This window comes from Lagenorhynchus albirostris, chromosome 12 (assembly GCF_949774975.1).
Source record: "Lagenorhynchus albirostris chromosome 12, mLagAlb1.1, whole genome shotgun sequence".
Classification (NCBI taxonomy): domain Eukaryota; kingdom Metazoa; phylum Chordata; class Mammalia; order Artiodactyla; family Delphinidae; genus Lagenorhynchus; species Lagenorhynchus albirostris.
This window is the reverse complement of record NC_083106.1, coordinates 13,312,531-13,384,619: the sequence shown is the minus strand read 5'-3', so window position 1 is coordinate 13,384,619 and position 72,089 is coordinate 13,312,531. Positions and strand designations below refer to the sequence as shown.

Below are 72,089 nucleotides of genomic sequence, written 5' to 3'. Positions count from 1 at the left end.
TGATAATAGCCCCACATTCATTCCCATGTCCCATCTTTCCATGTGTGTAAATCCTTCCTCCAACAGCGAGAAACAAGATTCCCATCACCCTCATTAAATCCATTCATTAGCTTAAAAAAACCCCAAAATCCAAGGAGACTCAGTATTGCACAACCTGCCCCATGGTGGGCTGGGCAAGGTACAGCAACACGTCTCTTACTCTGGAAGAGATATTCTGATTGCCTCCTATCACTGGACCTCTAGAAACTTAACCTGTGCGGCAGGTTCTTAAACATCTAGAACATTTATCTGCCATCTTTGAGGAGTTAATACATATTACTAAAGAATTTAGGGCGCTTACTACTTCCTGCTCACCAAGTCCTATTAAAATAATGTCAACAATGTAATGGATTGATGTGATGTTCTGTGGAATATTGAAATGATTGATGCTCCTGGACTACATTATGATAGTGGGAGAATGGATATAATCTATTAAATGTTTACTTTGGCCTCTGCCACATAAATGCAAGTTGCTTCTAATTTTCCTTGAAAATAGGAAAAATTGCCAGGCCAGGAACTTCATACCAAGTACCAAGGGCTGTTTTTATTTGCTCCAGCACAGATACCATATCTGGAAATGCAGCCATAATTGCTTTCACTGCTTGATTAAAGGTGCTATAATCTACTGTTATTCTTTCTAACCCATCTGGCTTTTGCTCAGCTAAAACGGATACGTTAATAAGAATATGGTAAGAATCACACTAGGCTTGCACCTCTTAATCCTCCTATGGTGGTACTTACCTCGACAGTGACCCAGGTATGTGGCACTGCATATCGTTTCCTCTCTTGGAGGAAGGTGGAGGGTAAGGGGGAACAATTCAATTCCAGGGGTTTCCGGTCTGCCTTTTCTTCCAGAATGGACCTTACTCCGTATATCAGGGAGCTAATTTAGAGACCAATCTTGTACTAATTGTTTCTGTTTCCACACTGGACATTTACTAGGATAATAACTATGGGATAATGTTTGTGGGTTTAAATATGTTATTAGGAAAGGTCTTAAACGTATACAGGAGAGAGAACTACCTTATATCCATCCAATTCTAGAAGACAGACTTGGACAAGACTGTCACAGACTCCACAAGTCTCTACTGTGACAATGGACTAGGTGTTTCCGGGTCTCCCAGAAACAGGACAGAATCCCATCACTTCTTGAAGAACTGAGTATTTCCCTTTTTCCAGCAATCCTGCTACATAGCCTCAGATTCTCCGAAGAAGCCTCAGGGAAAGATTCACTGTTTTCATCTATGGTCAGTTTACAAGGCCCTTCCTTAAAGAAACCCATTTGCCCCCTCGGTCTAAAGACTCAGAGTTTGCAAAGTGGTTTGGGTGTGAAAATTAATTAAGAGGCTGTGAATCCCCATGTTGGCCATTTGAATTCTGTTTCTGCCAAATACACCTAAATTTTTCTTCCTATAGAAAATTGTTCTTCCTATATGTCATTTCCCAGAAGAATTTTGAAATTGATTAGCTTACAGGTATTGATGCCATGAAAGAGAAATCTGATAAAGTTGATTCTTAATTTGAGTCTCTTTTGTTTGCAGGTGTTATTTTCTCTTTCAAATAGCATTTAAAATCTTTCCTTTTACCTTAATATTATGAAATTTCATAGGGTGATGTATTTAGTTATGGCTAGATTTTTTTTTTAATTGTGTTTTTCTTACAGCTGAGACATTCTCTTCTACTTTTTACTTAAAAATTTCACTTCCACCTTATCTTCGTTCTTTTGCTGGGAGAATATGCATTGAATATTAGACCTTCTAAGTGGCCCTCTGCATCTCTTACCTCAGCTCTCATTTTTTTGAAATCTCTTTTAAATATACATTCTAGAAGATTATATGACAAGTTTTGGTCTTTAATTTTTATTTCAGCAATCATAATTTTAATCTTTAAGCATTCTTTCTTATATGATGCTTTTTATAGCATTCTGGTTTTATTTATGGATGTAATAATTTCTCAAATCTCTCGCAGAATATTAATCTGGCTTCCTGAATTATCTGTCTTCTCTAAGTACAATTTTGCTTGTTTACTTGTGTTGGCTCTTCTTTTTTAAAAATATTTATTTATTTTTTATTGGGGTATAGTTGCTTTAGAATGATGTGCTAGTTCCTGCTGCACAGCGATGTGAACCAGCCATATGTGTACACATATCCCCCCCCTTTTGGATTTCCCTCCCATCCAGGTCACCACAGAGCACCGAGTAGAGTTCCCCATGCCATACAGCAGGTCCTCATTAGTTATCTATTTCATACCCAGTATATGTCAATTCCAATCTCCAAATTCATCCCACCCTCCCCCTTTCCCCCGCTGGTATCCACATGTTTGTTCTCTACATCTGTGTCTCCACTTCTGCTTTACAAATAGGTTCATCTGTACCTTTTTTCCAGATTCTACATATATGCATTAATATATGATATTTGTGTTTCTCTTTCTGGCTTACTTCACTCAAACAACCCAATCAAAAAAAGGGCAGGAGATCTAAATAGACATTTCTCCAAAGAAGACATACAGATGGCCGAGAGGCATATGAAGAGATGCTCAACATCACTAATTATTAGAGAGATGCAGATCAAAACTACAATGAGGTATCCCCTCACACCGGTCAGAATGGCCATGATCAAAAAATCTACAAACAATAAATGCTGGAGAGGGTGTGGAGAAAATGGAACCCTCTAGCACTGTTGGTGGGAATGTAAACTGATACAGCCACTATGGAGAACAGAATGGAGGTTTCTTAAAAAACTAAAAATAGAACTACCATATGACCCAGCAATCCCACTACTGGGCATATACCCTGAGAAAACCATAATTCAGAAAGACACATGCACCCCAATGTTCATTGCACCACTATTTACAATAGCCAGGAAATGGAAGCAACCTAAATGTCCATTGACAGATGAATGGATAAGGAAGATGTGGTACATTTGTACAATGGAATATTACTCAGCCATAAAAAGAACAAAATTGGGCTTCCCTGGTGGCGCAGTGGTTGGGAATCCACCTGCCAATGCAGGGGACACAGGTTCGAGCCCTCGTCCGGGAAGATCCCACATGCCGTGGAGCAGCTAAGCCCCTGTGCCACAACTACTGGGCCTGTGCTCTAGAGCCCACGAGCCAGAACTACTGAGCCTGCATGCCACAACTACTGAAGCCTGCGCGTCTAGAACCTGTGCTCTGCAACAAGAGAAGCCACTGCAATGAGAAGCCCACACACCACAACGAAGAGTAGCCCCCACTCACTGCAACTAGAGAAAGCCCGCATGCAGCAACGAAGACCCAATGCAGCCAAAAATAAATAAATAAATAAATATTTTTTTTTTTTAAAAAAAGAACAAAATTGGTTCTTCTTTATACTGCCAATTCTTCTCATATAACTGGCAATCCTTGGGTATCAGTTTGCATTTAAGAAAAAGGACAAGGGACTTCCCTGGTGGTGCAGTGGTTAAGAATCTGCCTGCCAATGCAGGGGACACGGGTTCAATCCCTGGTCCCAGAGATCCCACATGCTGCAGAGCAACTAAGCCCGTGCACCACAACTACTGAGTCTATGCTCTAGAGCCTGTGAGCCACAACTACTGAGCCCATGAGCCAGAACTACTGAAGCCCGGGTGCCTAGAGCCCGTGCTCCGCAACAAGAGAAGCCACCACAATGAGAAGCCCGTGCACTGCATCAAAGAGTAGTCCCCACTCACCGCAACTAGAGAAAGCCCATGCGCAGCAACGAAGACACAATGCAGCCAAAAATATAAATAAATAAAAAAATAAATTTATTTTTTTAAAAAAAGAAAGAGGACAAGATACTTGGTGTGAGTTTTCTTTCTATTGTATGTAAATGTCCTTTACTCTTGCTACCATTTTTCCTGATTAATCATCTGACTGGGAGTTCTGTGTGGGCAAGGTGGGCTGTGTATCATCTAACAGGCACTCTTGCTGAATGATTGTCCACTTGCAAGTTGCTCAGTTACCAGACTGAGGAGAATTTTGCTTTCTTGGGCATAACCATTGACACTGAAAGCCTTAGTTTCTTTCGGAAAGTTCATTAAAATTCTTTAGGAAGAGTCATAAACTTTGCTTCTCCTCTTTTCTCCCCTCCCCACATCCCGCCACTTTAGTCCTAGGCAAATTGGGACCAACAGTCACCCTAGTTAGGCTACCTGTGTTGGCACGAGGTGGGATGGAGGTCTAGGACGGCCTCCTGGTATCTTTGTCCTACATACAGATCTTTTTTTTTTTTTTTTTGCGGTACGCGGGCCTCTCACTGTTGTGGCCTCTCCCGTTGCCGAGCACAGGCTCTGGACGCGCAGGCTCAGCGGCCATGGCTCACGGGCCCAGCCGCTCCGCGGCATGTGGGATCTTTCCGTACCGGGGCACGAACCCGCGTCCCCTGCATCGGCAGGCGGACTCTCAACCACTGCGCCACACCAGGGAAGCCCTATATACAGATCTTTAATGAACGTCCCCTTTTCAACACTACTTCCCATTCCTGCTCTGCTTACTTCTCTGACTTTGAGGCAGGAATCCCTATTGGGTACCTTGTTTACAGAAATCATCCACGTAGGGTATTCTCTCGGTTATGGCTTTCTTTGCTGACTTCATTCATTAACATACACCCTTCAGTCTTCCAGAAATGCCTTGGCACCGCTTTTATACTAAAGATACTCTCCTCTTATCTGTCTCATTTTGTGGTTATTCCTTTTTCATGCTTCTATTTTTTTTATTTCATTGGAATGTCAGATGGATGAGAGGCAAATAAGTGTGCTACTTGCTGTCTTGAGCCAGATGCTTCTTCTCATGTGATATTAACAAGATACTCTGTGTGGCTTGGTACATTTTGTCATGAAAAAAATTTTAAACAAATACAAAAGTAGAGAGAACGCCCAATGACCTAATTTTAACAATCTTCAAGATTTTGCTTTATCCAAATTTTAAACGTGTTTTCCTTTGATAAAGTATTTTAAGGCAAATCTTAGGTATCAAATTATTGCACCCTTACATACTTCAGTATACATCTCTTAAAAATATGGTATTTTTTAACACAACTGTAGTATTGTTATCAGTGACAAAATTAACAATTCTTTGATGCATCTAATATGCAATCTGTAATTAAATGTTCATAATTGGTTGTGAAATGCTTTTTTTACAGTGACTTTCTTTTCTTTTTTTTTAAACTCAGGATTCAAACAGGGTCCACGCAATGCATTTAATTGTTGAATTTCTTAAGTATATTTATAGCTGGAGCAATTGCCCTGCTCCTCCCTCTGGATTTCTCCTACCATTTACCTCTTACTGAAACTGGGTCAATTGTCTTGCATAATGCCTGACATTCTGAATTTATCTCTTTGCTTCTTCATAGTCATAGTTCACGCAAATGGAAATTGGGTCCAAAGTTCTGATTAAGTTCAGGAACACCTTCACGTTACAAATTTTTCATCTGTGCTGCTGCGTGCTTGACATCACCTCATATAATGAGACACATGGTGTCTGGCTATTCTTTTTGTGAAGTTTAAAACGACTGGTGGGCTCACGCATAGCACAGGGAGATCAGCTTGGTGCTTTGTGACCACCTAGAGGGGTGGGATAGGGAGGGTGAGAGGGAGGAAGACGCAAGAGGGAAGAGATATGGGAACATATGTATATGTATAACTGATTCACTTTGTTATAAAGCAGAAACTAACACACCATTGTAAAGCAATTATACCCCAATAAAGATGTTAAAAAAATAAATAAATAAAAATAAAATTAAAAAAATAATAAATTACCTGGAAACCATCAAAAAAAAAAAAAATGACTGGTGGGCTCAGAGGACCAAACCTGATACTTTTATTTTAATGTTCCCTTTAAACCTATCTTTTGATGGGTTTACTCAATGATGACCGTCGTTTGATTAATTATTTCACTAAGCATTGCAAAATGGTGATTAAAAAAAAACAAAGAAAAACACTTGATCATTTCTTCTACATTTAGCAGTTGGAAAGCCTCTGCTTCCTCAGTTGGAGTTACCCAGGCATACAGTTTGTTCAGGAAAGACAGAGCAAACACTTAGTTATTTTTTCTCTCAGTTTCCAGTTTTCAGAGTAAGAACTTCATGCTCTGGTTAAGTCCAGTGGTAGTTATTGTTTCTGTAGAAACTATTGTTCTCTCAATTTCTGCAATTGTCACATAGATTTTTTTCTCTGACAGAATCATTGTTTAAGAGAGCATTCAAATCATCACATGGAAGGGTACTTTGATTTCTGGTATGTTGTTTATTTCTAGTTTTATTACTTATTTTTTATTAAACTTCCTCAAAATATGATAAACATCACATTTAAAGTGTTCATTTTTATCAGTTTTGACATATGTCTATATATATTCTTCTTAACAATCAAGGTAAAAAAATATTTTCATTACCCTTCAGAAATTCCTTGTGCCCCTTGGTAATCCATCTTTCCCCCCCAGGCAACCGTTGTTCTACTTTCAGTCATGATGGATTAGTTTGCGTTTTATAGAATTTTGTCGAAATGGAATCATATAAGATGTATCCTTTTAATTGCTGGGCTTCTTTTACAAAGCACAGTGATTTTTGAGATTCATTCATATTGTCGCTTATATCAATAAGTTTTTCCTCTTTATTGTTGAGTAGCATGCTATTATATGATTATGAAACAATTTGGTTATCCATTCAGCCACTGATAGACCTCTGGGTTGTTTCCAGTTTGAGTAATTACAAATAAAGCTGCTGGGAATATTCTTGTATAAGTCTTTGAGTGGATGGCTATTTCCTTTACTCTTGGGTAAATACCTAAGAACAGAATTTTTTTTTGTCATTTTGTAGGTATATTTTTAACTTTTTAAGGAAACTGTCAGCCAGTAAGTTCTTTTTTAACCACTCTGTGGATCTCAGCCTTTCCATTGGCATGGTTAGAGCTTTTCTGTCCAACACAGTAGCTACTAGCTACATGTTGCTATTGAGCTTTTGAAATATGCCTAATCTGAACTGATTTGCCCTTTAAGTGTGAAATACAAACAGTATTTAAAGACAGTCCAAAAATGTAATATATTTAATTAATAATTTTTATATTGATTACATGTTGATTCAAATGTAAAATTAGAGGGACTTCCCTGGTGGTCCAGTAGTTAAGACTACACACTTCCACTGCAGGGGGCACAGGTTCAATCCCTGGTCTGGGAATTAAGATCCCACATGCCAGCGTGGGTTTTTTTTAATTTTAAAAAAAAAAAAATGCAAATGTAAAATACAGCTAATTTTGATAAGATGATTCGACTTTATATTCATAAATCTTGCTGTGTACATTGTTGAAAATAGAACAGGATGAGGAGGACCAGGACATGAAAGAGATGTCGTCCTATGGGCCTCCAGATCTGAGATTTTTATAGCACTGGACTTTTTAGCTACCTGGTCATCAATAAAACCTATAAATCTGACAAGGCCCATACGGCCTGGTGATCAAAATATACATAGGGGGGTGGCCCAGTGGATGGTGCCCTGGTGGCGCAGTGGATAAGACTCTGAGCTCCCAATGCAGGGGGCCTGGGTTCGATCCCTGGTCAGGGAACTAGATCCCACATTCTAGACGCAACTAAGAGTTCACATGCCACAACTGAGGAGCCCACCTGCCGCAACTAAGACCCGGTTCAACCAAATAAATAAATAAATAATTTTTTTAAAAAAGGATTCGTATCTCAAAACTCAATGAAACAAGCAAACAACCCAATTTTTTAAAAAAAGCAAAAAACAAAATATACATGGCATGCCTAATGCACATGACTAACATGAAAAGGATTATTCGCAATAGAGGTGTTTTAGGCTGGCTATAAGCAATCTCTAATCTTTTGGCTGCAGCAAATTTAATGGCAGAGAGATACGGAGTTATGTATTGCCATCTTCTGGTGAGTTTCATCTACTCCTGGCAGTACTTAATCAGATGGTGGATAAGGTTTCACAATAGACCCTTAACATAGCTGACTTTCCTAAATTAATGCCCTTATCAATATGAATATATGTATTTATTAAATTAACAGTGTAAATTACGCCTGAAAAAGAATTACCTATTTTTATTTTTGTTTTTTTTCTTTTATTCTGGCTGTGCCAGGCAGCATGTGGGATCTTAGTTCCCCCACCAGGGTTCCAACGTGGCCCCTGGCAGTGGAAGTCCTAACCACCGGACCGCCAGGGAAGTCCCATCGAACTACCTACTCCTAGACATAGACTGTTTTTAAGTTTAAAGGGCTGGGATTATGATTGTTTTGTTCATCATTGCATCCCCAGTACCTAACACTATTTAGGGTCAATCTAGGTATTCAGATACATATGTTGAATAATAATAATAGGTTTTGTTATTGTCTTTATATTGTCTGACTTTGCTTTTTGAATCAAATGGAAATTGATTCCTGAGTCTGAGGCCTCAGGGCTATCTCACAATTTTCTAAGCTCCTCGCCTTGCTTCTTGTTTTATCCAATATATTTATATTACTTCTGGGTGTTAAAAAGCCCCAGTTTTCTATGAAAGAGGTGATTTGCTTCCTCTTCCAAACATCCTGTCTCTCCCAATGTCCTGGTTAATTTCAAGCACTTGATATTTTCCCCATGGAATATACAAACAATGCCCGAGATCTTTCCCTAGGGCTGAAATTTTATCTTGTTGACTCCATTATTCTCTACTATGGAAGGTTTGGCCACATTGACTTGTAACAATTCTGTTCTCCATTTCTGTGTTATCCTTCACGCACGCTCCTCTGGCAGATGGACCTTGCGTCTTTACTGGGATGCCTCTTTCTGATGAACGACGATCTCAGAGAATGTACGTTTTGGTTGTCAGAGCCAAAGTCCTCACCATACGTATTACATACTGAATCTGGAGGGGATAAATATCAACTAGTCCACCGAATGGATTTTGTGTATCACAAAACAGTGGCATATCAGTTTAGAGTGACTTGTTTAAGGTTGTAAAGCACACCAGGAATAGATGTTCTTCAGCAGTTTTGCCTCCTTGTTTCTCTTGAATCTTTTAGACATATTTGCCTCTTTAGCACAAGAAAAATAATTTTATAGGAAAGCTGTTTCCTCATAGTCTTGTAGTGAGAAATGATTTTTCCTTCCTTATTTGATTATGTCATTATGCTTCACACTCCTCTCTGGTACATTTCCAGGAGGAACTTCATCTGAGATTAGTTTTTCCTTTTCTACCCTGTATATCTGTATCTTTCTTCTTTTATCATCTCTCCTTTTCCCCTTCATACCAGTTCATTTTCTCATTATCCTCTTCCTGACTCACTGATTCCTTTGTGCTTATATATTTTCCTGTCCTGGCGTGGTCATTTCCTCCCTGTCCTGTGATTACCACGATTCCAAACATTTTTGGTGCTAAGCTTCTGAAATAAACTAAGGCACTCATAAGACACTTTTTCTAGCAAATAAAACCTCACACCTTATTCAAAGGCATGGTTTTTGTGTATAACCATTAACAGCTTTACTCTCTTCCTGCTTGTTAATTGACAAAAATGATAACTACCATAATTGAATACCTACTATGTCTCAGGTACTGTAGGAATCACTTTCCATACATTATTTCTAATATTAATAAACTTCTTAGGAGGTAAGCGTTACATTATGCAAATAAATGAACAAGGTCTCAGAAACTAAAAATAATACATCCAAGGTCACTCAGCAGAGGTAGGATTAGAACCCAGAATTATCTGAGACCAAATTTTGTGTTCTTCTCATGAGGTTATATAACCTTTTAAAACTAGGTTTAGTAGAAACCTAAATAGTAGAAGCATATTTCTACTATCTCATCAGTACTTTATAAAATTTGAATAACCCCAAAGACATTTAAAAATAATCCAAATTTAGTGGATTTTGGAAGTTTTTTCCAAATCTGGTAATTGTAGGACAGCACAGTCCAATAAAGCTTTCGGTAATGATGGAAATCTGTATCCATGGTGCCTAATATGGCAGCTACTAGCCACATGTAGCTTGAGCACATGAAATGTGGCTAGTGTGACTGATAAACTGAATTTATAATTAAATTTCATCTTAGTTCATTTATTTTTGGTTTTAAATAGACAAATGTGGCTACCACATTGGATAGGGTGGCTATAGAATGTACAAGCATTCCTCCAATTTTTTCCTGTTGTAGTAGTTTTACAGCATTGCTTGCCTAATTTTAGGTCTTTCTGTTCCATTTAGCCACTCTGAAATCACTGTGAGAAGGGCAAAAGAAATTATTTGAGTCTTTGATTATGATCATGGTAATGGGTGTCAGTGGAAATTATTTTTAAATATTAATTTCTAAGAGCAATATTATGGCATCACCATATATCTTTGCCCTTGCTTAGCTTCTTTTCAATGAATGTTAAAAACTTAACACTCTTTTCTTTAATTGGGACTTAATTAGCTTCAATGTGTAACGTAAAGGTCTTCTTTTAACACCACTGATTCACAGAATATTTCTTTTCTTTACTCCATAGAATCATTTATTGCTCTCTATATGCTTTGTACGCATGCATTTAGTATTTAAGATACAAAGAGGGTGAGGTTACATAGTCTACATTGTGGGTACCATCCCTGTGTCATATAATTTATGTATCAAAACATTAAAAAAAACGCTCAAAATGAACTGGGGATGTTATTCACATAAATTTTTTTAAAGATATTCTTCACAAAGTATATCTTTTTAACAAACTAAAACATACAATGAAATCTGTTTGAAATAAATAAAAACAATTATGTAAAGATAAAATGTGGACCCACATAATACAGATCTACCTTGTTTTTAAAATATCATTTATTGTTTGATTCTTCTGTATTATAAAATGAATCACCATTTTACCAAAAATAATTCTCTAAAGGTTCCTTTAATAAATGAACTCTTTTATTCAAAAGAGATTATAATTATCTTTTGGGGAGTTTATCTATTGCCTACATATAATACATCTAACATTATTTTGATAAGGGCCAATTTATTCAGGTTATAGTAATGAATAAACCAGAGTTGTTTCAAGGAAAAGTTTGTACTTTGTAGTGTATAACACAATCTCAGTTACAAAATGAAAGTATTTGGGCATTGAGAACTGTGAATATATAGGCATTTGGTATCCACTAGTGTAAACTGTGTGTGATTAAGAAAAATAATCATTCACAGGGGAATACAATTCCACTGACTATACATAGATTTTCAAGGACATTTCTCTACTGTCTCTTCCCCTGGAATTCTTCTGTTAGGGTGTGAACTAAGTAAGAGGAAATGAGCATTTAATAAAACTTAAAAACAACTACTCCAGTGTTAGCCTGCTTTTTGTTTTCAAAATTTTAATGACCTGTAAGAGATAAGGAAAAAAGCTCGTGGAAGCAAAAGTTAGAGGAAAAAAAATTAGTTATTTAGAGTATTGTATTTCTCTTAATATAATAACACCATTTCAAAGCTTAGACACATTTTATTTATAACCAAAAAGTACTTTTGGTGGAGAACACTGTTGAGAATATTTTTATATCTGGACAATTCATTTGAGCTGGTTAGCCATAAGCTTCTGTGTCATGAATTCCCTTGAAACAAATAAACGTGACGGAGGTATTTTTTCCACCTATGGGATAACACAAACTATCTTTCTCATTTATTAAGTACACTTCTTCAAGGTTAAATTTATTTTAAGTTATTCAAAATCATAAAATCATGCTCTTACATGTAAGAAACAACAATAAATTATGTTCAAAATTTAATTTTCCCCCCAAAATATTACCATTGTATTACTGTTTTCCTTTTCCATTTCTACTAGTCATGTATTTTTTGTTATTTTATATAAATATAATTTCTACTAAAATATATATTTAGATATTGAATAGACCCATTTTAGTCCTGTTAAAATCCACTACTACTGCTTCAGTTTAACTTTATTTTATATCTTCTCGATTAATAGCATGACATTTAAAAAATGAGAACTTATAATAATGTCCCTATAATTAGGAAATAATCACCATAAAATTAGCTAAAATAAAACCTAGAATAGCTCTTAGAGATTTTCTAATCCAAGTCATTTTTTAAGACATTAGGAATAGGGTTTGTATAGGTCAGGCACTATAGTTACCATAGATTGACCTCAGGATCTAAATGCTTTATAAGAGTCCTTTCATTAACTCATTTGTTAGTTTTGGGATGAGTATTATAATCACCTCAATTAACACATGAAAATATTTAAGTTCAGAGACCTAGGAAAGAGTGGAAGAAATGAAAGAAAGAAATCAATCGTCAAACAACCGAAGAAGTAAAACACCTGCTATACATGATAGGAAAGAGGAAATTAAATTTCTAATCTATCAAGTTAGAAATGATTTGAAAGAAAAAATTGAAGCTCTCTTGTTTTCTGGGTATTCCATTGTACAACCCTTTTGGCCTCGGACAACTGACTGTCATGTAAAATAAACTTTTAGGGCAAACAGAGTTTAGGTATGTGGACTTCCGGGTTAAATTGTTGAATCTCATTTTACACGTTAGGGAAAAACCTCATTGTAGTTAAATGACTTGGCCAAGGTCATAAAGTGATTCCTTTAAGTACCTGAATGTTGACAAAAAGTCTAGAGCAGGGCCTGGGGGCTGGGAGGAGGAGATTATAGAAGGGGAAAAGAAAAGGGAATTCTTACCTCCTTCCCTCCGTAGAGCCATTTTCCATGTTCCAATTATTTGAGAGTAGGAATGAGCTTCCTGGATGTAACTTTAGCAACTGCCTTGATGTCATGGCAGACAGGAACAGAAGGAATTTGGGCAGCTGGTCTTCTGACTGTGGGTCCCAGTGGAATGTAAACCACCGACTGCTTTGTGACCAAGCTAAAACTTGAACCAGGGCAGAAGGGGCAGAGGGTGGGGCTTGGCTGCGAAGACGAACCTGCAGCAAGTAGTGTGTTAATTATCTCTACACCACACCCCACTCCCACCCACAGTCTTCAGCATTGCTCTCCATTGTGTTCTTTCCTCCTATTTGTTAAAAGAGAAACTGAGGCATATTAAACTTTTTAAGAGCTAGTTGAGGAAAAAATCTGTTGGAATTGGGCGGGGCCAAACCAGAGAGGTTGGGAGACCCTCGCTCAACCCATAAGGGCTAGGGGAAAGATTTTACCGAGAAGAGGTGGAAGCCAAGCAAGGAAATTATTCCATTGGCTAAACTTAAGCATTTACCTTATTTGGAAAAGCACTGTTGGCTGTTCGTGATTGGCTGTTCGTGATTGACTGTTCTTAGGTTCTGATTTCTTAACCTTGAGACATTTCAAGCTTAGGTTTTGGTTTGCTTGTATAGGTTACTATGGCATTAAAGCCCCCCGAGTCTAATGGCGTCCTTGTTAAGTTAATTTAACAGATTTAACACCAAACCTTGCCAAATTTTTATTTGCCAAAACTTGCATAGCCTATCACACTTTGTACAGTTATGCTTTTTCTTTATTAACCCAACTTTGTGTAGCCTATCACATTTTGTGAAGTTATGTTCATATCCATTCTCTTATTTAATTTTTACCATAACTGGATGTGCCTGATATTAGAATCTCCATTTTACAGATAAGGCCTTTGCTTGACTATGAGTAGATGGGGAGATTGTAAGCAGACAGGGCAGGGGGTCCCTGGAGAAAGAGAAACAGGTATGGTCTTCTTGACAGAAGAGAAGCCAGTTTTAGCCTAAGCCGTTTTGTGATCTCAGCCTGGCCACAATCCTTGCCCTTGAACAGATCTCAGTAATTAATGATCTTAAGGGATCAGAAGAATGCAGAATCAAATGACTAATATCAGGCAAGAGAAGTAACTAGAGCAAAGATAATATATCAGTTGTAAAGGCTCCCACTTCTGTTTCAGTGGTAATGATCAGCCTGAAAACGCTCAACCACCAGATCAACTGGAACCTAAGGGATGATGTTGTTGACCTTTTCTAACCCTCATGACTTCAACTAAAGCTTGGACTCTGTCCATGGCCCAAGCCCTTTCATGAATATGTATGTACTCAGCTTAAAACTTCCCCAATTTTGCTGTTTGGGGAGACACTGCTTTGGGAAAGATGCCCGGTGTTCTCCTTACTTGCTGCAAGTAATAAATCCCTCCTTCTCCTGCTCTTTGGCTTGATTGTGTCTTTTTGCCTGAAACCCACAAGAGGCGAACCCTGTTTTCGGGTAACAGGATGGCTGTAGTTCTGTGACATCCCGTAAATGCTAGAGTTCACGTGCTTTGCTCTGGAACATGAACTACTAGACTAAGTGCTCTAGTTTTCCCCAGAAACTTCATAGAATCTCTTTAGAAAGAAAACCACTTTTTGCAGAAGGGAGGAGGGGGGAGCGGTGATGGAGGAGTGGGGGTTGGGAGGTGCAATGGAGAATACCTGGTGATCTGGCTGTCAGGTGTTTTTCTTAGATTGGGGGTTTGGGGGAAATAGGCAGTGGACTGCACAATAAACATATTTACAGTCAATCAACATATTTTCATTCCCACATCTCTCATACTTTTACTCAAACCTGGCATTTTCATGTCCCAAGATTCTCTGAAGTTTGGCGGGATAGACTTGATCCCTAGAGACCTCGTCCTGTGCCTCCTGTCCTATTTCATTAGTCACCACTCCATAGCTCATTTCAATATTTCACAAAGTTTTTTCTAAATCCAACTGTGTATTCCTCTTTGTTGTATGTATGCTCCATTCCTTTTCCTACACTCCCTTCCTTTTCTTTCTTTCCTTTTTTTAAAAATTTTCATGTTGGTGTCATTGTAGACTCACATGCAGTTGTAAGAAATCATAAAGAGGGATCCCTTGTACCCTTCACCAAGTATCTGCCAATGGAAACATCTCGCAAAGCCATGGTACAACATCACAACCAGGATACTGACATTGGTAGAACCCATTGATCTTATTTAGATGTCCCCAGTTTTACATGCATTCGTGTGTGTGTGTGCGTGTGTGGGTGTGCTCATGTCCTTGCAATTCCCTCAAGATTCATCCAACTTGCAGGTAACAATGATTTGTTCCACCTTTTTGCTGGATTCGAGCATAGTGGGAATTTGAATATCAACTTATCACATGTAGCTTTAGAGAGCCATAGAGAATACAAAAGTTTTTATTTTTAAAAAGAAAGAAATTGGTTCCAAAAATTTTAAATATTTGCCATCACTCCTAATAGGTTTTAGAATGAGTTTTTGAATGAGTGACTTGGGGAGCGCTCAAGAATGAACACTGATCCTTGTAGGAGCCTGTATTATTGCGATAAAAGCAAGTCATGCCATGCGAAATTAGTTTTCTTATTAAAATATGTCTAGGCTGTAGGACCCTCACTATTAACAATGATCATATCAAACAAAGTGAACTATTCCTGTGGGTGAGATAAAGTCAGTGATGCAGCTCTACTGCATCCTTCAGACCTCATTGGGTTTCTTCTCAACGTGACAGGCATGCAGAGATTTGAATGTGCTGTTCATGTAAAAATGCAGGTAGGTGATGCAGGCTGTATGGTAGCTCCAGTTATGAGAGATGCAGGTCCTTTTCTTGGGTTCACATTCCTGACTGTGTTGTTCATCTCCTGGTCCTGGGTGTCTGCTCCAGCAACTTCCATATCCTCTGCATTTCAGCAAGAAGAAAGGAAAAATGGGGAAACAGAGGGCACTTACCCCTAACAACAGGGTTGAGATGTGACCCTTCTCACCTCCATTCACACCTAATTGGTCGGCATTTAATCACCTACACATACCCAGTTACATAGCATACTGGGACTTTATTTCACCCAATAAAATAATACACAGAAGAGTAAATGTATAAGAATGTACAAATGAATACCTATGTAGACACATGAACTTCTCTTTAAAATCCACTTCCTAGAAATATATCTACAGTTCACTGCAGCATAGATTGTGACCATAAAATGCAATATTTTTGTTGAAAAAATTTTTGAATTAGCAAAAAACTTGGGAACAGCCTAAATGTCCTTAATAAGATCAGTTAAATAATTCCATTTATTTTATTGGATCCATATCCAATAAAATAAAGGTAATAAAATAAATCTTGTTAATAAGATCTTTTAAAGTAGATATTGCAAATGAATATTTGGTATAGTATAGAATGTACTGGAAGATGCTGATATCTTTACGTTTCATGGTCTTCCTACTCCAAGAGTGTGGTGTTTCTTTCCAAATATTTTCTTTTATGAACAAATTTGATTTTATAGTTTTCTTGATATAGATATTGTACATTTCCTGTTAGTGTATCCTTAACTATTTTATAGTTTTTCTCATTAAGATGACTATATTCTACTACATTTTCTATTGTTTATTTAAGATATATAAGAAAATCGCTGATTGTTAGTGTGTTGGTGTTTTATTCAGTAAAATTACCAAACTCTTATTGCTTTTCATAGTTTAACAGTTAATTCTCTTGGCTGATAGCTGCTATTGAAAAATGACAATCAGATTCCAGACCTGAGCCAGTCTTAGACCCAGAGTCTATCAAATACAGTGGAGTCTATGACCTCTTGAGGATAGAAACTATAATGGCATGGGAAGAGTTATACAGCAGCAATTTCTTTCAATCTTCCCACAGAGTGACCTATGGCTGGGATATTCCTTTGAAGGGATAGGAAGAGTTATTGCATCTTGCACCTGACATGTAACATTCTATTATATACTACAATGTCTTTGGAAATAAAAAATAAAACTATAATTATTTGTAGATAGAGTGATTGTCTATTTGCAAAATTCTGAAATCTATTGACAAATTATTAGAAATAATAAGAACCTTACAAAAGTTTGCTGGATCAATATACAAAATATACAAATATACAAAATCGATTAAGTTTCTACACCAGTTTGTGGTTTGTATTTTCATTTTCTTTCTGACTTTTTTTAATGGACATAAATTCTTGATTCTAACATATTCCATTTAGTCAACCTTTTCTCTTAGGTTTGTGTTTTTGGTACATTTTGTTTAACAAGTCCTACTTTGTTTTCTAAAAGTACCTATCTAGAACTCTTATTTTTGTATGGTACAAATTTGGGATTCATTTTCTTCCTATGTGGTTATTCAGTTGTACGACAGCGCAGTTTTCTGAACAAACCATCTTTCTCCATTGTTGCTGTCATAACTCCAGGATCCATTTCTGGATTCTCTATTTACCTGGGATCCATTTATGGATCCTCTATTTATCCCGAATCCATTTCTGGATTCTCGATGCTGCGTAATTTGTCTGTTATTTTACCCCTGAGTCAAAACTATACTGTACTGGGTACAATACATTATAGTACGTCACAATGTGTTTATAAGTCTCCTACGCTAATTCTTCTTCTTAAGTGTCTTGGCTATTTTTGGCCCTTTGGTCTTTCATATATATTTTAGAATCAGCTTGCTAAATTTATTAAAGAATGCTCTTAGGATTTATTTAGGAATTAAAAAACTATATGTCTGAAAAATATATGTATATTGAAAATAATTGATATCTTTTCAGTATTGAGTGTTCCTATCCATGAATATATTATATCACATTTTAAAAGTCTTCCTTCACATCCTTCAATAAAATGTTATCATTTTCCATATGAATCTTGCACAATTTGTTATATTTTTCTTCTTTTCTGTATTTTGTTGCTATTAATAACTTCTTTCTTTTGTATGTTTTATAGTTTGTGGTAATATAGACAATCATACATAGATTGTAAGAAAAATGATAATTTCATTTCTATCTTCCCATTGTATATTTATTTCTTTTTCTTATTGTCCTGGCAAGGCTGTGCAGTCCCATGTGGAATGGAAATTATAAAAGTGGTCAGATTTGTCTTGTTTCTTAAGGGAACGTTTTAAAGGAATTATAAAGGGAATGGTTTAATATTTCTTCAAGTTTATAATGTTTACTGAATTTGTTTTTAATTCATACTACATCTCAGGTTAAGAAAGTTTCATTCTTCTCTTTAGACTATAATTAATCATCAGTATCTTTATCCCCTTTTTGGACAATTAAAGCACCTGAATATTTTAGCTCATTTTGTACCTTTTACTTATAGGTTGTACTTTCCTACAGGATTTTAGTTCTGTCTTGATCTGTTTAGTCCAACAATTAGAATTTATTGTTTTCGTTTTCATAATATAAACTTTTGGATTGATCCACACACTTGCCAGTTTTTTACATCCAATTTGCTCTCTAAAATAATTTTCCTTCTTTCTGACCTTAAGTCTTTGGTAATTCTTAGGATAATAAAAATCACTCAATTATTGTTTTCCTGAAAATGGGTGTATTTTACTTTTATCTTTGAAAAATGGCTTCATTGTATACTCAGTTGCCTAGGTAGACGGGTTAATTTTTTCTCTCAGAACTTTGAAGATATGATTGCATTGTCTCTGGTTTCCACTGTTACCACTGCAGTTCAGCTTTTAGAGGAATTGACTTACTTTGGAAATAATCTGTTTGCTTGGGTCGGAAATCTGGCCACAGTGTGCTTTAGCTGATTTCTCTGCTCCAGGCCTTATAAGACTAAAATCAAGATGTCAGAAGACCTGCATCCCTAACGGGAGGCTTTGGGGGAGAATCTCCTTTCAAGCTCATTCAGGTTGTTGGCTGAATTCAGTCCTTTGAGATTGTAGGACTGAGCTCCCCATTTCTTTGCTGGCTGTCAGCGAGCGCTGCCCTTGGCTTCTAGAAGCCTCTCTGGTTCCTGACGCTTACATTTTAGAATAAGCAGCAGCGTGATAAATCCATACTAGTCTGGTATCTCTCTGACTTCCTCTTGGCTGCATCTCTACTGCCTCTTTTCCATCACATCTCTCTGACTCTAAGCAGAGAAAGTTCTCTGCTTATAAGAGTTTATGTGATCACATGGGGCCCACTCACATGATCCAAGATAATCTCCCTTAATCGCATCTGCAAAGTCTCTTTTGCCTGTAATATGACATTCACAGGTTCCAGGGATTAGGGTGTGGACGGGGCATTCCGCTTACCAGGTGTGCTTATTGATTTTTTTTTATAAGCCCTTGTTTCTAGAAGAATTTCTGGGAATTCTTTGAGATCTTGGTTTAAAGTGTGTTCCTTTAGAAAGCTTGCTTTCTCTTGGTGTGCTGGTTAGTGCTAATACAGCTAAATACTTTACATTTTCAACTTGATGTTTGTTGGTACCGTAAATTCAGGTCCCTCACACACTCGGGCACAGGATTTTGATGAGGAATTCTCAGTGGAGTTTTATTTTCTTTCCCCACCTGCCTGAGTCAGAGGCAAGGTGAGCGAATTTCCTTTTGCAGGATAATTTCTTCTTCTTGTCCAGTTTGCAGGTGATTGAGCAGTAGGTGCTGACAGCCATCCTCAGGATGAACATGAGGTCCAGGGCTCTGACCCTGAGGCTCTACCTCTGCTTCTCAGTGTTTATCTCAGAGTGGACTTCTCTCTCTAATGTGATCATCTTTTACCATAGCCTCAAAAAGACATTCATAAAGACATATTACTTAGAAAGAAATACCACCACCACTACCCCAGTCCCAGGAAATTATCCCTATCTCCACCGCAGTTTGTAAAATCTTAAATCCCAGCAGTAAGATTTTCACACACATAACCTGACCTCTATTTTTGGTCTTTTCTAGTTTTGTCATCCCCCTACCAAAGGGAATGAGTTTAAAAAGAAAGGAAAAAGAAGACCAACTCTCATACCATGAAAACAAGGAGAAAAAAAAGCATCAATATGTTAAAATGAGATGTTTACATTTTAATTTATCCTCCAAGTTACTTTTTAAAAACTTGATTTTTTTTCGATAGATATAAAATTTCAGTTTTTGTGGGTAATTCATGTATGTTCTGAAAGTACTCTCAATTTAGCTAAATTGTTTGGATCAATTTAATATGGGGAAGGCAAAACCCATGATAGTTTTAAAAGATAAAGCTAAAAAAGGAAGTTTATTTAAAGTCAAACGTGTTTTATGTAATGTGACAGTTTTCTATGTATCACTTGACTCTGTATCAAGTTATAAGTCAAACTTTCAATATACTGAATGTCCATTAATAAAGATTTCTAATCTGGGTTTTTGGGCAGTGGCATTTTTATTAACCTGACTTGGGATGTCCAAAATACTTTTGAAACTGGGGTTTAGATCCATTAAACTATACCTTGCTTGTCTAATCAAGAGTAAATTGTAACTTACCTTCACTGATTGAGCTCACTTTAATTGTTCTTGCAAATTGCATACCCTCCAAGCTTAGACATATCATTAGACTCCTTTACTCATTTAGATAACTCCTCTGATAGTGGACCCACGCTGGGTTTCAACGGATGACGTTTCCACGGAAACTTTGACCAAAAGCTCCACCCTCAGATCGCGCTAATGCTTCCATTTTCTGAACAGGTGTCCCGTGAAGAAGCATGGAACTCAGATATGCTTGCACAAAGCAGCAATGACCTCACCTTTTTCCTGCCTCCAATCACCTTCCCCTGAACCGCTGACCAATACTCTTCACCCATAAATATCCGGAGCTCGTCACCTTCGGGGAGGTGGATTTGAGATTTGTTCTCCCATCTACTTGCTTGGCTGCTTCGGGAATAAGCCTTTTCTCTGCTGCCGATGTCAGCATTTGGCTTGCTGAACGTCAAACAAGGCTGCTTCAGTAACACTCTCACCTTCAGATCCCTTAGAATTATTTCATTCCCTTATTAAATAAATATTATGAGCCTGTTATTAAGAGCCTGTATTATTATAAGATCCTCTTATATGGATCTCTGCCAGGAAAAATACGAATCCTTTACCAAGCAAATTACATACACAGATAAGAGCAAATGCTACCAACAAGCTGTTCACAGAAAAGAAAAATATTCCTAGGTCACAAAGTGCTAGCACTCTATTGGCCACAGGATTTACAGATATGAGCAAGATCCATAAAGTTCCTGTCCTCATGGAACTTAACTTCTGGTGGAAGAGACCAAAAACAACCAAAAAAGCAAAAGCAAGCATAGCATAATGTCAGGGAGTGATAAGTGCTCTGAAGACAGCGATGATGCCGAGTCAAGGGAGAGAGTGGCTCAAGTGGAAACGCTTTAGACAAGGTGAGTAGGGAGTGCCTGGCGAAGATGCAGAGACCTGCACGGAGGGAGGGAGGGAGGCTTGTGATGGCCTCTACAGGGAAGAACAAACCTCCAGAAGTATTTTATGACTACTGGAGAATCCAGATCTAAAGACCTGACTTGTGAAATAACCAACAGTAGAAGAACAAACCTAACATTTTTGAAAGATAAAAATCAACTTCCTGTTTTGGCATTACAGATCATGGGATTTGAAAATCACATAGACATAAACACCCTCTTATATGGATCTCTGCCAGGAAAAATATGAATCCTTTACCAAGCAAGTTACATGCACAGATAAGAGCGAATGCTACCAACAGGCTGTTCACAGAAAAGAAAAATATTCCTAGGTCACAAAGTGCTAGAAAACAAATTTTCTTCAAGGTTTTGACAGGCTTCTGGACATCTGCAAAAGTGAAAACTGGGAGAAAATCTGCATGATTAAACACTAAACAATGAAAGGAAGTCTCAGCCTGTATCCCAGCCCTGAGATGGAGTGAGCCCTGCTTCTGCACAGAAGGCATTTCCACCAAACTAGACTCATCCACTCCACTCATCTGGTTTGTGGTTTTAGGCCAAATGCACTCTATATAACTCTCTATAAAAATACATCCATTTTTGAAATTAGTATTTATTGAATCAGGTAGCCTATAGTACAAAATGTGTACTTAAAAATACATGTAATAATTGACAAATCCCACAAGAATTTAGAAGTATGACAATATATTTTCATCCAGATTATATTTTTCCAGAAATAAGATAGTCTTTTAATTTTCTATTTTTATAAATTCTGTCGAAAATATTGAAAAGTAAAGATAAATATTAAAATATGAATCCCTTTTTTTTGTTTTTCTTAAGCAAAAAGATAAGTCTTTTATTTACTCAATTATATGGAAATAAACCTTAGCAAGAATATTATAGAGATAAGTTTTCATATGTGCTCAGTGAAATCTCTAAATTTTTCATAATATTCCACTATTCTCATTTAGGTGTCTCTATTTTAATTTCCAATGAATTTAAAGATAATGTAAATATATCAAAATTAAGAAAATGAGCAGAAACAACCTAATATTTAGAGAATTAGGAAGGCAAAAATTTATATGTGATCAACTTCATATTCTGTTTTTTTTTTCAGATTTTCCTAGATCTACTCAGGAATATATTACAGACTTCATGAAGATGATTTACTGCTTCACACCAAATCACGCTGTGATGACAATTAGGCTGAATGCAAGTTACACAAGAGTTAATGATCAAAGATGGAGGAAACCAGATTCTTGAACGCAGTTTAGTGCATTTATTAAGCACGGGTGGGCACTGTTACTCCTCCTTCCAATGGCTTCCCAATGCTCAGAGGATCCAGGCTAAGCTTGTTAAGCTTGCGGACAAAGACTCTTGAAATTTTGACTAATCTATGTCTCCTGAGAAGTCTCATGTAATTCTTTCCCATAGTGCACTTTCCACTATAGTCATCCAGAATACCCACAATATGAATTGTCATGATTCCTCTCTTTTTTTTTAAACATCTTTATTGGAGCATAATTGCTTTACAATGGTGTGTTAGTTTCTGCTGCATAACAAAGTGAATCAGCTGTACGTATATATATATATATCCCCATATGCCCTCCCTCTTGTGTCTCCCTCTCACCCTCCCTATCCCACCCCTCTAGGGGGACACAAAGCACCAAGGTGATCTCCCTCTGCTATGCAGCTGCTTCCCACTAGCTATCTATTTTACATTTGTTAGTGTATATATGTCCATGCCGCTCTCTCACTTCGTCCCAGCTTCCCCTTCCCCTTCCCCGTGTCCTCAAGTCCATTCTCTACATTTGTTGATGTTGTTCTTTCTATCTTATTACTCTTTCTCCACTTGGTAAAATTATTTTCGTACTGTCATACACAATACCAAAGTCATCACTCCTCCATGAAGAAAAACATACTGTTATCATTGTACTGCTTACTATAGGGCTTACCATTCTGTTGTAATTGAATGTTTGCATTTACGTTGCCCCTAATTGGCTTTAAGTAGGGCCCTTCAGTGTGGAAACTGTTTTTTCTCATATTTACCTACCAATTTTCATAAAAAATTAAATATAAATTACATTTGAGAGGTATTTATGAAATAAAGAAATGACTTTTCAAAATCAATATCCCAAATAGAGCAAGAGACATTAAGAATTTTAGTAAGTAACTGAGTTATAAAATAGGTATTAGATAAACTTAATTGTACTGGAACAGAATATGGATTTCTGAAGAGTTCCCCCCCCCACCGACTTACTATATAAGTATAGCTTTCAAACATTAGAAAGCAGTCTATTTCTTTATCCGATGTAAGTTTAACCCCAGTTAGATTTATATCTCAGCTGTAGCTGAGAGTTTGGAATCTTACTCTGTATCAGTAGGAGAAGAGGAAAGAACAAGAAAAGGAGCCTCTTATCCCCAAAGCAGTTTGGAGATGGTGGAAAGGAGGGTACTTAGCAATTCAGCTGAGGAAATGACGAGAAGGAAATTGTTTTGTGTCTCAGGAACTGTGTGGAATTCCAAGATAAGAAAAACAGTTGCTAATTTGAGTATAAAAGCAGGAAACATGATATACTTATTTCCTTTTATGCAAACACAAGTATATGAGGGGTTGTGTGAAAATTATTTTTCTCTTGCTGAACCACAAAGACATAAAATCAAAGTGCTTCTTTTGGACATACTGGCTTTTCTTCTCGCTCTTCTCTTCCTGTGGATATCATGGCTAATAACACAACAAGTTTAGGGAGTCCATGGCCAGAAAACTTTTGGGGTAAGATTTTCTTTAACTGTTTTTAATTTAAAGTTAGGATGCAGAGAAATGTACTGCCTAAAACTTATTGAAACATTGGAAATCTCTGAGCCATTTTGTTTATGGTAAATCGATTACCTAAAGTTTTCATAAATTTATTACAAAAAATTTGTTCATATAAAATGTCCATAAAGTGGGCGATGAAGTCGTTCAAGGAGAATCTGGGCAACACATATAGATTATGGCTGGTGTTACAAAATAATGAGAAAATAATAGGAAATGCTAATTAGAAAACAATAAGAATAAAACTGAGAAAAATTTTGTAAGTCATTGCTGTTTGGAAATTGATAATTGATTTGTTGGAAAATTAAGTTTTATTTGTCTTACGGTTATATAGATTATGTATCTTTTTTAATGAAGCTGAGAATTTCTATAGAGATTTTAACTTACATCGTCAATGTTATATTCTTTAATTTCCAAAGCGAATCTAAATAATAAATCTGTACTGAAGGAGTGTGATGACATGATTAAATAAGAAATCATATTATGAAATTAGACAAAAAAACTGTAATAGAACAAGTGGAACTAATACCACAAATAACATTATAAAGAAAGCCTAACAAGGGGAAAAAAGGAACAATACAACAGTAGCTTTTGGCTGGGTTCAGACCTGGCTTCTAGTCAGTTAGCAGCAGCAGGATGGAGCTGAGGTCAAAACCACGAGTCTTCCAAGGCTGGAGATACAGGGAGGAAGGGCTGAGACATGAAACTGACACGGATGCTTGGGTTCAGGGAAATTTTAAAAATAAATAAATTTAATAATCAGGCAAGTTGAGTTAAATCCAGAAAAAAACTTTAAAGGAGATAATGGAGTTTATGAAGAGATCGATAGCCCTATTTACTGGTCCCGAACAAATGAGAACTCTTTTAGACTTTTCGTTGTGATTCCAAGGTACGTTTGGGGAACTATCCGGTGAAAAATGAGCAGTGATGCTGCCTGCTCTGAACAACCTACCTGGTCGTCCGCCATCACAGAAATCTGCATGGAAAGAATTAATTAATTCTTTTTTACCATCAACATTTATGTTTGTTTCAAGTCTGAAAATGAGGGATATTAATAAACATCATAATGTAATTATTAAAAAATTAAGAAAAAGAAAGTAAATTATACTTGCATATTGTAAAGAATGGCTTTGGTAATAAGTTATTCTACGTGGAAACCAATAGACAATAAATCTTTGAATTGTGGGAGTCTTACTTATATAGGTTTCTTACAATACAGTTTGCTGTCCTCCTTTACAGAGAAAGTGAATGTGCTAAACACACGCTAAAAAATAGATAGCGTGTGTTTACCCTAAATTCATCATTGCAAAAATAAGTAACTATATAGATTATTCAAAAGTAAAGTAATTCTTACTGCAAAAAATAATCTGTAAAAGCCAAATCAATTTTTTTCAAGCCATTCAAAGTTAAATTTCAGGTTTACTTAAAGACTTAAGGAAAATAAATCATTATCTACTGATTAAAACACGGATAATAATCATAAAATAAACCTCAATTAAAAATAGAATGTTTAATTGGAGTCTATTTGCCAATCCTGAAAATTTTTTTTAATATAGAAATCTATGCTTAAGAAAGAATTCAAACTTATTGTTCCAAAGATAGTTCCTAGTGTTTCTTTATCTTACTTTGTGAATACAACAGAAAATAGATGGAAATAATGAAAACCAGGAAGGGGAGTGTTACCTTGATAAGCATTAACAAAGCCAAACAAATATGTTGAGTAGATATAATGTTATCACGTTTGATGATATGGGGAAAATATATAAAAGATCACATTAATTCTTCTGGGGTTCAAGAAAATATCAAGTGTAAAATGCAAAAATGTAAATGTGAATATATGAAATGTAAAAATTTCCTAAAATATAAATGTTGATCTTTTAAATTTTTATTTCCTTTTTGTATCTAAATTGATATCTACATCACTGTCTCTGCAAAAATATTATTTGAAAATCTTATAAGGTACAGTGCAATACATTGCCTATTGCTTCCAAAATCAATTGTCTGCTTGGCACTTTGAATTCAGAGAATAGAGAAAGAAGAGTTTAGAAAAGCAAAACTTGTACATTTAACCATATGAATTTCCCAAACTTAGGCTGTATAAAAGTTGTTTTCCAAATATAATTTTCCTGATTTACTTTAATGAATGTTGAAACATAAGATAATGATACCAGGTTATTACCAATAGTGATAGCTTGAATTTTTTTGGTGATCACCCATTAAACCTTATTAAATGTTGTGCAAACATTACAGTAATTTGTGCAAAGGTGGGCAATAAAGTTGGCCTGAGAGTGACAACACAGCTGAAGACCACCACCTTGCATTTCTCACTTTTGCTTTCTTTGATGCATTTCCCGTCCCTACAAACATCCCCCATGAAAGCAGCAGGAAACATAACCTGTGAAAGTTTGCTGCACTCTGCTTTAATGAAATAGACAAGTGTTGTTAAACTTGGTTAATTTTTTGGTATTCAGAATCTTAAAGAAAACCATTTGGTTATACTTCTTGCCTTACCACTTGTGTTTTTCCCTTTTGGCTAGCATTGTGAAAAATTGGGGAATTTATTGGCTTAGGAACTTGCATTTATTCACCTCATTTAATCCTCACCAAAACTATAATGTCTGTCCTCAAGAAGATTACACTCTTGAAAGAGATTATGTGTCCATAAATATGCAAATATATGTCTATACTGTCATGGAATAATACAAGATAATGTACATTAAAATGGCAATGATCGTTACGAGTTAGAAAGACAAATGTGGCAGAAATGGTCCCTAAATCCTCCTTAGAAAAAAAAATGAGGCTTTATCTGTTCCTATAAATCAGATGAGTTTCAAATAGGGAAACAATTGTAGGAAGAACATTGTAGTCATTCATTTTTCCTACATTAACTTATTAACTCATCCTTTCATCCGTTTATCTATCCAGTTCATTAGTTTACTCAGAAGCATTGACTGACCACTCCTTATATATTAGTCAATATGTCAGGTGTTAGTGAGATAAATAAGGTGTAGTTGGAAATTTCAGGGAGTTCAGGAGAAGTGTTATCAGCAAATATGCAGAAGTAAAAACACACAAGCTGTATTTGTGGAGAAGTGTGAATGACTTGAGAAAGATTTGTGTAGTTTTGAAAGTCACTGTAAAAGTTTGACCTGATTTAACATAATTATTTTCAATTTACTTACTTCAAGTCTCCCCACTTTCCTCTTCCTTAGGACTTTTCTCTAAAGTTGGAAAGGGACAGTGGTGGTAGCTATACACTATCAATGTTATTGGAAGGAGAGGGCCATTTATTCTTAATCAAGTTCTGGTCTCTGCTGACTACGGATGTGTATTTCTCATCTGCTTTAGGGGAATTGTCCTTTTTTCTTGTCTCTGCTGCTGAGGACTCTTACCATAAAATTTGCCTCGTATGGTCTGTGCAACATTTGCTAATGTCATGATTTTTCCTTTCTGGTCTACTGGCTCTTATTCACGTACTTTTCCTTCTGTCTCAGTGACACAGAACAATGTTGAATGCTCTCCCATCACCCTGGAGCTGTGGGAATTTGGACTGTATATCAGACCCCTAGACCTGGATATACTAATGTCCACACTTCCTCATTCCTCCTCTGCCTTTCAGGGACCCAGAGTTTCTCAGAGGGGATTGTCATCTTTCCTATCTGGATCCCTCTAAGAAGCTGGGAATGGATACCAATTTCTCTGGCATTCCCTAAATCAATCTGTAGCTCATCACAGGCAGAGATGGAGTGATGGCCCCTTCTCCAGGACTCTTACTGGTCACATAGTTTATAGCCCTTCTTCTCTCTCCCAAACATCTCCTCTTTACACTGCTTCTGAAAGTTTACTTGTTATGGATTGAATGTTTATGTCTCCTCCACCGTTCATATGTTGAAGCCTTAACCCCCAATGCGGTGTTATCTGGAGATAAGACCTTTGGGTGTAATTTGCGTTAAATTAGAGGGTGGGGACGCCATGATGGGGTTAATGGCCTTAAAAGAAGAGGAAGAGGTAGTACTCTTTGTCTCTCTGTCTGCGTGTATGCACTGAGGCAAGGATGTGGGTTGTCTCCAGAACCTGATCCCGCTGGCCCCTGGATCTTGGATTTCCTAGACCCCAGAACTGTGAGAAATAAACATCTGCTGTTTAAGCCACCCAGTCTATGGTATTTAAAGGGCAGCCCAAACTGACAAGGGCATGACTTGTAGACCATGGTTTATTTTTCCCAATACAGTTCATTATAGTAAAAAGGTATGTTCTTGAGTCCTTTAGGCTCTTAGCATTTTGAAACTGCAACAAACAAACAAACAAAAACCAAAACACTTTTCTCTGTCTCACGTTGTCTAGTGATTGCAGTAAAACAATTGGTTTTCAAGACTATCATCTATTCTATGTATTTAATAATCCTATTACAAATTCTAAACATTAACTTTTTCTTTATTCTGGGTATCTTTGATAACAGCCCTAATCTTCTACCAGATAATTGAAATGGAGGATCGTTAGTTGATTTTTTGGTCAATCAAGTGCAGTCAAGGGCAGAAAACCTTGGTTAATAGCTGAAAATTTTATTCTTTAACCTGTGGAAAAATATGTCACTTAGAGACCTACCTCAGCAGATGGGAGTAAGTTGTTTCCAGAGAGGTTGAGGAGGGAGAAAGCTTTGCTGACCATGCACCCCAAAGATGTTCTTTATATTTCCTCTTCCCAAATATCAACAAATACTGACTATATTTCAAATTCATATCTTTACTTTCCATTTTAAAAACTCTTGGACATTTCTTATTAACAGCCTTCTAATTACTTCCTTTATATCAGTTACTTAGGAAGTTTGAATAACAAATGCTTTTCTTTAAAACTGCTGTATCTCAGTTCCATAGAGAGAAGTTTGAAGATTCATCTCTCACTGAACTCCATGCTCAGAGATTATGATTCAGTAGGTATGGAGCAGAGCCTAGAAGAATATATTTTTTGATAGGTTCCTGACTTTAGAACTTCTGCATCTACATTAATGAGAGAAATTTGCCTATAGTCGTCTTTTCTTATAATAGCCTTGTCAGGTTTTGGTATCAATGTTATGCAGGTTTCCTAAAACAGAGTAGGAATTGTTTTTTATTATCTGGAAACATTTGTGTAAGAGTGGCATTGTTTATTGTTTAAATGTTTGAAAAAATTCACCAGTGTAATTATAGGTAGTACTTTTAATAGGAAGGTTTTAAATGAAAAGTCAATTTGTTTAACAATATTGGACTACTCAGATATTCTACTGCTTCTTTGATTGCTTTAGGGCAGGAATCGTATTTTCTAGGAATTTGCCCATTTGAAGTAAATTTCTAAATGTGTTAACTTAAAGTTGTTCATGGTCTTCTCTCATATGTTTTTCTAAAATTTATTATGAAAGTGTTCAAATATACAGAAAAATTTGAAGAATTTTACAGGGAACATCCATATACCTACCGCCTGGATTCTACTATTAACATTTTTATAATATTCATTCTATTTACCAATCTGTTAGTTTATATTTCCAAGTAAATTGCAGATATCAGTACACTTCCCCCTAATTAATTCAGCATTTTTTTATTAACAGGAATTCAATATTTTTTTTTCTTTTTAAGGTCAAACATACATACAATGAAATGTGTAAAATGATCAAAAATGAAGTGCACAGATCATAACTGAACATTTGCTGAATTTTGACAAATACATACACACCTGAGTAACCCAAACCCCGATCAAGATACAGAACATTATCTCCAACCCAAAAGTTCCCTAATGACACTCCTAGTCAATCCCTGTCTACATCATCCCCAGAGGAAACCACTAATATGTATTTATTGAAAAAAAATCTATGTATAAGTGGACCTGTGCAGTTCAAACCTGTGTTGTTCAAGGGTCAACTGTGTTTCTATCTTTGTGAGATCTACTTTTTTTCCTATTTGCTATTACTCTTAGGGAATAGCCCTTTGGAAGTCCAACTCAGAGTCTAGAATATTTCCCAGAGTCTATCCTCCTTGGTATTCCCTGAAATCCAGGCTTTGTTTTCTAAGCCTACTGAGATTGCAGAGTTCTACTCAGGTTTTTTGCCTCTTCTGCCTCTCTTTACAGATCACTGTATGAGAGATTTTCTTTTCTCTTAGAATTTGCTCCCTCAAAGTTTGGGTAGGCCTCTGATGGCTTCAACCAGATTTAAAAACATATTTTCGATCTGTATTTTATAATTGGTCCCAGTGGTTTGATACATGTTAGTTTATCACACACAGAAAGTGATGGTCTACTGTGTTCCTTCTGAACATAATTTAACTTACCTTCTACTCTAACAATACTGTTGACTAATTATATTCAGAGTATGACTTTGGTCAAAACTACTTCCAAATCTCCCAGATTTTTACTTGTCCTACAATTGAGTCTAGTTTCCAGTAATCCAGAAAGAAAAAAGAAAATCAAGGGTGGCAGTTAGGCATCAGAAGTGGGGCAGGATAAAATTTAGATAGGGCCGTCAGGGTAAGCCTCAATGAGAAGGTGACATGTGATCAAAGACCTGAAGTCACCCTTGTAGATGGCTGATAAAAGAGTTTCAGGAATAGATTGCCACAAGCACAAGGCCCTAAATTGGGAGCACAGCTGATGTGTTTAAGGAATGGCAAACAGGGCAGTGTGGATGGAGCTGAATGAGCCAGGGGAAGAGTAGTGATGAGCACAGATAATTGAGATCAAATTGGGAGCATCAGGGAGGTAGTAGAGTAGATAATGAGAAGTTGAATTGTGGATATATTCTGAAAACAGACCCAATAGGATTTTCCGGGAGATGAGATACACATAGGAAATATTTATTCTTTGTTTAAATTATTGTAATTAAAAGTTTTCTGAACCTTAAATATAATTCTTCCTAAAAACGATTTTTACTGAAGTCTTATTGTCTGAACCATCCTCCTATATACTCCAGGGTACCAAGAACAGCATAGCCTACTTCAGTGATAGCTAAGCTTAATGATTCTTACAACTGGAAAAGATTTTGTGAATTGATCAATGTTCTGTTGTCAAAGATAAAATCATTTTTCAGATATCAGAACGATTCAACTCAAGGCCACTAGATGGTGACCTCTACTAAATTTTGACACTAATGGACAGAATTCTAGGTGTGGGTAAGATTTATTGAAAACCAGATTCAATATTAGAATCTTAGAATTAGAAGGGACTATAGTGACCATTATCATTAGGCCAGGAAGGGTCAAATGACTTGGGAAAGTTATACAACCATTAGTAATCATAGCTGTCATTTATTGAGGACTTATGTGCCGGCCTTTTGGTAGTTGTATAGACACAGGTTACAAAATAGGATAACAACACTTAATTTATATGTTATACCCTGCTAATGTTAGAGTTTGTTCCTTTTTTCCTTTAAGGGAGATCTACCTTTTCTAAGGCAATCATTTGCTCTTTTTAGTTGCATTATATTGTAATTACGTGAAGTAAAATTATTTCCCCTTGATTCTACATTTTAAAAGTTTCTATTTTCTTTTTTTTCTTGAAATGAACCTTATGCTACTTTTCTCTACAGATTAACCTTTTGGAATATTTTATTTGTCAGAAGAGACTGTGGTAGAGAGGCTCAAACGGCATATACACTGAGACCATGTATAGGAATGCTTGTAAACTTTAAATTGAAATAGTCGAAATAAATATGTCTCTTTAATCTTATCTATTATATCTGCTTGTATCCTGAGATATTTAGAATCTTCCATCGGACCCTAGTGGTTACATTGGTTTATACACAAAAGCAAGGACATGTACTTTGCAAACCAGAGTATTTGTCTTTACACTTTATGTCATACCTGAGTGAAAGCCCCCCTGACCAGTGCTAGTTGTCAATATTCAATTATTAAAATAAATTGTGTTAGTTCTACAACATAAACCTTAGACTCTGTTTCAATATCAATAAAATTAGGAGACTGTGGGACTTCCCTGGCGGTCCAGTGGTTAAGACCCCACACTTCCACTGCAGGGGTCATGGGTTCGATCCCTGGTGGGGAAACTAATATCCTGCCCACCATTCAGTGCAGCCCCCCAAAAAGTAAGAAATAAAAAAAAAATTAGGAGTGTGAGCTGAAACATTTTTAAGAGTTTGTTTTCATTGAAACCTTGTATCTCTGATTCTATATCTGAAGTTGTTGATATTTAAAATTCTCCAGTGGAGGCTGTTGATTTAGGAAAGTATAACTGTAGAATACATAATACTGCCTTACCATATTTTCCCCAAGTATTTCTGTCCGTAACAGGCCACTAAATCTGGTATTAAATTGATACAGTTTTTATGCATTTTCACTTTCATTTTAGATTAATATTTTCTTAGAACACACCAAAGAAATAAAGCATTCCCCTAATTGGGTTGTTTGACAGTTAAGTGATATAGTACACTTAAAATAGTGCCCGAGATCTATAAATTAAATTAATCAAATTAGAAATGCATATTACTGTTTACCACAATAATAAAATAAAAATAGGTTTGCATTTTATAAACTATATTCCTCCAAACATCAAAATTTTCTTAATCACAGTTTTAGTGAAACCTTTCTACCTTGGAATAATAGAAGTTCAAATTTAAAAGGAGCTTATAGTTTACCAGTGAAGTGTCTACCTAATGCATTATTTTCCTACTCAAAGGTATAATAACATTAAGATGGATCATAATATATCTTTCATTCATCTATTCTAAATAGGAAGACAGAATATCTGAGTGAATTTATTCATATTCTTTGATTAAAGTGTTTCTCACGGTAATCAACTCATGGAATCTCTGGAGTATAAACTAATGAATAAACTCTTTCAGGGACAACTGATGACAATGTACAATAATAAATTATTCAAGTTATGTGCAATATGTCACAAAAAACAAAGATTGCCAAAAACTCACTGAAATATGGTAAAGTTAGGTATTTTTCTTAACCAAAGAACCAAAGTTAGCAAAATGCCTGGACTCACATACTTATTTGGAAAGAAGAGAAAGGACTGGGTTTTATGAAGTATTTGAGTAGTTCATGATTTTTATTTAGCTCTTTTCTAAGAGCAACTAAAACAGTTTTTCCAGTAAAATCCAGAATTTAGGTAGCCATTATAAGCAACACAAAACTTAAAGGAACTTTATAATGATTATACTAATAATTAAAATTTGATCCAGCAAATCTATTCTCTGATAAACTATTATGGCATAAAATGGCAAAGACAAGTAAGTATAATAAAGTAAGCAGATGCTAAAGTTTCTAAAACATAATTTAATCTGATTATTAAATTACTGCTAGAAAATAACATTATCATTTACATCATGGGACAAGAGCATCTAAGCCTTAGTTTATCACCACTACCCCCCTCAACGTCTTATTTCTAGGACATTAGGTGGTATGATACTTTGGAATAATTTTTACATTCTTTTCACTTTGGGTCTCTCATGACCAGGTTCTTTCCTATTCTTACTACAACTTCCCAGATTAAGCCATTATTACTGCATGTTTGAATCATTGCTTCACCATCCTCCCCGTTTCTCTGCTTTCAGTCTACCACAGATGTCACTACCTGCTCCATCTTCATCCTTCCTAATGGGTAATTTTGCTCAAGCCTCTTCTTTGTTCACAGTGGAGAGGTTGAACTTCTTGGAGAAGTACTCATGTTCTTCCATCATCTGACCCCCAACTTATTGCAGGTAAAGTGGCCAATGACCCACTCATTGCCACATCTAAAGGACATTTTTCTTATTTTAAATCTTCTAGAATGTTAACTCTACCAGGACTGAGACTTTATTTTCTTCCCTGCTCTCTCTGTACTTAGCAGTACTTGGTATCTAGTGTGTGCTTTATGTGTTAACAAGTGAATAGTAAATATCTCTGGGGCATCTGGTTGCTAATCAGTACTACCTAAAATTCTCTCCTCACTTTGATTCAGAGCTAGTAATCTCTCTTGTCTCCGTGGACCACCCTAATTAACCCTTCTTTTTTTCCCTGGTGTTGACTTCCACCACCAGTTAAATTCTGGTCTTCCTGGAAGTTTGTTCTCAACTTGCTTCTATAAACATATTCCTTTCCTTTAGTAGAAGTGCTTTCCATGGATGGTTGAACTCTTGTAGCATGAAGATTCCCAGTTTTGCTTCTCTTTAAGTTCCATATTTATTTAACCCTGAATTCCAAATAGATGTCCCAGGGACACACACATTCAACATCTTCCTAATATCAGCTTCAGCCCCAGTTCTACATTCTCACATTTCTTCCCTGTTTGGATGAATGATACTAGTATCCACCTATCCACCCTCACCTGCCCACGCCAGAACCTGGGAGTCATTCTAGATTCATCCTTTCCTCAATGTAGCAAAGCGTGGTTTTTTTACTGGTTGACTTTGTGTGTGTGTGCGTGTATGTGTGTGTTTGGTTGGTCTTTACTGGTTGATTTTTATTTTTAGAAGATGAAGGTGGGGAGGGATTGTATGTCCTTTGTTTTAAATTTTCTTTTGTTTTGAAGGATCCCCAAGTCTCCCCTCAATCTTGCCTCTTTTTTCCTTTATTTTGTGGTTCCCCAAAAGCACCTATCCTTTTCTTTCTTTCTTATTTTAAACAGCTTTACTGAGATATATTTCACAGACCATGTAATTCACCCACTTAAAGTATACAATTAAATGGGTTTTTTTTTATAGTTACAGGGTTGTGTGACCACCACCACAATCTGATTTAAGAACATTTTGTCCTTCAAAAAGAAACCTGTCCCCATTAGAGGTCCCTCCCATTCCCTTCCATCTCATCCCCTTGCCCTAGACCATCACTAAGCTACTCTCCGTCTATATAGTTTGTGTGCTCTGGACATTTCATGTAAATAGAATATAAAATATGAGATCTTTTGTGCTTGGATTCTTTTCTTCCCTATAGGAAGATTACTTTCCAAGACTGCCTCTTCCCATACCTATATTCACTTGTAAGTCTGTTTCCTATAGTCAGCGTGATCATGGACAAGTTCACCTTTTCACTATTTTTACAGTATTTCCAGAATTGCCCTTCTTCTCCATGATAGCTTGTGGTAGAAGTATGAGCGATAATTTACTGGTTTTTGCTTTCCATCATTTATTTTTTATTATTATTATTTTTGCGGTACATGGGCCTCTCACTGTTGTGGCCTCTCCCGTTGTGGAGCACAGGCTCCGGATGTGCAGGCTCAGCGGCCATGGCTCACGGGCCCAGCCGCTCTGCGGCATGTGCGATCTTCCCGGACCGGGGCACGAACCCGCGTCCCCTGCATCGCCAGGCGGACTCTCAACCACTGAGCCACCAGGGAAGCCCCATCATTTATTTTTAATTTACCGGTTTCTATTTTTCATTGCTTATTTTATTTTTAATTAATTAATTAATTTATTTATTTTTGGCTGCATTGGGTCTTCTTTGCTGTCCACGGACTTTCCCTAGTTGTGGAGAGTGGGGGCTACTCTTCTTGCGGTGTGTGGGCTTCTCATTGTGGTGGCTTCTCTTGTTGCGGAGCACGGGCTCTAGGTGCACAGGCTTCAGTAGTCGTGGCTCACAGGCTCTAGAATGCAGCCTCAGCAGTTGTGGCGAACGGGCTTAGTTGCTCTGAGGCATGTGGGATCTTCCCGGACCAGGGCTCGAAACTGTGTCCCCTGCATTGGCAGGCAGATTCTCAACCACTATGCCACCAGGGAAGTCCCCCACTGTTTATTGTTTAGGTAAATTGAAGTTTGAATTTTTTTTCTGTCTTCTAATTATGCTGAAGGCATGGTTTTGTATATTTTTAGTTGGTCATCTTGTTTTTCTCTATTGTGTTTTAGAAGAAACTTTGGAAAATTCTGATTTACATGGTTTCACTGCCTTGGCAGCCCAGATTTTCTATAATCCCTTTTTTAGATTCCAAATTTTGGGGCACTGATAAATACAAGTTAATGTGGAATTTTACTGTATTATCAATAAGGCTAATTTTAGGTTCTGACTGTGTTTATTGCTTTTTCCAGAGAAAGCCTAACTCTATGAAATCCCAGTCTCAAGAAATTGCACTTTAAGGCTATGACAATATTATTTTGATGAAAGACATTTTTGAAGAACAATACTGGGTCTAGATGATCTGTTATAAATCATCTTGTATTTCAGAAATCATCTTCTTAGTATAAAGAATGTATTGCTTAGATTTGACATAAATAGTTGTTTTAGAGGATTTTGATATAAGCACTTGTGATAATTGTGAAAACAGGACATAACAAATATAGTCTTATCACGGGAGATAAATGTGACAATATAAGGTGGAAAGACACTAAAATATATCCAAAAATGAATTATTCTTTTGTATTTGTTAATATTGGTTTGTTTTGTTATTTCTGCATCATAGATTTTGTGTATACAATCATAGATTACAACAAAAAACTGGAGAGAACTTTGGCAATCATAAAATCTAACTCCTTGATTTGAAGAAAGTAATAAAATAAGTGAGTCTAAATAAATTTTATAAAAATCACACAGTATGTTAGGAATAGAGCTGAGTTTGGCACCCTAAATCAGTTATCTTTTGCTGTGTAACAATCCACCCCAAAACATAGTGACTTAAAACAGCCATTTACTTAGCTCACACTTCTGTGGGCTGGCAACTTGGGCTGGGGTCAGCTTGACGGATTTTCTGCTGGTCTTCTTTCATGGACCACACTCAGTTGTTGGGTTGACTGTATTTAAAATTCAATGCATACTGAGTTTTCCAAACAGAAATTTTAAAATTATATCCAGGTATCAGGAAAAATATGTTGAAATGCACAGAATTTGAGAGAGAAAGACAGGCTTTGGGATAGTGGGAAAATCAACATGACTTGTGGGTTAGATCATGGGGTAGAGGGTCGGTAAGTGTGGTGGGTGGTAAGGCCAGAAGGGTCTCCTAATATCCAGCATGCCTTTCGATTCAATGCAGGGTCTCTGCTACCCAGTTTTATTCAAGAATATGTTTTTAGTTCACAAGAAGAAGCGATAAGGTAGAATTTCCATTTGGGAATGGCATTTTCCCCTCCTCACAACAGGAAATCTGGACAAATACAAGTTCTGTGAGTTGGAGGATACTGGTGTTATAACAGAGATTCCATGGGGATTCAGGGGACAGGAATTTCAATATCACAAGGGCATGATAACAGCATGAACCAGGTTGGGAACCAAGAAAGAGCTCAGTAGTCTGCATAGGTCATGTCATCAATGAGTCAAAGATATAGGTGAGAGTCCAGGAGTTCCGGAAATATGACATAAATCAGTCAGCCCCCCAGGTGGTTCTAGCCCAGCACTTCCTGTCTCAGAATGAGAACAGGAAGTGAGGCATCATGCAGCCTGTGGGTGGAAGACATTGGTGGGGATGATGAAACCAGACAGAGGAAAAGGCAAAGTCAATGTGACTATGAAATTTTTTTATCAATTTTTGGCACATTAGTTGCTACCGTAACTCTAAAGGAAATAATCTCTGGACTATATTTGCAACTCCATAAAATTTATGAGCTAAAGAACAGCCTTTTTAAATAAATGAGACTTTTTAATTACTAATTTCTTAAAGATAATAAAATAGCATAAGCAATATGGAATGCTACAGTTAAAAAAATCTCATTTTGTATCCTTTATTCTCTTGCTTTGATAAACGGAAGCATATCCGCTTCATTTATTCATATCCACCTAGCACCATCTTCTATTTCCCAAATCCGAAATCGAAGTTAATCATGTAATCCATAGTAACTATTTGTAGTTTGCCTATGTATTTAGTTGGACACCTATTTACAAAGCAAATTGCCTCTTTGTTTTCTTTGTTTCAGAGGGCGTTATAATGTCCTTCACAGTGTCCATGGCAACTGTACTTGTAATTGGAGGATTTATTTGGGCTTTGTTTGTTTGTTTCTCTCGAAGAAGAGCCAGTGCCCCCATCTCACAGTGGAGTTCAAGCCGGAGATCTAGATCTTCTTACACCCACGGCCTCAACAGAACTGGCTTTTACCACCACAGTGGCTGTGAACGTCGAAGCAACCTCAGCCTGGCGAGCCTCACTTTCCAGCGCCAAGCTTCCCTGGAACAAGCCAATTCCTTTCCAAGAAAATCAAGCTTCAGGGGCTCAACTTTCCATCCGTTTCTGCAAAGTCCACCACTTCCCGTGGAAACTGAGAGTCACATGGTGACTTTCCCTTCATCCAATACCTCCTCCACCATCAATACTTCCCACAGTCTGGGCCGTCCTGATTTCCACTGGTCCAATCACAGTCTTCGGATTGGCCTTTCAACACCAGCCCCACCTGCCTATGAGTCAATCATAAAGGCTTTCCCGGATTCCTGAGTAGGGTGCTTTTGTTTCTCTCTTTTCTTGTCTTTTATTGAAAGGAAATCACAAATAGGCTAAACAGAATTTTGAAGACATGGCCCAAATGCCTAATGAGTTTCTAACCTGAAACGAGCACACACAAGTTGGACATTACAATGTAAAACACATTTTCTTTGAACACATCTTTTTTCTTTGTCTCACAAAAGAATAATATGTTTCCAAAGAGTTGTATATTTATGTATTTTGTATTCGATGTGAGAATTATTAAAGATAGTGATTCTTACCTAAGAATCAGCTGGATACAGTATATATATTTTAGACTAAAATAAAAACTTTAGATATTTGTGGTTTACAATCCTCATTTGCTGTCCAGTGTGACTATAAAGGGGAAAAAAATCACTTAAAAGTGTATAATATTTTTTAAAAAAAATTTCTATCCTAAGGCATTTTAATTTAATTTTCTTTAGAAAGACAAGTGCACCACATCACCATCTTGGATTTTCAATGGATTATATGGACACAAAATGACAGAACATAGGAGATTCTAAAGTTCCTTTGATTCCACTCATTTATGAGAAGTGAGGGAAGCAAGTAAAGGAAGCTGAACTCAGTGGGTGTTGCAGATACTATAGTAATTCTGACACTTATTTTTCCCCCAGACTCCTTTTGTGCTTTCCCCAAGAATAGTTATCCACATCACTGAGGCAAAATCCTTGTTTTTACTCACACGGTGATTTAACATTTCTTTACTGTTGTGCTTATATTGCTATAAAAACAACAACAGCAAATCCAATTCATTTGATCTAAAAACAAATTTTAACACTGAGTTTACATTTTTTTTAAGGGGTAAATTGTATTTCTTACATTTAAAGCTAGCAACTGGGGAAGTACATTATCTAGGGATCTTCTGCAACTTCACAGACAGAAGGGTTAGTGGGGAGACAGTCTTTCAGCCAAATAGGTGTTACAACCATGAAGAATCCTCCTTCCTGGATGGACTCATTGGTCATCATCTTTTATTTGCTTCTCTATGAATTTCAACTTCAGCTTCTGTGAAGAGTCTTTGCACAAAGGTTAAACTATGTCAAATGGTCCTTGGTGCAGATAGTTATTTAAGGAGTCCACCTCTACAGGTAGCCACCCTCCTAAAGGAAGAGAGCTTCAGTGGCCAGATGCCTGTGGCTGCCCTTTTTCATTTAAGGACACGAGTTCACAGGATTATTACTCAAAAGACCTGTGGTTTGTTTCTGATATAATGAATATTTAGCTTATGTTGCTGTTTGTTTCTCTGAACATTGGAATTTTCCGTGAAGAAAAATGTACTCTCATTGTAGTTTCTGCAATGCAGCTGTCCCAGCTAATAGTGTCTGAATATGGCTCAAGAGTGGAATAACTCTTACTTAATAAAAGATTCTGTATAGCATTTTCTTTGTTTTTTATTTAGCTTACATTTTCCATTGTTCTTCAAGGACAATTATGCTAAAAGATGTCTATAGTAAATGTCTATAAATAGATGCTCTCTAATGCAATATACCTGAAAGAAGAAAGAAAGAAGGAGGAAAGGAAGGAAGGGCAGAAGGAAGGAAGAAAAGAAAAAAAAGCTCGCAGGATAACGAATTTGTTGTAAGCTGTTTTTGGACAAACTTGGCAGTTACCTTATAGCCACATAAGGTTTTAAGAGATCATTAATTTAGTAACAAGTCTATCTTTTGCTTGTGAGTCATCCTTAATGTTTAACATGAGAAGTAAGTAAAGTGTATGGTTTTTGTCTAGAATTTATGCTGGGAGTAAAAACTGCTTTATGTCTCTCAAACGAGGAAAATGAGAGCAGAAATCCCCTGGGTATTTAACCATCTGGCAGAATTATTGCCTCCTCTCTCCCCAAGTTATGAAACAATTAAAATGAGTATCTTGTAAAAATTGTGCAATGTATGAAATGTGAAATTAAAGCAAAAATTGGAGACTTTTTTAGTTGTATTTGTTTTATTTGAAATATTTAGTTGATTACAGAATAAAATTAAACTGGTGTCAATTTCGATTCAGAGTTTATTTATTGAATAGCCTGTGACGATTTCCTATTTATTTGGTATTTTAACTCAGTTAAGGCCATTCTCTATAAACTATTCCAGAGATACAAACCTTACTTTATCTAATAATGTATAACAGAAAAAGAGTAACATCACAAATAAAAGAAACAGAATTTTCAATGTATTAATACAGATGTAAAAATAAGTAAGTTATTTGTTAAAAACATTAGATTCTTACCTCGCTAGGTAAACAATTCCAAAATTATTTAACTTTTTTAGAGAATAAACTTTTTATTGAGATATAATTGGCATATAGCATTATATTGGTTTTAAGTGTACAACATAAAGATTTGATATACATATATATTGCAAAATGATCACCACAGTCCAATCTAATTAACATCCATAACCACACATAGTTACTTGTGATGAGAACTTTGAAGATTTACTCTCAGAAACTTTTAGATATACAATATGGTATTATTAACTATAGTCACCACGCTGTACATTACATCTCCGGGGTTTATTTATTTCAGAACTGGAAGTTTATGCTTTTTTTGATGACCTTCACCCATTTGATCTCTCCTCTCTTCCCCTGCCTCCCATGTCTGGCAATCTGTTCTCTGATATCAGTAGAAAGTCCCATTTATTCATTTGGAATTTTGCCTAATATATTCATGTCTTGAAGCAACTAGGAATAAATTTTTGAAACTAAGAAAAAGAGCCCTAGTAATACATGAAAACCACAAGCCAAAGCTGAAGAGCTATAGAAGTGTCTAGTTTTATTGCAGGTGGTGGCTGATTTACAGATAAGGAAGAAAAAAATCAAGCCAGAAATTTCCAAAATTAATTAGCTTCCGGGTAATGGGAGCAAAAGACAGACAGTTTGCTTATCTCTCATAGTGTGAGAGTACAGAACACACTCTTTTGTCTGCCAAACCCTCTGCTAGTCTGAAAACCATATTCCTTTCCCTGACTATCCACATGATTATGGCAGGAACAATCACTGTGTCAAAGGTAACCCCATTAATTGGTCTAGGAAAAGGCATCTGAAGAAGCAAATCCAGTGGTCCTTTGCAAAGGATATTGGGTAGGGATCCCAAGAGAGGCCAATATCTCTCAGATGCTTAAAGCTGTAAGAAGTAAAATTTAAAAGCGTTTTTTCTACCACATGGTAGGAAAGAAATCAAACTGATCCACAGAGAGAAATTGAAAAAAAAAATGGAATTGCCAATGGATTTGAAATTCTTAGTCCCTGTAGCTCCTGAAGGCTGGCTGTATACACCCCTTGCCTTCCTAAGGCATGGCTAATGAAACCTTTTTTGGATTTGACTGAATATCACAACAGCTTTCTAGCAAATTCTCATTTTTCTATAAAGCAAATTGGGTTAGACTACAATAACTTGCCAAAAAGGTTTCTAACTAAACAGATATTTAATATATACTGCTTTATCTTTGAAACTGATAAATTGCCAAATATGGGCATAAGAATATTATGAGATATTATATCAGCAACTGCTAGTAAAATTAGAGTATCTATCTTAGGAAAATAGGCATGTAGACAAAAAACAGATTATATAGCAAATGGTAGAAAACAGAGGAAATAATGAAAACTAAAAAGTGAAAGCATAAGATCAGAATTAAAATAAAATCAATTACATTCTTTACAAAATTAATTCAGACGAAATAAACACAACACAAAATAACAGCTTCTATTGGATGAAAAAAATTCCAGCTGCAAGCCACCTGTAAATCTTGCCTAAAATGAAGTGATTCAGAAAAGTTGAAAGTATAGGCGAAGATATATTAAAGTATACCTATTATCAATATCAGAAAAAGTTGAATTCAAGATGAAATTTGTGATTAGAACAGAGTATTGCTTTATAATATTAAAGACCATAATCCCAATGAAGATATAAATTATCTTGAGTCTTAGGTAGCAAGTAGCAAAGCACAAGAAATGTTTTTATAAAAAAATAAATTTCTTTTATTTATTTACTTTTTGGCTGTGTTGTGTCTTCGTTGCTGCGTGCGGGCTTTCTCTAGTTGCCGCTAGCGGGGGCTACTCTTCGTTGCAGTGCGTCATTGCGGTGGCTTCTCTTGTGGAGCACGTGCTCTAGGCGTGCGGGCTTCAGTAGTTGTGTCACATGGGCTCAGTAGTTGTGGCTTACAGGCTTAGTTGCTCCGCAGCATGTGGGATCTTCCCGGATCAGGGCTTGAACCCATATCCCCTGCATTGGCAGGCAGATTCTTAGCCACTTAGCCACTGTGAGTCCCCAGAAACGTCTTCATAAAACAAACTACAGACACAATGAGGGATATAAAGATATATTTGAATATATATGGGGGACATGCCATAATTTTTAAGATATTTTATGCCTAAATTAATTTATACATTATTTGAAGATATACATAATTAATTTAGGTATATTAATTCTTTTGAGAAATAGAAAAAAGAAATGGAATTGCCAGTGGATTTGAAATTCTTAGTCCTTGCAGCTCCTGAAGGCTGGCTGTATACATCCCTTGCCTCAATATTTTAAGATATTTTATACCTAAATTAATTTATACATTCAATCTATTTCAGTCAGAATCCTTCCATAAAGGCTTATGTTTTGTACCTGTTTTTTTAATTGTCTTTTGACTTAGATGAAGATAGAAAGTCATGTTGGAAATAAAACTTAAGAGACAAAGTCATAAAATTCTGAGAAAGAAGAGTAATAAGAAGAGACTTGGCCTATTAGATATCAAAATATGCTTAAAGCTAAAGTAGTCATTCACCAAAAAAATCAAAAGAAAATAATGTACAAATCAACCGAACAGAATAAACAACATAGAAATAGAACAAAGTATGTATGGAAAATTAGTTATGATGAGGGTAGAATTTCTAATAAATGAAAAAATTGATTAACAAATGTTTTGGGGAAAACTGGTTGGCCATAGAGAAAAATCTCTCACTTATCTTAAAATAAGTTCAAAATGGGGGCTTCCCTGGTGGCGCAGTGCTTGAGAGTCCGCCTGCCGATGCAGGGGACGCGGGTTCGTGCCCTGGTCTGGGAAGATCCCACATGCCGCGTAGCGGCTGGGCCCATGAGCCATGGCCGCTGAGCCTGCGCATCTGGAGCCTGTGCCCTGCAACGGGAGAGACCACAACAGTGAGAGGCCGGCGTACCACAAAAAAAAAAAAAGAAAAAAAGTTCAAAATGAATAAGAAACATAAAATATTAAAATAAAATAAAGGCATACCATAAAAATATTTTAAAAATATGTACTTAGAAATAACTTTTCTAAGTGAGTTTGGATGGTGGGAGATCAGACTTTTTTAACTCTGAAGGTTAATTTTTTTTAATGAATAAATCTTACTATTTAAAATCTATATTTGAAACCAACTCTATGAGACTTAATTCATATGCAATTAGATGCAGAGCATTTTAAGTGTTGAATCTGACCCATTTTGACATAGGTACACACCAATGTTACCATCACCATGTTCAAGATACATAACACTTGCATCATCACAAAATGTTCTCTTCTACTCCTTTCCCAGTCAATCCTCATTTTCTACCTCCAGGCTGAAGCAAACATGGATGTACTTCCTATCATTATAGATGAGGTTTATTCATCCTGGAGCTCTGTACAAATGAAACCACACAATATGTGCTATTTTGTGTCTGGCTTCTTTCCCTCAAGATAAGTATTTGAAATTCATCCATGTTGTTGCATGTTTCAAGGATTCAGTTTTTTAACAGACAAGTAATATTCCATCAAATGCATATACGATGACTTCTTTATTTGTTGGGGGCATTTTTTTCCCAGTTTTTGGCTATTATGAATAAAATTTCTGTGAACATCTGTGTCCAAATCTTTGTAGGGATCTATAGTAAGCTGAGGAATAGCCTCCAAAAAAACCAGGTCCTAATCCCTGGAACCCATACATGTTACCTTTTATGGGAAAAGGGTTTACACAGATATGATTAAGCTAAACATTTTGAGATGGGGTGATTAGCCTGAATTAGGCAGGTGGGGTCTAAATGCCATCACAAGTGTCCTTAGAAGACAGACAGAGGAAGATTAGACACACAGGGAAGAGAAGGTGATGTGAAGACAGAGCAGAGAGAGATTTGAAGATGCTGGCTGTGAATATAGGGGTAATGCTGTCCCAAGTCAAGGAATGTCCTCAGCTACCAGCGCCTGGAAGAGACAAGGAACAGATTCTCTCCTAGAACTCCAGAAGGAAAAGCAGGCCTGCCAACACCTTGTGCTAAGATTTCAAACTTTTGGTCTCCTGATCTGTGGGAGAATACACTTCTGTTATAGCAAGCTACCCTATTTGTGGTAATTTTTTACAGCAGCCATAGGAAACTAACACAAGAACTACATTTTGAGTTTTCTTTTTTTTTTAATTTTGATTTTTATCAGGTAAATACCTAGGAATATCATTGCTAGATTGTGTAGTAAGGATAGGTTTAACTTGGTAAGAAACCACTAAATTCTTTTCCAAAACTGCTGCACCCTTTTCAGTTTTCACTAGCAATAAATGAGTTTCATGTGTTCCATATGCTCATCAGCACTTCGTATTTTCTGTTTTCATTTGTTTGTTTAGTTCTAACCATTCTAGTAGGTATATAATGTTACCTCAATATAGTCTTAATTTGCATTTTTCTGATGACTAAAGATCAGAGCAACTTTTATCCTGCTTATGTTGTCCATTGGTATAGTTTCTTTTGTGAAGTACTTTCTCAGATATTGTGCCCCTTTAAGGAAAACTGAATTGTCTTCTTGTGAAGATCTGAGCATTCTTTACGTAGTTAGGTAAAAGTCCTTTAACAGATATGTGTATTAAAAAATGTTTTCTCCCAAGTTTGGCTTGCCTTTTACGTTGTTAACGTGTATTTCAAAGAACACAAGTTCTTAATTTTGATGAAATCAATTTTATCAATTTTTAATGTTTTATGATATCTATCTGCCCCAGAGTCAGAAGGATTTTGCGACTAGTTTGTTCCTGACGTATAATAACTGTGTAGCAACCTGTAGCTACCTCAGCCCTCCTGAACTGTGAACTCCCCTCTCAACTTGGTAAGACCAATGTGCTGTGCTTGGGACCCCTCTCCCTGCTCTGTCATGTGTCTCCCAAAAATGAAACGTGATCTGATTGTAGAGCTTACCTCATCTGCTTTCATTCTTTCAGGAATCCAACTCGTGTGTTGCCTGTTGCCTAATATGCTCAATTTTACAGTTTGTTCGTGGTCAGAAGGTAAATCTTGTCTCTTTTATCTATTGTGGCTGGAGGTGGAAGTCTCTGAAATGATATTTTTTAAGAATAAAGAAAATTATTAAACATTGCCTGGGCAGGGGATGTTATTAAACCCTATTAAAAGACACATTATGAACTGTGAGTAATTTTTGCCATATACATGTCAATAAGTTAACAATCTTAGTATGGATTAAATGTTCTACTGTTTAATATAGAAAAATATCTCAATAGAAGATGCACAATGGATCAGGTAATTTGCAAAATAAAAATATAAAAATGGCCAGCATGGCCTTGACAGTTACTTTTCTGAAGTGTACTTTGTCCATATAAATACTCCTTGAGGATTACATGCCTTTGCTCTGGGAAAGTAATTCTAGCTAGCTGTTTTAAATTTTATATTATAACTTACTTCCTCAGGTACCTGATGATTATTAAACCAAAGCCTCCACTGAATAGACAGCATACAAAACAATCCTCTTCCCCAAACCCAAACCCACTTACATCTCCACTGGACCGAGAATGCACTCTTGACTTAGAGGTTGCTCAGTCATCATCTGATTGATGAGATGAGCTGGGATTTGAATTTATAGTCAGAGAGGGGAGGAGTGCAATTTTAAAGGTCTCACTGTACTCCACGCAAAATAACCCCAAATCTCTGATCTCAGACAACTGTCACATTCTGCAAATGCTCAAGTAGAAAAGTCTGGTGGCCTCCAGCAAAGTAGGTATTAAGCAGGAATTACAAGTAAATGGCAGGAGCTAGAACCAGAAGTCGTGGAGACATAAAAGATGAAGTGGGTAGTATACATTTAGCCAGGGTGAATAAACAAAGCAGGAGGAGAGAAAGAGAAGCAGATTACCAGAGGAAGATTACTGGAGTGGGAAGACAGAGAAAGAGAGACTCTTCCCTGCTTTCCCCCCAGTTACGTAGCTCTCTGGTTTCCAGCCTTTTCTGAGATTTATTTTGTGCTCCTGAGTTCCACTTGTAGTGGACAAGCATTTCATTTGCTTGTCTAGCACACCTGTCCATTTTTGCTTACTTAATTTTCTTGGGGAAACTATTCTTCCATTCGACACGATCTTATGGTAACTCTCAGTCACCATTTCCCACCTGTCCCTATGCTTACCACCCTGCTTATCAAAATGGAGAAAACGCCCCTCTTTCAATCAATATTCCACTAGTGCTTTTAGTTTCATTCCCTCTTTCCTTCTTAATGATCTCACTGTTTCACATACCCCTTCTCTCTCTGGTATTAACAATACTTCCACCTTAAATTGAGATCATTGGAAACAGACTCTGAAACAGTGATTTGTGTGAAAAATATAGACGGGGGGCTGCGCAGTCTCGGGAAGAATATCTATACATGAGCAAGGGAAGCAGGACTTGGCAGAAGGAAAATGAGTGGCTTTTCCAATAGAGGTCTCAGCCAGTCCTGTGGAGATAGAGCATGGTCCTTCAGAGCCGTCCCTAATTAAAGCAAAGGGCTGGACAGTGGTTAGGTTTAGGGTTAGGGTTAGAGTTGAGTGAGCTCTGAATGAGGCAATATGAAGACATGCGCTATAAATGGGGTTCTCAGGGAGCTAGCTGGCAGTCAGGTCAAATTGTGACTATTCTGTGAACACGGGGCTTTCTCAGGAACTCTAAACTGACAAAGATTCTCTCCTTGCTGAAAGGAGCTCAGGCTCCCCTCAACTCTCTTCTCAACTAGACTTTGAATTTTGAGCTTCCATTTTCATCTCTGCATTGTTCAAATTTAGCAAGAATCCTACTAAGTCAGTTTAGCCATATTCCTCCATTCTCGATATCTGATCACTCTTGGTATCTAATTGGGTTCCCCCTCCTCTACCATCCCCCAAGTGATGTCTGGTCACCCTGGCCTGCCTTTGGTAAGAATCTCATTAGGCCAATTTAACCAGAATCCCCTCTTCACTGTGATGTTTCCTCTTAGTAATTTTCCATCCACTGACCCCCACCTTTCTCCCTGACTGTAAATTGTGAATTTTCCTTATTGTATTCAGAATTGAGCCCAGTTCTCTATACTGAGGTCTCTTTTCCCCTATGTTACTAGTTTTTCTGAATAAAACCTCCTTTTACCACTTTACTGTCCAGCTCTGTTTAATCTTTGACAAAACCTACTTTGACTTCTCCAGTGACTCTTAGGCTGTTGGTTTTCATCGGTACTGTGGTTGCAAGGCTGATGATTTTCAAGCTATGATGGAACAGGCAAGAAGGAGCTGGGAATAGGCAAGTTAAAAATGCCACGTAGCTCACTGTTCTTACCAAGACTTTTGTTTTTTTTGAATAAATTCCCCTTGGGTTGTTGTACGTCTTTGGTTAATTTTCAGAGTACTGAAAAAGTTCATAATTTTGGCCAATGTCCTCATTGTTTTTATGAAGAAGAAAGTTTTCAGAGGTCCTCATTCCATCACTCCAGAAGTGCTTCTGCTTATCTTGGAATTTAGTCAATCGTGCTGTAAAAATCTACTGGCATAAGGTGCATAGGTTCTAAAAATTAGAGACAGAGATATACTGTAGTGATTCCCCCTGGCTCTGCTTTTCTTATGATATGAAATGACAGGTGAGAGTTAACCATCCTTTGGAGGAGCTGGTTGACTTTAATGGCATAGCCCTCCTCCACCATGAATCAGTCTTGTGAGTTAAAACAGAGTGTGGAATGCCTACTGTTGACTAAAAGACTGCTTCATTGTATCTTAGTTTCAGAATCTGGACCATTTTTCCGAGCCTTTCAGGCCTCCAACTCTCCTGTTAATTCCACAATTTCATTTAACCTATTTCTTCTGGACAAGTGTCGAATTTTATAGTTCAAGTCCCTTCCCCAGGGCTTCCCTGGTGGTGCAGTGGTTGAGAATCTGCCTGCTAATGCAGGGGACACGGGTTCGAGCCCTGGTCTGGGAAAATCCCACATGCCACGGAGCAACTAGGCCCGTGAGCCACAACTACTGAGCCTGCGCGTCTGGAGCCTGTGCTCCTCAACAAGAGAGGCCACGACAGTGAGAGGCCCGCACACCGCGATGAAGAGTGGCCCCTGCTGGCCACAACTAGAGAAAGCCCTCGCACAGAAACGAAGACCCAACACAGCCAATAAATAAATAAGTTAATAAATTAATTAAAAGAAGGCTCAACATTAAAAAAAAAAAATCCCTTCCCCAAATGTCTTGGAGTGAAGAGATGCTCATGTGTGATAAACATCAAGATCAAAGGTGTTGCTTGAGATAATTTCAATCTCTGTTTGTTTGTTTTTTTAAATGTATTTATTTTATTCATTTGTCTTTGGTGGTGTTGCTCAGGCTTTCTCTAGTTGCGGATTGCAGGGGCTACTCTTCGTTGCGGTGCGCAGGCTTCTTGTTGCGGTAGCTTCTCTTGTTGTGGAGCACAGGCTCTGCACGTGGGCTTCAGTAGTTGTGGCTCGCAGGCTTAGTTGCTCTGCGGCATGTGAGATCTTCCCGGACCAGGGCTCAAACCCATGTGCCCTGCATTGGCAGGCAGATTCTTAACCACTGCACCACCAGGGAAGTCCCAATCTTTATGTTTAGACACTTCTGTTCACCTCACTGGAGGGAAATACAGCCATAAGTGGTAGAAATAGGTGATGAGACTTGTGTGCAGGGACTTTTTGTCCTCGGCTCTATCTCTAAGTGTGTGCTTTTCCATAGTTTTTTCCACACTGAAATTCTCATCAGAGGAGACACTTTAGCAACATTTCCCACATGCTTTGACTTTTTTTTTTTTTTTTGAGGAAAATGTTTCATTCTATTAGGTTAATTCCACCCCAAGGTATTTGCATAAGTGGTGTGGGTCTGGCCTTTGACGTTATCTTCCTGAATGTTCTCTGATTGCTCACTCAGGCGTATTGTAGACACAGGGTCTGGTCTCATTGAATCTTGTGCTATCTTTACCAAATCAAATCTGTAAAGTTCACTTGCAATTTAACGTATTGTTTCTGAGTCATCTTGACATTTTGACTTCATAAGTGTAAACTGAAAACTGCATTTACTGGAAATTTGTTTTTAAAAATAAAACAACATAGGCCAGATCTATGACCTACAGATGCATTATAAAATTAGGCAATGCTTATGAGATAATGCTTCTGAAAGAAATTTTTAAAAATAAATTTATATGTTTTTAAAGCACATAAAAGTGTAAGACTGCGTTCAATAGGAACAGAAAATATACAAGCAATAGTGTAAATTATTAGGATGGAATCTAGATTTTTAAAAGCTGGGCCGGGGGGGGGGCTTCCCTGGTGGCCTAGTGGTTAGGATTCCAGGCTTTCACTGCCATGGCCTGGGTTCAGTCCTAGATTGGGGAACTGAGATTCCACAAACCATGCAGGGCGGCCAAAAAAAAAAAAATAAAATAAAAGGGAGGCAGAGAGCATAGTCAAATGTTAAAAGGGTGACGATGTTTAGCATTGTTAAAAGAACTGACCGGGAAGTTTCTCTTTATTTCAAAGTTATAAATATTATAAATAAGTACAATTTTTGGTATAGCGTGCCTATATTTGAAAATCAGTGCATAATGGTTTTTATTAATAGAACCTTTGCATAATTCATAATAAATGATTCTAGTAATATTGAAAGTTTCCTGGCAGATAATTTTTATTAGCGACTTAAAGAGTCTAGAGTTATTTCTGGCTGCTGAATGGGATCACAATATGACCAATTCCATCACTTTATTTTTCTTAAGCATTTAGAAATACCCAGGCATGTTGGCATTTAGAGGTAAACAAAATGGCTAAGTGGGGGTGAAGAGGAACTTAGAGTATGCTTACCTTATATATTCTAAGGTTAAGAATTTTGGGCAGTTATAAAAGGTTTTTTTGTGGGGGGGGTGTAGGATACCTGGGAAATTTGAATATAGACTAAGTATTAGGTGACATTAGGAGATTATTATAAATTTTGTCAGGTGTGAAAATGTCACTGTGATCATGTAGAAATAGCTGTTTACTTTTCAGGGGTGCACACTAAAATATACAGAGGTGAGATATTGTAACATCTGAGGGAAGCGAAGAGGAGATGGTGAAGTTACTTCTGAGTGGAGCCCCATACGTTCGGTTCTAACGAGTTCAAGCTGAACCACCCACTGAGGATTATGTCTCCTTGGTGAAAATCAGCCCCAACACCTCCCAGTTCCTGCTGGTCTCCTCCTGAGATGTGGCGGTGCATCTCTACCATGGGCCGGCCATTCAGCTCACGTACCAGCACCTAGCACTCTCTTGGATGTGCGTTCAATGGTCCGACACATGCCTGGAGTGGGGGATCAAACCCTCGACTGAAAACACATGATTCCAACACTGATCAGGGAGATCTGGCTGGAACCCATGATGCCCCTACCAGATGTGTTGAATACTGTCCAGAAGTGAATGTGGTAGTTACTGGGCCTTGGGATCAGACAGTTAAATTGGGGCATCCCAGAGCTCCTTGTAATGCTGTGACCTTCTGTCTGTGAGTAACACCCTCTCTGTCTGGAGATCAGCTGGTTGTGGACAAGGTGGGCAGTAAAGTGTTAATGTGGGAATTACAGAACATGGGTTACGTGCAGCAGTGCCGGGTGTCCAACTTGACGTACCAGGCTCGCTGCCTTTGAACATTTTCAAATAAGCAGTTTTGTATTAAGCTCCGTTGAAGGCCAAGTGGAAGCTGAGTACTTGCTCCCAATCCCTGAGATACAGAAGAAGCATGTCTTCAAGTGTCAAAGAAAATAATATTGAGCAGATTTATCCTGTCAATGCCATTTCTTTTAACAACATCTACGGTACGTTTGCTATGGGTGGTTCTGATGGATTTGTAAATATTTTGGGTCCAGTTAACAAGAAGCGACGGCGCTGGTTCTGTAGATACCCCACCAGCATCACACCACTTGTCTTCAGTAATGATGGGACTACACTTGCAATAGCATCATTATATATGTATAAAACGGATGACACGGGACATCCTGAAGACGGCATCTTCTCATCTGCCAAGTGACAGATGCAGAAAAAAACCCTAAGTCCACCTAATCATCTCCTGAAAGTAGTTTCTCTATGGAAAGCTTTTCTGCTTCCTACAAATCATACTTACCCCCTGGATGTGTTAGAGCCATTGTTGTTCCATTATTTAGTATGGATTTCTCTGTTTTCTGTGTTACGAAAATCTTGTCTGTGTGCCTTTCTGTACTGATTTTGTGTAGAATGAGGATTCTTTGTTTCTTTTGTATTTGTTATTTACTCTAAAATACTTGGACAGAAGAAAACTAAAAGAAGCAAATTTTAAAATCTAGGTGATGGATACATAAAGGAGTGTTCATGGTACCCTTTTCTCAACTCTTCTATATATTTGAAAGTTTCAATAATAATTTTTAAAATGTTTTGTAGCTGAAAAAAGTGTTTTGGCAACTGAGATTTTGCAACATGTGGATTAGCAAAATTTTTATTACCTTTTTCTGTTTTTTTCTAAATTTTCTAAAGCCTTATAAAACTTTAAAATATAAATCAGAATCAAATATTTGATGAATTGCTTGCTTTGAAAGTAATTGAATATAAAGGAATATAACAGTTCATCTAAAAACTGTTTCTCATCTTTTTCTTTATTCTATCTTTTTTCCTCCTTCTTTGCAATATGGTACAATTTCTATAAAAGGTTTCTAAACGAGATAACATAAATAAGAAGTAAACAGTAAAGTCAGGGCCACGAAACAGTAGAGCCAGTAATGAGACTAGTGCTCGAAAAAGAGAGTCTTACATCCTAAACGTTTACCAGCAAAGGGCCACAGATTTGGTTCTTAGCTTTCTAGGTATAAATTTAAAAACAGGAATATGAACAGTTATATCATTCAGAGTGCTCATAAAATAAAGGCAAATTATTCACCCAGGAGAAGCACAAAAATTTCTGGTTTGAAGTTTATCCTGAATAGGATCTGTGTGATATAATGAACAAAGCCCTAAACAGTATGCTTAGGATAACTACAGCAAAGGAGGTTTGGGGGAGTGTGTCTTAATGTAGGCAGCTGTCATTATGACAAAAAAATAATCACTGAAAATAAACCTATTGGAGCAAATACCATGGTATCATCCAGGTAAGCAGCAACTCAGAGGTCTTGAGAGATTTTTGGAGTATCTCGAACAAACCTTCTTAAGCGGTTTCAAGAACCCAAAGGGAATTGCTAGATAAACATTAAGAGTTTTAGGGAGGCTGTAAGTTGTGTATGTTAGCGGGCATGAATGGGCATGAACACATTTTTCTGAGGACAGGTTTTTTAGCTTTTATCAGAAGGATCTTTGCTTCAGAAAAGAGTGAGAACCACTAATTTATAGAAATAAAGAGGCTACACATCCATTGGGGATATCTTTTTCTTGATGAGCTTTTCAAATATATATATGATAAGGAGCTTTGAGATTGTGCTCTCTGCCTGCTTCTCAGAATGAAAAAATTCTGCATGTCCTCTAAAAAAGGAAAACATATATCCCATGATATATCCCATGACTCTGGTGAGTCAGCTCACCAGAGCAGGCTGGACCACTGATAAAAGCTGAGGCACTGATTTAGGACTGATTGGTAGAGAAACCTGCTTCATATATGCTTGGAGGTAAGGCCAGTGTGTATTTTCAGGAAAGATGAAGGTTGTTATAAAAAATAATTTTGTGTATACTCCAAATGAAATGAAAAAAAAATTCATGTACTGCATTGATAAGTTTAACGCGAATATTTTTAAAGCTGGTGTAATCAGAAGCTTATCTTAAACATTACAAAATAAAAGTTAAATAAATCACCCATAGACAGTCTGGCTTTGAGTGATGCAATTTCCTGGAACAATGTACTAACATAAATTGCTTTGCAAAATGTATCCCTCTGTAACTGAATGAGATACCTTGCCAAATGGTGTTTTAGCTGTAAATAAATTAAAAGTTTTCTTTCTGGCAGTAACGAGTCAGGCCAGAAGTTTCTTGAGGTCTTGGCTAGATCATAAGTATAAAAATTTATTATGCATCTTGTGTGTGTGAGTACAAATTAAGATTTCATATATATTTTATATATTAAGAAAATATATATTGACTATATATATAAGTATATTATATTTACATATATAGCCTTAATATATTTTTCTTAATATATAAAATATATACTATATGAAATCTTAATTTATACATACATATGTATATATATACATACATGTGTATATATATTCTTAATATATAAACTATACAAAATGTCTATGTATTTATATATCTATATCTATATATCTATATCTATCTATATCTATATCATCTATATCTATATCTATATCTATCCCAGAGAGATTGAATAACTTGCTTAAGGTTTTACACTGTATGTAAATGGTGCTGTGGGATTCAAACCAAGGCAGTATATGTCCAGAGTGTACTCTTTGGCCATTAAGCTAGACCCTCCATGTGCAATAATACAGTCATGCTATTTGCTTATAAAAGAATATGCCTTTCCACTGTTTGTGTCTGGTCTAGGAGCCATGCATCTATTGCACTCAAAATGCTATTCAATTATTAAAGAACAAGTTAGTATGAAAGGAGTATCTATCCCTATTATTTTCACCTGGAAACAACTAACTCCTCTGTCAAGAGCATTTGTATGGGGCTTCCCTGGTGACGCAGTGGTTGAGAGTCCACCTGCTGATGCAGGGGACGCGGGTTCGTGCCCCGGTCCGGGAAGATCCCACATGCTGCAGAGCGGCTGGGCCCGTGAGCCATGGCTGCTGAGCCTGCGCGTCTGGAGCCTGTGCTCCACAACAAGAGAGGCCACAACAGTGAGAGGCCCGCATACCGCAAAAAAAAAAAAAAAAAAAAAAAAGAGCATTTGTACAGTGAACATTTTATTTAAGGTTTCACAGCTGAGAGAAGTCTAGAGCAGCTAATACAATAGCTGGATGTCTCCTTTCAGGCAGCTACTGTTTGAGTGTAGGAAGTATTGTTTCATTTGTATGAATTAGGAGTGTCCACTAAAATGGTTTATTCTTCGTTCTTTCAAATTTCTCCAGCCAACTTTATGACTGTTTACACCAGAATTGACACAGCAATTCTACTCTAGGGGTTTATCCCAATGAAATTACTTAGGGAGAGCAAAAAAGCTATATTCATGAAGATATCCAGTATGTCTTTATTTGTAAGAGAATATAAGAAAATATTGGGAAGAAAACACCCCAGAGACCTTATATTAAGGGGGATAAAGACAGCTATATCAACACAATGCAATATTATAAAAATATTATGTATAATTATAAAAATTTGTAAAATCATGAAAAACGTCTGGCTAAGCATCAAGAAAGGATAGCAAAATACTACTTTATAAACATATACTTAACAACTGTTATAATTTCAACAACTAAAATTATATATTTGTAAAAAGAAACGTGAAAGAAATGGAAATAGTCATACTGTGTTGGAATTATAAACATCTGTCATTCCTTAATCTTGTGATTTTTATTTCATAAATATTTCAAAAATTCCTTGACAAGTTCCTGCATTTTCATTAGAGTTTTTCAGGATTTCATTAGTCATTAATGGACTTCCTCCCTTTTAAATACTGGCTCCTCGACTCATTAGTGGACAAGATTGTGCCAATTAATTAACTTCTCTAGACTGCATTATTTTTTCCCCTGCTGAAGATGGAGAAAATAACACTTAGCTCATAGGATTGTTTAGGTCAAATGAGATAGTGTTTAATACAGTTTCCTACTACAGAGTATGTGCTTTAAAAAACAAAAAGAGCCCAAATGGATAAGGAAACTCAGCTACCATTTTGCTGAGTGTTCAGAATTTCACACTAATGTGTGGGACATTACCATTTTATGGTGAGAGAAATCGTTAATAGGTCAGAATGAAAGTTACTCTGTTTTTAACCCTGTTTTGGGATAAATAATGAATCATAAAACCAAGTATCAGACACAGCTTCATTTTTTTTTTATCTTTTAAGGAAAAAAAGTTATTTCAATTAAAAGAAGCTAAAACTCATGAATAAAAATCTGAAAAATTGAGAAAAAGATAAAACATGGTTTTATGGCTCCCTCCAAAAATATAGCTCCTATTAACATTTAGGGACTGGAAGGGTTTATTCTCAGCTTTTTGTTTCCTATACATAGGATACTTTTCCAAAAGTAATACAGTTATATTTGCAATTTTGTATTTCTCTTTCCACTAGAAATGGTTTTCTTTGTTGCTAGATAGTTTCTATAAACAGAATAGTAAAATGGCAACATAATGTTATATTGATTGGGTAGTATAATTTATTAAAATGTTTTACAATAGTGTACCTTGTTTTTCACTATTAAAAAATAAAGCTATAATGAACTTTTTTGCATAAACCTTTTTTGGTTTTTAGGATTATTTCATTATTACTTTAGAATAGTTTTCTAGAGGTAGAATATTGGTTTAAATCATGAATATTTGTAATGATTTTGATATAGAATGATACACTACATTGCTGGCAAAGAATGAATAAAGAATAAGACAAAAAAAAATTTGGAAAATGAGTCTATTATTTAAACTTGTCTCTTTTATCTTCCATAACCATATGATAGAATTTTTTGCTGTATTTATTGATCATTTTGGATTTTCTGTGTGGATTATCTATTCATATTGCTTACACGCTTATTTTTAGGCACTTCATATTTCATTACCAATTTATATGAATGTTTACATTTAGAAAATTATTACCTTTTAGCATGTTTTCAAGTATTTCTCCCGTATCTTTCCATTTTAAATTTGATATTTTTAATCAAACAAAATTTTTAAATGTATGTTTTCAAAGGTGTCTATGACTTCTTTTGTAATTGTTAAATTTCACTTCAAATTTTACATCTTTCAATGTTATAAACTTGATAAATATTCAATTCTATATTTTTTAAAAATGTTACACCATCATTCGGTTTCTTTTATTTGTCTCTAACTATTTTGGTGAAAACTGAATTCGGTTGCTTCATGTTCATCTCCTATCAGAGGACGGTGTTTGTTTTCACTTTTTTAATAAATTTACTTATTTATTTATGGCTGCATTGGGTCTTTGTTGTTGTGTGCGGGCTTTCTCTAGTTGCAGCGAGCAGGGGCTACTCTTCGTTGTGGTGCGCAGGCTTCTCGTTGTGGTGGCTTCTCTTGTTGCGGAGCACAGGCTCTAGGCATGCAGGCTTCAGTAGTTGTGGCGCACAGGCTTAGTTGCTCCACGGCATGTGGGATCTTCCCGGATCGGGCCTCAAACCCGTGTCCCCTGTATTGGCAGGCGAATTCTTAAACACTGAGCCACCAGGTAAGTCCTGTTTTCACTTCTAAGTTCTTTTCCCTTTAGAATTCTTGACTTCCTAAGAGTAAAAAGAAAAAAAATTAAAGAAGAAATGACTCATTCTGAAATGTTATAATTATTATTTCCCTTATCTTTTATTTAAAAAAACCTTTTATTTGAGTAACTGGAAGAAAGTTCTAGAATGTCCTTATTTTCTGATAAATGCTTAAAAATTTGCTTCTTTTCTTACTGCTTAGTCAGAAGGAATCTTAGGCAAATTGACAAAACAGCCCTAAATAATCAAAAGTAGATGTAATATGGAAATAGAAACTTAAACTTGAAAAATAAACAAAAGAAATTAAGTACAAACATACCTCATTTTACTGTAGTTTGCAGGTATTGTGTCCTTTATAAATTGAAGGTTTGTGGCAACCTTGTGTTGACCAAATCTACTGATGCCATTTTTCCAACAGCATTTAATTTGCTCACTTTGTGTCTCTGTGTCATATTTTGGAAATTCTCAAAATATTTTTAATTTTCTCATTATTATTATATTTTTATGTGACCTGTGATGAGTGATCTTGGATATTACTGTTGTAAGGTTTTTTGTTTTGTATTATTTAATTAATGTGTATACTTTTTTAAAGATATAGTGCTATTGCACATGTAGTAGACTATAGTATAGTGTAAACATAGCTTTTACATGCACTAGGAAACCAAAAAATCTTTGGACTCACTTTATTGTGATATTTGCTTTATTGTAGTGGTCTAGAACTGAACCCACAATATCTCTGAAGTATGCTTGCAATTCTAGCTTTTACGAAATGATGTAAAATTTATAAGTACAAATTTGAAGTAAATGCATAATAAATTGATTTCATTTTAGTAAATTACTCTGCTCTCCATGTTTGTATTATTTTAGTACCTTAAGAAGTCAGTTATTTACCTGATGACTCGTGGCTTAACAAAGTTGAGAGGGAGGTTTTAGGAACACCCTGGCCATTTTTTCTTGCTGGGATAAATGTATACCAGGAGTGGAAATGGAAATGGGTAGAATAAGGATACCGATTCTGAAGCCCAAATTAAATAATATTTTCCTAGTTTGGTACATTAACTTGAAGCTATATCAGAGGGCAAAGAAAAAAACATCCCAGCACTGGTAGTGTTTCTAATCTAGGTAAAGTGACTAATTAGTTTTCACATTCAATACGCTCACTTATCCTAAGGAAAACTCTTAGTTTAAATAGACCCCACTATGGAAGATTTTAGATCCTGGAATTATCTTGATCCTTTACACTCTAAATCACAATTCATAGATGAATTGACTTTGGAGGATTTTTGTAAAGACACAAAAATCCTCATGCATTTGAAACCTGCTATTTCTTTCTTTCTTTCTTTTTTTTAAAAAAACATCTGAATTGGAGTATAACTGCTTTACAATGGTGTGTTAGTTTTTGCTTTATAACATAGTGAATCAGCTATACATTTACGTATATCACCATATCTCCTCCCTTTTGAGTCTCCCTCCCACCCTCCCTATCGCACCCCTTTAGGGGAATCCAACCTAGTCCTATGGTTTCCTTTACCTTACTCAAGTTGATAAATCTATCTCCTACCCATACGTTTCTTTTGAACTCCCAAGTCACACATCCCTCTAACTACCCTCCGTTATTCTGGGTGACTGACATAGCTCCTTCAACTCAACCTGTCCAAGATTTAACTTATCCTTATCCCCTTCACCCAACCTGATGAAGAGTCAGTCTGTTTCTTCTTCTTTATCTCCTATTCTGCTAGAGGCTACAAGACCCACCTCGTTCAAGCTAGAAATATGGAAAACGCCCTTGACTTTTCTCTCACATACCTCATACCTCAACAGTCCCCAAGTAGCCCACCCACTGCTACCACCTAAACAAAGCCATTTTTATATTTTCACTTGTACTACCTCCTAACTCATTGCTTTGATAGAAATTGCTGGGAAAAAAACCCACCTTGGGGTTTATGACCTTTTAAGCAACCCCCATCCACACAAACAACCACTGAATACTGTTGTCTTGAAATGTTATTTCATGATTTTATAAGATGGTGGATAAAGTATTCAAATCCTACAATCACTAGCTATAAAAGCTACTAACAAAGTTTGACTGAAAGAGAGCAGCTTGAATGTGGGCACCATTCATGGCTTTGGAATGTGTGAGCGTGTTGACTGACATGGTAGACATGTGCTAGGGGATGGTGAATTGTTCTTGCCCTGGTGTTCCAGACCCTGAACTCCTGGCCAGTCTAACCTCTTAATGTCCAATCACCTTCAAATCTATCAGCTCTCCAACACACACACAAAGCCTCAGAAGATTCTGTTGTACATCTTAAAAATGTTTTCCACCAGACAAAGGACCCGATTTTCTGGTTATTAAGAGAATGCTCACCCACTCAACTCTGCCCTGTCGCTGTACCCTCACCGCATACTGAACTCAGCCTGCGTCTTTTTTTTTGTTGAACTCAGCCTGCATCTTAATCCCCTTTTTGACTAAACTGTGTCTCCTTTTATTCCTTCTGTGTATTGTGAGGTAGCGTTATTTGCTTGTATTTCCCTCATATTCTGTAAATCAAAGTGTCTATAAAAGATAGACATTCTGAGAGACAAAATCTGCTTTAGTATCCTCTGGAGCTAGAACATTAGTCTTGGCAGACTGACATTCTGGTTTTTCTACACCCAGTACTTTACCTGTTCTCCATATAGCAGCCAGAGTGATCTTTCTGAAAAACAAACACAAGCTCATATCATACCCCTACTTATTGGCTCTCCTTTCCCTTAAGATAAAGTTCCATATTAATTTCTCATTTATGCCATACTTCCAGGTCTTCTAAAATATTTTTTTGTTATACCTAGAATGTTCTTCCATCTTTCTCTCTTTTAATTTTTTGCGGTACGTGGGCCTCTCACTGTTGTGGCCTCTCCCGTTGCGGAGCACAGGCTCCGGACGCGCAGGCTCAGCGGCCACGGCTCACGGGCCCAGCCGCTCCGCGGCATGTGAGATCTTCCCGGACCGGGGCACGAACCCGTGTTGCCTGCATCGGCAGGCGGACTCTCAACCACTGCGCCACCAGGGAAGCCCTCTTTTATTTTTTAAGCCAAGGTTCATGCACTCAATAAATCTCAACTTTGCTATAACTTCCTCAGAAATACCTGCTCTGCCTCTCATAACACATCATACTTCTCAGGCCAACTCACCTTATAATTATGAATTCAATGTCTGTACTGATTTTACTCTATTTGAGAGCTGAGACAATGTTTGGTTTTTCAACTCTGTGTCCCTAAATGAAATAGAAAACGATGCCTCTTTTGGATATTGAATCCCTATAACCTCTCAAAACAAAGAGGCAGGACTACATTATCTTTCTAGCTAAAAATTATGGTTTTATGAGTCAGAAATTAGAACATTAGTCGCTCAGCCTGGGAAGTACAGTGAAATGACTACAGATACGTGGTATTAGAATGATGATTAACTAAAAAACCAAATTTATCAAACAGCCACATCTCCTGCTTCCTAGACAGTGAGAGTTTATTTCCTGAGGATGAGGCGCCAGGAGCCCTGGAGAGGTAGAGGCCATGTTGGCCTCAGATCTCCTTCCCAGGGCCATTGTGCTGCTCCCCACAGAGACCCCCATCAGGGTTTGGCGTTTGGCTGCTGGTAGTACACTGACCTTTCCTCCTGACATGTGTTACAATAGATCCAGCCTCTTTTCCTGGGGGGACTTGAGTAACAACAAGGGTCTGAAAGGACTTCTCGTTTATTTGTGTTTTACAACCTTTAAAAACCAATTGCTCACCAATCCAACAGATGTGCTCAGGGCTAGAGTGACCTTCCTTCAAGATTCCACATTGATTATTCTAAGGATTCCCTCAACTTAAATTTAAAATATTAAAACTTTAAAAATGAGCATGCCTTCTAAAGCTATTGAATCCTAAAATTAAATGTCTGCAGTTATTCTTAGAAGGGTGAGGTTGGGTTTGGGAGTGGGAGTGCATGAGGTATGGTCTGGGCAGGACACACATGGCTCTCTCCAGACATTAACTGAGCAGCCTTTCATAAAGATATAGCAGAGTTTAATAAGGATTGAGGAGAGTTTAATAAATATGTTGAGAACCAATGAGGTGGCAAAGGACTCATGCAATAGCTCAGCACCTAAGGTTTCAGCATCTCTAGGGCTGCAGGAGAGGGGCCACCGTACATATTCTGGGTCTTGGGGGAGGAATGTAGTCTCTTCCAAACCATGGCCTATGGAGAATAAATATTCAGAACAGGGCTTCCCTGGTGGCGCAGTGGTTGAGAGTCCACCTGCCGATGCAGGGGACGTGGATTCGTGCCCCGGTCCGGGAAGATCCCACATGCCGCGGAGCGGCTGCTTAGCCTGCGCATCCGGAGCCTGTGTTCCGCAACGGGAGAGGCCACAACAGTGAGAGGCCGGCGTACCGCAAAAAAAAAAAAAAAATTCAGAACATTTTTTCTTCTAATCTTTGGTCCCTTTAGTTTCCTACAAGAGCCTCACTTTGGCTAAACCCAACCAGAGACCAGAGGACCACAGACCATGGATGAATCTGGAGGTCCACCTTCAAGGGCACAAAAAGCAGAGTGGAGAGGAGCAGAGAGCAGATCCGAAGCAGCACCTGGAGAGTGTTCAGCAGAGGCGGGTACCTGGGTTTGTAAACTGTGAGATCAGATCTGTCCTGAGAGCAGTCAAAACTCGGCTTCCCAGGGGGTCATATAGGACTGAGGCAAAATGAAAGAAACAGACTGAGAGCACGAAGGCCAAGAAGTGGGCTGGGGAAGCCTAGAAAGGGAACCAGATGTCAAAGCTGGGGACCAGCAAGAACGACTGAAGGACAAGGGGTTGGAGGAAGACCCGAGAGAAGGGCTCATTACTCCAGGATGGGTCTCAACATTGCCAGGCTTCTGTCTCATAGTCTTTTTATTTTTTATTTTATTTATTTATTTTTATTGGGGTACAGTTGCTTTACAATGTTGTGCTAGGTCCTGCTGCACAGTGAAGTGAACCAGCCATATGTACACGCATATCCCCTCATTTTTGGATTTCCTTCCTATTTAAGTCACCACAGAGCACCGAGTAGATGTCCCCGTGCTATACAGCAGGTCCTCGTTAGTTATCTATTTTATATCTAGTGGTGTATATATGTCAATCCCAATCTCCCAATTCATTCCACCCCCATCTGTACCATTTTTCTAGATTCCACATATATGTGTTAATATACAATATTTGCTTTTCTCTTTCTGGCTTACTTCACTCTATTTGACAGTCTCTAGGTCCATCCACGTCTCTACATATGACCCGATTTCATTCCTTTTTATGGCCGAGTAATATTTCATTGTATATACGTATCACATCTTCAATCAATGTGATACACCATATTAACAAATTGAAGAATAAAAACCATATGATCGTCTCAAGAGATGCAGAAAAAGCTTTTGACAAAATTCAACACCCACTTATGATAAAAACGCTCCAGAAAGTGGGCGTAGAGGGAGCCTACCTCAACATAATAAAGGCCATATATGACAAACCCAGAGCAAACATCATTCTCAATGGTGAAAAACTGAAAGCATTTCCTCTAAGATCAGGAACAAGACAAGGATGTCCACTTTTGCCACTCTTATTCAGCATAGTTTTGGAAGTCCTAGCCAAGGCAATCATAGTCTTTTTTATTTATTTTTTATTTTTTTAAATTTTTTGCGGTACGCGGGCCTCTCACTGTTGTGGCCTCTCCCGTTGTGGAGCACAGGCTCTGGACGCGCAGGGTCAGCGGCCATGGCTCACAGGCCCAGCCGCTCCGTGGCATGTGGGATCCTCCCGGACCGGGGCACGAACCCACATCCCCCGCATTGGCAGGCGGACCCCCAACCACTGCGCCACCAGGGAAGCCCAATCATAGTCTTTTTAAAGTTAATGTTGATACTAAGTAGGATAAAGGGCCCTGTGCAGTCTTCTCCTAGTGAAAGCATGATCATACAAACTCAAGATCATTCTTAGAGAAATAGCAACTACAAATATTCACAGGCCACATAGCATCACGTGCAGAAACTTTAGCTCTAAAATGTTTTCTCGAACTCAACTTCTATTTTATTCCTCCAGTCCACAGAAAATGTATTCTTAGTCATTTCTGGGTAAACACAGTAATTTTAAGATTTAACATTCTGTCAGTTCAGGATTTGCTCTCTCCCTCTTTTTCCTCACAGTAGCATCTAAGTTTGTGAGCATGTGTACATAACAGCATGAAATTCCAGGAGGCCTCCTCTGGGTCCTTGGGGGATGCTCTGTGCCTTGCTGTTGTCCACTGAGATGTGCAGTCCCCTCTGGTCTCTGGGTATGGTCTGGCCCTTGGTTAAAGATTGGTAGGCCCTTTTAGCTTTTTACCACCTGGAAGGCACTTAGGGTCTTCCCAAGCAGGGAGTGGCAGACTTTCTTTGTCATACAGGTCTATCTGCTTCCTCTACCATTGCGGAGTGTTTCTCCATTGTTCGCTGTGGCAATCAGATGAGAAAAGAAGCCAAGTTAGCCTCTACTACTTAGTCCCCAAGCTTAATAAGGCAGGGTTCTGTCGTGCATCCCTTCACTCCTACCATAAACCTACTACTACCGACAAGGGGCAGCAGGTTGCCTCTCCAGCTCTAATCATTTCTTCTCTTCCCCATCTCAGAGGCTCTTTCCTGGTCTGGGGAGAATAGGTATTGTGGTGCAGACACTGTGCGAACTCACTCAGTAAATATTCTTGCCAAATCTTTCATTCTAACATACAGACTTCAGAGTTCTTAAAGTCAAGAGCCAGGGGTTAGACATCATTGCTTCCCATTTCCTCCACTGGTAACACCTCCACTCTTTGTGGACTCGTATATTCTGATCTCTAAGTCGAGGTGGGGGTCACTGAGTTAAAGGCTGGTTACATGGAATGTGTGTGTGGTAGAGGGAGGGGCATATGTATGGTCATGACATTGTGAAGTAGATGACATTTGTTCTTAAATCTTTAATACATTTATTTATTTTACGATATGTTACAGGTATACAGAATTATAATTCAACTACTGGGTACACTACAAAGTGATCACCAGCACAGGTCTAGTTACCATCTATTACCATACAGTTGACCCCCTTCACCCGTTTCACCTACCCTCCCAACCCCCTTACCCTCTGGCAACTACTAACCTGATCTTTGGATCTATGAGTCTGTTTTTGTGTTATTTTGTTTATTAGTTTCATTTTTTTAATTCCACATATGAGTGAAATCATACAGTGTTTGTCTTTCTCCATCTGACTTATTTCAGTTAGCATGGTATCTTCAAGTTTCATCCACGTTGTCACAAATGAATTTCATTTCAAAAAAGGATTTCATTCTTTTGTATGGCTGAATAGTATTCCACTGTGTATGTATATATTACATCTTCTTTATTCATTCATCCATCTATGGACACTTAGGTTGTTTCCATATCTTGGCTATTATGAACAATGCTACAATGAAGGGGTGCTTTAGATATATGTATACATTATGTATATTACACATATGTATATACATACATGGATATTATACATAGTATACACTAAAAGTATATGTGTGTGTATATATATATACACATAAATATATATACACATGTATATATTTCCTAATACAAGTTATTGAAAACTAAAGACTTAAGAATATTAAGGTAAACATGACTTCTTAAATATCTTCCCAAATGGGAAGCTCTAGACCAGATGTCTACAGCTTTTCTGTGGCCCTTCTCTTCTGTGAAGGACCAAATAGTAAACATTTTAGGTTTTGCAGGCTCTATGGTTCTCTGTCACAAGTACTCAGCTTGGCCATTGTAGCACAAAAGCAGCCGTAGACAATATGTATGTGGCAAGCATTTTCATGGTCCAATAAAACTTCATTTATGAGCCCTGAAATTTTACATTTCATATAACTTTCAAACAAAGTATTTTCCTTCTATTAACATTTTTCAGCCTTTTAAAAATGTAAACATCCTTCCTAGCTTGAGTGACAAAACCCAGAGAGTTGAGCCAGATGCGGCTCACAGCCAGTGGTTTGCAAAACTCTCATGTAGACCCTCAGGATGACCCTGGCAAACAGTGGACAGGTCTCAGGGCTGAGGGTGAGTTTGGCTGAGTTAGGCAGGCAAAGCTGTCACCTCAAGACGCAGAAGAGCACAGCTTTAGCTTATCATCTTTAATAAGGACCCTCTATTAGCTCTTTTCACTAAGGAAAAAAGGGTGACTCTGGCTTTCTGCCTATATTCTGAGCCTGAAAACCCCTTCCATCTGATTTTCCTTACATTCAGTATGTTTTAGTTTAGAATGCCAGTTTTCCTTCTCTGCCTTTGGTCCAGTTGGTGAAAAAAGGAGATGCCAATGTTTTTATGAGGGTTTTTTTTTTCCTTATCTGACCTTTTATCATCAGTAATGGTGATAACAACAGTTACAGAAAACCACCAGTCTTTAACAGAAAGAAAACTTAATCAAGATCAGAAGACCTAGGTTTCATCCCCTATTTGTAACTACCACCTGAAAATTACTTAAACTCTCTGGACATCAGTTTACTTACTTGTAAAAGAAGGGTCTTGGAGATCTGTTCTAGTTGTATGAACAACTGGTTCTTCTTTTTATAAATATCATTTTAATGAGAAGCCTTAAGGTAGGAAATAAGTTCTGCTAGAGATGTGGAAACATTATGGAAAGATATGCCAAAGTAGGGGAAAAAGCAGATTTAAACAGTAAATTCACATTTGTATTTTTGTATTTACTGAGTTTTATAGTAACAAAGTATTCAGAATAAACTCAGCTATAGTAGTTTTTAACATGTTTCTTTCTCTGGAAGATTCCATAATTTAGCTGGATAAAGAGCCTCTGGTTTACATCCATTTCCTTGAAAGAAAAGAGAAGAAACACATTTTTAAAAAAATTTCTGAATTAAGGCTTTTCAACCTGAAGATGGTGCTATGATCCCATTTTGAAATTCAGTTTTGATTTCTAATTTAAATTCATAGGAAAAAACACAGTTCTTTGATTTAGTTTATTTTTATTCAGAGGTAATAAGTTTTAATTATTTCTCTTTATTTTTGTGTTTTATTATTGTAATGGGAGAAACTGTCTTCACCATTGGAAAACCTACTGTAGTCACTCTGTGTGAATGCTAAGTACTTGCTTAGACCAAATAATAATCACTTCATGTCTTTTTTTCTTTTAGATTTTTCTGCTTACCTTCAGCAGTGGGTTCCCTGTGACTCTCAATCAACTTATTTTGCTGTTGCTGTTCTCAGATAAAATTGCTTCACTGGGAATTAGGTGATGAAGAGCTAAGGATAAAAAAAATTCCATATGAGAATGATTTCAACCTCTAGTTTGTAATTATCAGGTAAAAAAAGATTTCCTGGAATTAAGCCACAGGAACTCTGGCTTAAGTCAGAGCTGTCAGCTGGGAAACAAATTTCCAGACATTTTGAAATTTAATTCACTGAATTTTTCTTGTAACTGGATTAGAAAATATGATTAAGCAAAGCAGGATATTCTTTTACTGGATCAGTCTGACTTTGAATGAAGGAAATAGATACTGAAATCTTAAAGCAGAAGAAAGAAAGGGGGCTTTAGAGCTGTTACCCCTTGAGGGACTTACAAAGAAAAATATAAAAGAATACACACCCTGGCCATTTCTTTTTAAACAAAAGGGAGAGTAACATTTTATTTTGTTGTCCATGAAATTGTTCAGGTAGATGCATTTTTACCTTAAACTCTGATGCTAGGCTACTTTGAATTAAAAACCCACAAATAGAAATTAAGTGTTTATCGAAGTACTCCATAAATGCTTGCCAACTAGTTCTTTGTAATCACCTGTCAAGTGACTGTGCTGGAAATATTAAAAGCTGGTATGCGTGTGGTGTGTGTTCAGGGATATATATAATTCCACACAGTGCAAGACTTTAAAAAAACTGATGAATACAATTGTTCAAAAAGAAAGAAAAAAATGAACTTTTGAGACTATCCAGTACGATAATTTTTTTTTTTTTGGATAATTTGAGGTCATGTATGTGAAAATGCATTAGGAATTATGACATTTTTATGCTAATGTGAAACAGCAGTACTGCTACTATTCTAAGCAACAGTGTGTATGTTACAGTATCTTAGAGGCTTTTTGAAAATTTATCCAGGGACTTGTTTCAATATAAAGAAAAAGTAGTAATAGAAAGAATAAGGAAAATTATTTCTGGATGCTTTTAAAATTAGGATAGATCTCAAGAAAGATTAAGTCAGGATCTACATGAATAGTATAAAAATAAAAAGGCTTTAGGACAATTGGTGCCTTATAATAAAGGAGAATTACGCTTGTAAGCATATGAGCCTAAGTATTTGTTGCTTTCTGCATCTGTTCCTGCACATAAAATTCTTATTTTCTGAAGGAATTCCAGTGACCTTGGCCATAACACTAATCAGTCTTTTATTTCATTGCTACTCATTAGAGATTAAACTATTTCACATTAAGCTTGGTACCTTTTTTTGTTTAAAGAAAAGTAAATTTCCTCTTTATAGCTTACATCTTGAAGTTACTCACTATAAATTTATATAAATCAGGCATAATGACAATTTAATAAGAACTTCAATCCTATTCATCCCATGAGAATACTACTGTGACGTCCTTCAGAGAGCTTTGTGATTGCTCAGTCCTACGCCTAAGCCCTATAAAATGATGGGCTTTGAAATGCTGGTCAGGGTAGAGTGAAAAGCAGTTGCTGGCAATAGTAGCCAACCCTCAGCCAGCACCAAGTTCTGTTTCAGCTCTAAGGGCAAGAGCACCTGGTGGAGACTTTGTCGGCCTCAAGGGGCTTCAGCACCTGAGACAGCTCTAATATTCTCCTTGGAACAGAAAGCTCCCTAGGAAAACTACTGAACAAGGTAAGTGAAAACTTTACCTTTCTTCTTTTTTTTCTCCCCCTGCCTCTGGAACTTTTCTCAGGATCTATTGAGTTTTTCTTTCTCTTGAAAAAGAATTTTACAGTGTTCCTCCTTTACAACAACAAAAATACAGGTTTGTAAGTCACCTGGTAAGTATAGAAATGCCTCAACTTCCCACATATGAATGGGTTTTCTGAATTCTTTAGTTGGAAAATGCTTTACCTTGCTTTTTCTTTTACTCAGTGCCCCTTTAAAAATAATGTGTTAAAGTAGGGTTTTGGTTTTTTTTTTTTTTGGCTTGTATATAAATTTTTGACTGAAGATTCAGTGGATACATTTGTTTTGGAAGTTTCAACTTGTTTTTTAGTGCTGTTCTTTCTATTTCATATGTGAGTTATGTGAACTTAAAAAGCATTTATTTTCCTCTTTAAATTTAAATGCTGTGAGTTTTACAGACAGCACAAGAAACAGACATCAAACTCCTAAATTTCTATTTAGAAGCTATTTAGAAATGAAATGTGTAAGTGTATTAGGTGTAAAAATATACAGGCTTTGTATTTAATATATTTTTCCTTTTATGGCAAAAATTATTTCAGTGATAATATGTGGTTCAATGATTTTTTTGTATTAATTTTCACTACTAATTGAGTTAGTTTGTTCAAAACCAAACTCTTTATGGAGATTAAGCTCCATGTTAATTGTAACATCTACAATTAAAAGAGGAAAAAATGTATATACAAAATAATTTTATAAGGATATGTATATACATATATACATACATTATTAAATAGATGACACTCCAGTTTTATATTAATTAGATACTAAAAACTTAGAGTAAAAGAAGAAACTTTAGTTTCTTGAAGTTGTTTCCTTAGTTAGAAAAAATACTAGACATGGATGTTACAACTCTGTTATAAGGAAATTGTCCCTATAGTTACTTCCAGTACTGTAAGAGTATTGCATTCAGTATATGCTTGTGCCTAGTGAGAGACAGGCAGCAGTTGAAAAAGATCCTAATTTTTATTCAAACACCATTCACACACACAAAAACCTTTTTGATTTAAAAAGTAATCATATTGCAGTTTAACTCTTTCTGTATGATGAAAATTACTTTTTCTAAACTCTGCAAGAGCCTTAAGACATTACTGCTAGACACTCAGAATGACCTTACTGGAACATCTGTGGTTGGACAAGCCGATGTGCTTCTCTCCCCTTTGAGGTGCAGAGAGATGGAAGTGAGAAGCAAACCCCAGCTACTCCTGGTCCTGATATTTTTCAGCGTGCTTTTCTCGCAGACCCTGGCATGGCCTCTTTTTGGAGCACCTTCTGCTCTAAGGTAGGTTCTCTTTCAATTCAGACAGTTGAACATTCCTTCTCCATGGAAATAGGAATTTCCTATATGTTATTTTGGACAGCTCAATTTAAAACATTAGGTATTAGTTATTTAAATCTGTTGGTTGACATGTTAAGCAAGTTTTTTTCAACTTCAGGTCCACATGATTATTCTGAGTCTTGGAATTCACTCTCAGGGCCAGAGAGACAGTGTCAATGACTAGTTTTATGGGTAGGGTGGATCACATTTCCAAGCAAGGCAGAAGGAAGGTTTGATTTTCCTTTCATTCGAAACCAGTTTTAGATGAGTAATGAGCTATTCTCCATTGTCATCTCTGTTCAGTTCAGTTTCTGTTGGAAAAATAGGTGTCTAGTTGCCTACCTCATTTTAGTTCATTTTTTTAATCATAATGTAATTTTATTTCATGTTCATAGAGAATGACAATCTTTTATGGGATTATGTACTTTATATGTTCCCTTCCCATTACCATCAAGAATAAGCAATTGGTGATTAAGAGGACTGATTTGGAAAAATGAACTGATCCCAGGAAGTAAAGAAATCTGGATTTACTCCTTCATACTTTTATTAAAGTGAAAATTTGCAGCATAATTATACTTTCTATTAGTTCATCAACTAATTCAAAATTGGGTTTAGTTCATTTTTAAGATCAGTCGGCAAATAATCATAAGATGAGTAGTTGATTAGTGGAATATGCATAAAATCATGTTGGACAGATTAGGCAGAATCAATTTGTCAATATTAAGAATTGTGGGGTAATTGATCTACTGAGACATCCTCCCCCAATGAATGAATTTTAAGGGACTTGGTTTTTTATCATAATTCCTTAGTTTTACTGCTCTCTATGTTGTGTTTCATATTTCAAGTTCATACAGTATAATAACTCACCTTTAAAGCTTTATCTGAAATAAATTTATGCTAAGGAAGGAGACAGTAAATGGAAACTACATTAGTTTCCTTCCAGTTTACAGAGACTACTATATCTAAGCACAAATAATCACTTCTTTGCTTATTTTCTTATTCCTAATTCTTTGTTCAAGGTAGGCTTATGCTCGATAGAATAAATAATCTCTTAGCTGTTAGTGGTTCTCTGTGAACTCTGTTTAAAGCCAGATCATACATTGCTTTGATAATTAAATAGAATGAGTCTATCTGAATGGTTATATCACAAGAGATGAATAATCTCAAGAATGCCAAAGTTTGCATTGATTGCTAGGCTTCATACTCAAAGAGGGCTGCTTGTTACTGTCTACCAGCTACTGCCTCACCAAAAAATACACAAGTGCCCGGCAGGCGACACACTCCTTAGAAGTTTACCCCAACAGTGAAAATATGCACACACATAATTTTAACAGTGTGCTGGTCCTCAAAATGTGCATGAATTCACAAGTATAATCATATTCCATGTTTAGGCATGTCTATGCTTAGTCTCCCAGTAAAGCATCGTATATCCCTTATTAAAATTGTGTTACTATGTAAGAATTGAAACAAAAAAGCTCGACAAAATTCATTGAATTTGAGTAACTATTCAGAGATGGAGAAAGTCTTCGGACTTGGTCAATACATAGAAATACATCACACCAAGGTGAATCTTTGAAACAAAGTTTAGGGACTTAGAGAAGGAAAAATAGTACTCAGCTCTTGAGAGATGGTGAGACAAGTAATACTGACCATCAACAAATACATGAATTGCTCCCAATTTTCATATTGAATATAAAAAATTTTCCAAAGTTTCTATTTTGCATAAAATCTTTCTACCTGTGAACTTTGCAAAGTGAAGCTATTGCCAAGGAAGTGTACTTTGCTTCATGCTCTGAAAGACTGAACTAAGTAGCTCTTCTGGTACATAAAGCCTGTCAAAGTTGTATGGCATGTATTTTATGGGGTAAACAGAAATTCCACTATTTATACTCTCGTAAACCATAGAAGCCATTAAATCAATTATGCTATCCATATATTGTGAATGGGTGATATATCCTAAGATTTTGAATAACTCATTTCAAATGTTTGTAAAACCATAAGCACTAGCTTCTGAGAAATGAATGTATTATACTTTACAGTATTTTTTCCTAACAGGATGGGTGACAGAATACCTTTTGAAGGAGCAAATGAACCTGATCAAATTTCATTAAAAGCAGACACTGACGTTTTACAAAATGCATTAGCTGAAAATGACACACCTTATTATGATGTATCCAGGTGAGTTCATTTTTATTGTTTTATTTTAGAAAATGCTTTTTTGAAATCTAAACATTTTGTTTTGTGTCACCATGAAGCTACTCTCACAGCATAGCGCTACGAGTTTCCATGTGTCATGGCTTCATTCAGCCTGATTTGTTGAAGCTCTTGCTGCTGTACGTGATTTTCATGCAGAGAGGTTGTAACAGGCCAGGCTGAGCAACTCATCCACTTATATTCTGTTGCATAAATTTTTAGCATCAGAAGGTGTGCCAATTCTTGTAAAACTATAGCATTTATAGCATTCAAGAGTTTCACCTCTATGTAAAGAAAAGGTGTCTAATAATAAAAGCTATGCATTTCACGGAACCATTTGTCCAGAGCAGCATTCCAGTGTAGACAGGGTAACTCTATAGAAAAGACAAAGCAAAAACTATTTCTCATTTGGATGGAAAATTTGGTTGATATGCTCTGTGATCCCTTCTATCTTAAGAGATTTTGTTTCCAAATATTTTGGCAGAAGAAATAGCAAAAGGCATAAGAGGATTTTTTGCTAAAATCAGGAGAATTTCCCTTTGCATATAGCTTTATTCAGAATAGAAGAAATAAAGCACCATAAATAAATAGAAACTAAATATATTTTCCCACCAGTATTTCTTAGGAGAGAATTAGTTTTATAGGTTCTACCAGAGAATATTATTTTAATATTGAGATATGCTTCTAAAAAAGCTAATTTCTTTAATTTTTCAAACTGTAGGGCTGGAAATATAGAAAAGTCATTAGAATAAGTCAATAGATTATATTGTTTATTGGGTTGTTAGAAAACCTCCTTTTGGATTTAAGTTTACATGAGAAGCTCTCAAATAAGTTGATGTTTCTTTTGTAT

At 36.8% G+C, this 72,089-nt stretch overlaps 2 protein-coding genes and 1 pseudogene across 2 annotated transcripts in view; all 3 read left to right on the top strand.

Annotated features, from left to right (window-relative positions):
- Positions 1–23,692: 23,692 nt before the first annotated feature.
- On the top strand, positions 23,693–40,122 carry MYCT1 (MYC target 1). The gene is made up of 2 exons (XM_060167318.1): positions 23,693–23,862; positions 37,706–40,122. Exons 1-2 carry the CDS (start codon positions 23,811–23,813, stop codon positions 38,215–38,217), a joined length of 564 nt encoding a protein of 187 aa, XP_060023301.1. The 5' UTR covers positions 23,693–23,810; the 3' UTR covers positions 38,218–40,122.
- Positions 40,123–45,724: 5,602 nt separating this feature from the next.
- On the top strand, positions 45,725–51,503 carry LOC132530912 (mitotic checkpoint protein BUB3-like; annotated as a pseudogene).
- Positions 51,504–68,903: 17,400 nt separating this feature from the next.
- VIP (vasoactive intestinal peptide) overlaps positions 68,904–72,089 on the top strand; it is a 7,070-nt gene continuing 3,884 nt past the window's right edge. Inside the window, exons 1-2 of the mRNA XM_060168087.1 lie at positions 68,904–69,010; positions 71,102–71,224. Coding sequence (XP_060024070.1) covers positions 68,904–69,010; positions 71,102–71,224 — 230 coding nt within the window. The remainder of the gene's footprint in view (positions 69,011–71,101; positions 71,225–72,089) is intronic.

What these genes read in the sequence shown, in the direction of transcription:
- MYCT1 (XM_060167318.1), top strand. Translation starts at nt 23,811, where the DNA reads ATGGCTAATAACACAACAAGTTTAGGGAGTCCATGGCCAGAAAACTTT. An exon ending in ATGGCCAGAAAACTTTTGGG is followed by an intron (nt 23,863 to 37,705) that starts GTAAGATTTTCT and finishes TCTTTGTTTCAG; the next exon opens with AGGGCGTTATAATGTCCTTC.